The sequence below is a fragment of the Equus asinus genome, chromosome 3 (genome assembly GCF_041296235.1).
Source record: "Equus asinus isolate D_3611 breed Donkey chromosome 3, EquAss-T2T_v2, whole genome shotgun sequence".
Lineage (NCBI taxonomy): Eukaryota > Metazoa > Chordata > Mammalia > Perissodactyla > Equidae > Equus > Equus asinus.
In genome coordinates, this window is record NC_091792.1 from 43281607 (window position 1) to 43353695 (window position 72089).

At 36.6% G+C, this 72089-nt stretch overlaps 1 long non-coding RNA gene across 1 annotated transcript; it reads right to left on the bottom strand.

The window, feature by feature from the left end:
• Positions 1-26455: 26455 nt before the first annotated feature.
• LOC139044794 (uncharacterized) lies at positions 26456-46150 on the bottom strand. Its single transcript, XR_011501974.1, has 4 exons — positions 45937-46150; positions 42426-42656; positions 28012-28066; positions 26456-26563 (listed from the first exon to the last, which is right to left on the bottom strand). It is a non-coding gene; the product is annotated as an uncharacterized lncRNA (long non-coding RNA).
• Between the last annotated feature and the right edge of the window lie 25939 nt (positions 46151-72089).

Below are 72089 nucleotides of genomic sequence, written 5' to 3' on the forward strand. Positions count from 1 at the left end.
AAGTTTACAGTATTAGATCTTAACATTTAAATCTTTAATCCATCTTCAGTTGATTTTTGTGTATGGCATAAGATATAAGTCTAATTTCATTCTTTTGCATGTGAATGTCCAGGTTTTCCAAAACCACTTGTTGAACAAACCAATTTTTCCTCATTGCGTATTCTTGGCACTCTTGTTGAAGATCATTTGACCATATATGCAAAGTTATTTTCTGGGCTCTTTAGTCTGTTCTATTGGTCCATATGCTGTCTTTATGCCAGTAGCATACTGTTTTGATTACCTTAGCTTTGTAATATGTTTTGAATTCAAAAAGTGTAAGGCCTCCAGCTTTGTTCTTCTTTTGAAAGAGTGTTTTGGCTATTTGGGGTCATTTGTGGTTTTGTATGAATTTTAGGATTGTTTTTTCTATTTCTATAAAAACTTCCATTGGGATTTTAATAGAGATTGCATTGTATCTGTATATCATTTTGGATGGTATGGACATTTTAACAATATTAGGTCTTCTAATCCATTAACATGAGATGTCTTTCATCTAGTTGTGTCTTCTTTCATTGCTTTCAGCAATGTTTTGTAGTTTTTGTTGTACAAGTCTTTCACCTCCGTGGCTAAGTTCATTCATAAGTATTTCATTCTTTTTGATTTGATTACAAATGAGGTTGCTTTCTTAATATCCTTTTCAGGCTGTTTGTTCTTGGTGTATAGAAATGCAACTGATTATTTTATGTTGATTTTGTATCTTGCAGCTTTGCTAAATTCATTTATTAGTTCCAACAGTTTTTTCTAATGAAATCTTTAGGGTTTTCTACATAAAAGATCATGTCATCTGCAAGTAGAGATCATTTTACTTCTTCCTTTCCAATGTGGAAGCTTTTCATTTATTTGGTTTTTCCTTGCCCAATTGCTCTAGCTAGGACTTCCAGTACTACGTTGAATAGAAGTGATAAGAGTGAACATCCTTGCCTTGTTCTGATCTTGGAGGAAAAGATTTCAGTTTTTCACTATTGAGTATGATGTCAGCTGTAGACTTTTCATGTATGACCTTTACCATGTTGAAGTAATGTCCATATATTCCTCGTTTGTTGAGTATTTTTATCATGAAAGGGTGTTGAATTTTGTTAAATTATTTTTTGGCTCTATTGAGATGATCATGTGATTTTTATTCTTCATTCTATTAATGTGGAATATCACATTGATCTTCATTTGTTGAAGCACCCTTGTATCGCAGGGATAAATCACAATTGGTCATGCTGTATGATTCTTTTAATGTGCTCTTGAATTCAATTTGCTAAAATTTTGATAAGGAATTTTCATTTGTATTCATCAGGAATATTTGCCTGAAGTTTTCTTTTATTGTGTCTTTGTCTGGCTTTGGTATAGTGGTAATTTTGGCCTCATAAGATGAGTTTGGAAGCATTCCATTCTTTTCAACTTTTTGGAAGAGTTTGAAAAGGATTGGTGTTAATTCTTTAAAGGTTCAGTAGAATTCTCCAGCAAAGCCATATATTCATGGGCTTTCCTATGTTGGGATGTTTTTGGTTACTGATTCAATCTCCTTACTAGTTAGAAGCCTGTTCAGAATTTCTGTTTCTTTGTAATTCAGTCTTGGTAGGTTTGTTTCTAGGAATATATTCATTTCTTCTAGGTTATCCAATTTGTTGGCTTATCATTGTTTATAGCCGTTTCTTATGTATTTCCATGACATCATTTCTAACATCTCCTTTTTCATTTTTATTGCATTTTAGTCTTCTCTCTTGTTTTCTTAGTTAGTCTAGCTAAAGATTTCTCAGCTTTGTTGACCTTTTCAAAACTCAGAAAAAACTCTAGCTTTTTTCGTTTTTTTCCATCATTTTTCCATTCTCTATTTTGTTTAGTCTCTAATCTTTATTTCCTTTATTCTGCTAACTTTGGGCTTAATTTGTTCTCTTTCTAGTTCTTTGAGGTGTAATTTGTAAGTGTAGATTGTTTATTTGAAAACTTTCTTCTTTTTTAATGTAGGCACTTACTTTTTTACCACTATAAACTTCCCTCGTGGTACTGCTTATGCTGGATCTAAGTTTTGGTATTCAGTGTTTTCATTTTCATTTGTCTCAGAATCTCTTCCAATTTCTCCTTTGGTTTCTTTTCCGATCCATTGGTTGTTCAAGAGTGTAGTGTTTAATTTCCATGTATTTGTGGATTTTCCAGTTTTCCTTGTGCTACTGATTTCTAGTTTCATTCCATTGTGGTCAGAAAAGATATGTAGTATGATTTCAATCTTCTTAAATTTGTTAAGATTTGGTTTGTAAGCTAAAGTGTGATCTATCCTGGAGAGTGTTCCATGTTCATTTGATATGAATGTGTATTCTGCAACTGTTGGGTGGAATGTTCTGTAATGTCTGTTATTGTTAAAGTCCCTTGTTTCCATCTTGATCTTCTATCCATCTAGATATTCTATCCATTATTGAAACTGAGGTATTGAAGTCTCCTACTATTATTTATGTTGCCGTCTATTTCTCGTTTCAGTTGGGTCAATGTTTGCTTCATATATTTAGGTGCTCTGATGTTGGGTGCATGTATATTTATAACCCTTATATCTTCCTAGTGAATTGACAATTTTATTATTACATAATGTCTTTCTATGTCTCTCATAACCATTTTTTACTTAAAGTCTATTTCATCCAATTAAGTGTGGCCACCCCTGCTTTCTTTTGTTTACTATGTAATATCTTTTCTCAAAAAAAAAAAAAAAGTGAATGCACTTTTAGCGTATGTGTGTCCTTAAATTTAAAGTGAGTCTCTTGTATGTAACATGTAATTGGATCTTGTTTTGTTGCTTTTTTGAAATCCATTCAGCTACTCTATCTTTTTATTGGGGACCTTAGTCCATTTACACTTACAGTAATTTTTGATACTGAAAGAATTACTACTGCCATTTTGTTGTTTTCTGAAAATGTTGTAGTTCTTTTGTCCACCTTTTCCTCCCTTTCTACCTTCCTTTGTGTTTTGTCAATTTTTTTTTATAGTGACATGCTTTGATTCCTTTCTCATTTTCATTTGTGTACCTTCTGTAAGTATTTCCTTTGTGGTCACCATGTGGCTTATATAAAAAAAACTTGTAGTTATGACAATGTTTTAAGCTGATAACTTGACTTCAGTTGCACACAAAAACTCTGCACTTTTACTCCCCCGACAAACACACTTTATGTTATTGATGTAACAAATTACATCTTTTTATTGTATAACTATTAACATAGTTTTTTAATACTTTTGCCTTTAAACTTCTATACCAACGTTAAAAGTGTTTTATGCACCATCGTTACAATTTTATGGTATTCTGTATTTGTCTATATATTTACCTTTACCAGTGAACTTTATGCTTTTATATACTTTCACGTTGCTGTTTATCATCTTTTCATTTCAGCTTGAAGGACTCTCTTTAGCATTTCTTATAAGGCAGGTCTAGAGTTGATGAACTCTCTCAGTCTTTTTAATCTGGGAAAGTCTTTATCTCGCCTTCATTTTCTGAAGACTGTCTTTAAGTCTTGATCATACTTATAGCTAAATCTTCTATAGTAATTTAAAAGATTTTTCTTATCCTTTGGACATCAACACGTTATTATAATGATCTTTATTTATTTTCAGTTTTTCCAATTTTCCTTAGTAATTGTATACAGTGTTGATCTATTTCATAATATATTAACTATTTCAAATCAATTTATCATTGTAGTGATTATATCCTAATACAAATATAAATAAAATATGACTTAGCTCTATATAATAAACTATATCAGACTAAATAAACAACTAACTCCACTTTCCCAATTTTAATTCTCCTCTCCTGACCATCATTTGTTCAAATCTTCATAGAGAACACAAGTAAAGAATTCTATGGCATGTTTGAACAGCCTTTAGGACAGGGTATCCAGGCAAAAATACAGAATATACTTATACCAAAAAATATTTGTTGTTTATCAGAAATTCAAATTTAACTTGGCGGTTTTTATTTTTATTGCTAAATATGGTAGATCTACTTCTGGAAAGCTCCTGACATTTAGTTCATCCCTTGGGCATTAAGAGGAATAAGCACCAAAAAAAACTCAGCTATTTCTTAGTGAGGATATACGATACTCCCACTAGAACCAAATCTGAGAATAAAGTAAGATTTATAACAAACAGGCACCCCTGTAAATTTGCAATATGCCTGACACAATGCTTAGCTTTTAGCATGAATTTCAGTACATAATCCTTCCAACTACTCTGCTTTAAAGATAGGAAAATCATGGTTTAGGAAGACTAATTTGCCAAAAGCTATATTTTTACAAAGTGAGACAACCAGGATTCTAAACCAGGCTGACACTACTCAGAGCCTGTGAGCTTACTCATTGCTCTACTGGGAGGACAAAAGTTCAATGTCCCTGAGCATATATATATTCCCTATATATATCATAGTACATATATATATATACACATATTATATAAACTATAATATATGCTAGGGTTTGGGTATATGATATTTATGATACTTTCCTTCAATCTTCATTTAAATAACATTCAATGAGCACCTCTGTGTCAAATATTGTTCTGTGTACAAAACATAAAATGGTAAACAAGACGCATGCCATTCCTACTCTCTCAAGCATATAACAAAAAGCATAATATTCTTGGAGAAAAATCAGCAGTAATTGTAGATCAAAGATATAAATAAAAGTTCCTTTTATTGCTTAGACATGGTTATCTTTTTTGAGCTTGGAGCTATTTAGATGACAATAAATGCAAATATACACATCTTTGAAAAGATATCACAGAAAAAATAACAAAATGAGTTTCTTGGGTATGGCTGCTCATGAATATAAAGGATGGGAAATTTTCCGCTCTACACATAGCAGTAGTTTCATAATCTGCGGTGGCTTCTTTCATGATCTGAATAAACAAGGATTTAGGGTTTGTATACATATGTAAATAAATCAAAACTTATTATTCAAATTAATTTGAGAGGCCATGCTGGTAAATTAGAAAATAATTAGTAATTATTTATATTGTTCAACTAATTCTCATATGTTATAATCTATGAAAGAATTTTTCTAAACATTTTGAATTTTATTGGGCCAACTATTGCTCGTCTTTCTACCTATAAGTAGAATGCTTATATCATTTATTGCCTGAATTAGGATGCCTCTGAGAGTGAAAGGAGGAGCTATTAATTATTATGCCAGGACAACAGGCATAACTGGGATTGTCACAACCAAGACATATTTGCAATCCGTTCATCTCTATCTCAGAAACTTCAAAGATGACCTCAGTATTTTGCTACAACTAGCACTAGTGACTTTTTCCTTGGTGAGAAAACAAGAGGGTTGGTGCCAAGGGATTTATATCAGGATTTGTCACAGCAGGTTAATGGTGCTAGTGGCAGTACTCAGAGCTAAAAGTATAGCGAAAGTGAAAATCTTTCCTCCTGGTAATAAACATTTATCCTTCTCAGTGGAGGCAGAAACAAAAATCCATCTGCTGGCTAAAATGATGAGATAAAGGTGAAAAACAGTCATTGTTGAATAGTTAATAATAGGATATATCAAAATTGTCATCTGCTGTTACTGCTGATCTCATTCCTTTTATCTGTACATTTATTTGTCCAATGGCTTTAATGCCTGAAAATGGCTCAATAGAAATTTTTCCATATTGCCTTAATAGCTCCTTATTACTAGGCTATTTCTCTCTCTGTCTTGCTTGAGTTTAATGTTGTTAACTTGATTCCATTTTCCTTTTATTTATATGAAAATAGGTTGTTAGAAAGTAATGACTATTAATTAACATTGGAACCATATATCTTGACTGCCTTGTAAATGACACATTGGCACACTGTCCTGAAGATATTGCAGTGCACTATACTTGACTTCCATCTTTGTGGTTGCCTTCCTTCTCCATAGTAGGAGTTCTATAGGAAATTATCATTTTTTTCTATGTATAAACCTGCAATCATGCACACACATCCTATATAGTAAGAGTTAACTTTAAATTTCAAACAACTGCAACAGCAAGAATGCTAACACGCTTATTTGCAAATACAGGTGTTCTCTAAAGAAAATAAAATCACATCAATTTGATAAAAACTATTCAATTCTACCCTGCAAAGTAATAAACCCAAGAGGAATTAACGATTGACAGATAAGTAAAAAAGCTTTTATGTACTTTACTTTCTGCTTATTAGTCAACTTTTACATTCAATGGGATAAAGCAAAAGCCATATAAAAAAGAGAAGAACATTTTAAAGTTAAATTCACAGTACACTAAATTAGTTGGAATTTAACTTTCTGTATTTTATCTTCCAAACACTCATTTCATAACCATTAGCTGTTTTTATGCCCAGACATAGAGAAAAGCCAGTGGGTTTTCTACATCGTTCCCTCTCTGAGTAATAGTCACTGTGCAAATTTTCTTTAACATTTTAGCAAACAAATTGGAAATCTGGACAGATTCAAGAGGCATATTGATCAGGTTGAACTTTGGAAAAAGGCACACGTAGGAAAAACAAGCCATATTTAAATATAATCTCTTTCCAAGACACTGAAAATGTTTTAGGAACTTAGGAAAATCAATGACACTTCACAGTATTTCTGCAAGGTGAGTAAACATTATTACTGTTGTTATACCAATGGGAAAATAGTGATGGGGGATTAAGGAGAGCTACCAGCCAGTAAAATGAGGTGGAGAATAAAAATATTGTACAAAGAACCAAGAACCATGGTTACAGCTACATAGCTCTACACTCTATGAAAAATTCTAGCATTAAATATAAAAAAATAGAAAAATAATTCTGCATGCAAAATTATAGGCAGCTTAATAATGTTCAGGTTTTCCACTAAAACAAAATGTGTTTCTACTCCTATATATGAGAAAAATATTAACCCATTTTAAACCCTAAAAAAAAAAAAACAGAAGTGTTAAAGGAAAATCACTGCATTTTAAAATAGGTATATTTTTTTCTCCGTAACATCGCAAAATTATAGTTTTGAAAATCACTTCCCTGTGACTAAGAACCACAGTGAAAAGAGGGAACTCTTTTGTTAAACTGTTAATTTAGTCAATACCTAGAGAAAATAGTCTCCTGTAGACAAGAGTCTTCCCAAGGGAGAGGGTGGGTTGAAGGAGTCAATTTTAGATGACCCAACTTCACTTGGGGTACTTCCTGAAACTGATCCAGTTGAGATCTGATCCGCCATGGGTCTCCTTTCCCAACGCACTGTTGATTATGGCCCTTCCCCACTTTATAACAGAAAGGATGTATACACTTCTCACCCACCTAATGGGAGAGAAAAACTGAGAAAAACTGAAATATTGGAGCCAGAAAAGTCCCCTTTAATCAAAGCAACATAAAGCCTCTTCCAGTCAATTTCATTTAGAGAGGTATTTCCAATAATATTGCTTTTCATTTTTAATAAAAATCAAAATAAGGGCCGGCCTGGTGGCAGAGCAGTTCAGTTCGCACATTCTGCTTCCACTGCCCGGGGTTCGCCGGTTCCGACCCCAGGTGCCGACCTATGCATCACTTGTCAAGCCATGCTATTGCAGGCATCCCACATATAAAGTAGAGGATGATGGGCACGGATATTAGCTCAGGGCCAATCTTGCTCAGCAAAAAGAGGAGGATTGGAGGCAGATGTTAGCTTAGGGCCAATCTTCCTCAAAAAAAAAAAAGTGTGTATTACTAATAATTATAATTTAATCATTAAAAAGTTTCACAGAATCTTATCATAAGAAATAAATTATTTTAAAATTTAAAAATATATACCTTATTTTTATTGCAGAGAACTACAATAGGATGATCAATAAAATGCTTTCAGCCATAAAATATATAAAACATTAAAACAAATGTCCATTAAGGGAGTGGAATGGAATGTAAACACAACTTCAAGGAAGCCAAGGACCAATGTAAACTTTCCAGCCCTTAAGGAAGAGCTTTCTACGTATTTTTAAAATGGATGTTGGTGAGTATTAATCATTATGATTCTTTAGATTCCATTGGATACATTTATAAAAGAGATTTAACAAATTTATATTAAAACCACAATATTCATAATACAGTGGAAATCACACCTTTGTGTTTTTTAAATATAATAAATTTTCGAGGTCAACTTGAAAGTGTGCAAAAGAATACATATATTTTCAAAATTCTATTACACAATGCCCAAGCAAAAATAAAGTTTGAAGACCACTACTAAAGGCAATGTCTTGCCTAGTAGGATCATATAAACTATTCAAATAATATAAATCCTAAAGTAGATTTGAGACTTCACACTGAGTCTTCAGTATCGATTAATGTAAAGAGCTAATTACCAGCTTTGCCAGGTGTTCTGTGTTTTCCAGAAAAAGGCTGAGAAATTACAGGAAGCACATACAAAAGCCCAAGCTCACCATTCACAGAAATAGACTCTGAACTTTTACCTCTAGTTCTTACATGTGAAATTTACCAAATACTGTAATTAATGTGTTTTGCGCCTGAGTAAATTCTTTCCTAAATAATTGTCTCCTAATTCAATTTACACATTGAGGATCAATTTATTCAGCAAGCCAATATTTTAACCTTTAGTTATGACTATGAGAAACGTGTGGAGGGTATTTGCTTTGATGTTACAAAAAGTATTTAGCTCACTCGGAAGATTCCTCAGAAATTAAAATAAGATCATCTTTAAAAATTCTTAAAATTATCAAAATTGGATAGATAGCTTTGTTTTATATATTTTAAGTCACATAAAAATAAATTATTTGAAGATGTGATATTTTAAGCATAATTCAATTCTTACTCTAATTACTATTTGCAAATAGAGCATGGCAATTTAAATAAAATTTCCCATTAAATATTTCATAAGCTAGCAGTACAATAGCTGACTGAGTTTCTTCCCACATCTAATTTTTTCATCCACCACTCCATCCTTTTCACACAAAAGGAAATCGAAAACTGGATCATCTCACTCCTCTACTGGAAACACATTAGTAGCTCTAATAAAGCCCAGATCTTTACTGTGGACTAAAGAACATGCCCGATTTGGTTTGGCCCATCTCTTCAACTTCTGTCATGATTCCTCTCACTCACTATGTTGCAGGGAGTCTGGCTCTCTTTCAGCGCAAATAGCAAATAGGTCAGAGTCTTGAACATCATCTTCTAGTACCATAAATGAGTCTTTCCCCATCACCATCACCACCTCCTCACCTTGCCAGTCCGATTGAATCTTCCAATTTTGGCTCAGCAATCTGTTTCTGGGAATCTCTCTGATCGTTCTCTTTTGTAACACTGTATTATTTCCTTTATCACTCTTACCACAGTTCATGATTATACACATATTCAATTGCATATTTGTGTTTATCTCTGTCTCCTGAGTGGACCAGGATCAATCTGCTTGTTATCTCTTTTATACCCAGCATCTTAGTGCCGTATCTGACATGTGAAGTGGTAAGTGAAAACTGTTGAGTGAGTAGAAGCACTATGTGAATCATATAGCTCAATGGGAACAGAAAGTATCAACTACCTAGATTAAATATATTTACATATACATCATCCTCTTGCATATTTAATTATTATGAGAGGACTACCTAAAACACTAAATACAAAAATGTAATGACCAAAATATACAAAAAGTAACCTTTGACCTGAGCTTTTTTCTACATTTAAACTTAATCTTATAATCATTTAAGAATAATTAAAGACCAAAAGTTTGTGGACATAGTCACACACTTACCAAAGGCGTTTTCAGCAGCCTTCAATATCACCCAGACCAACTAAGCTATGTGTGAAGCAGATTTATACGTCTCATAGATGGCCATCTGTGTTCACACTCAGATTTGTTTTCTGATTGGTCTCCCGTTCTTCTCTCCAATTCATCTAACATGCTACTGCAAGATTCGTTGTCTTGAAACACTCCCTAAAAGGGCTTTATTATTTCCCTAATCACGTTTTTTTCACTTACACTTTATTTCCTATAGCACCAAATTCTAAAACCTCAGCAAGGCTAATAGCAATTGCATTAATAATTTTGGGTATTCCCATTCACTATATTATGTTTAAATACAGAAAATTTTGCATTTAAAAAAATATGAACCACTTTAACCTTGAGACATCCTCCGGAGTTAACTGTCTTAAAATTTGGAATTAAGCAAAAGTGAACCAACTTAGAAAGCAGTCTTCTATAACTAATTTTTTTTTTTTTTTTTTTTTTTTAGGAAGATTAGCCCTGAGCTAACATCTGCCGCCAATCCTCCTCTTTTTACTGAGGAATACTGGCCCTGAGCTAACATTCATGCCCATCTTCCTCTACTGTATATGTGGGACGCCTGCCACAGCATGGCTTGTCAAGCGGGCGCCATGTCCACAGCCGGCATCCGAACTGGCGAACCCCGGGCTGCCGAAGTGGAACGTGCACACTGAACCACTGCGCCACCATGCCGGCCCCTATAACTAAATTTTAAGAAGAGAATAACAGCTAATAAAGCAAAGAGTTTATTATTACAAGAATAATTCTTATTTTTTTCAAAGATTTTCCAAATAAGGGGAACATAAATACAGTGATTTTGAAACCAATATACTTACTGTACTTAAGAATCTGCTTTCATGCATGATTAAATTAAAGATGAAGAAAACTAGTAATGTTTTCATTAGAACAAAAGCTAAGTTTGCTATTCAATAAAATGATAGCAAGAGGAGATAGTTATTCACAAAATATGCCTTAAAAGTTATCAAAAAAAGGAGATAAAATTATTTGAAGCATTCAAAAGTCAAAATAAACTTTGGATTCGCCTTATGACTATCTTCTCTCTGTTTCTCTGACCATTGTAATTTCAAAAAGAACGTTTTAAAGTACTTTTCTAAGCTAGAGAAATTTACAAAGAACTCAACCATGACACTGCTGATATACTTTGTTTTGTAAAGATAAAATTTTAATAAAAGAACGTTTTTCATGTTTATCAAAACTATCCACATTTTATATAATACTTACTTTTAATTTTTGAGCAAGACTATTATTTCCAATTTCTATTAAAATGGTAATTTAAGCTTAATGTTAAATTTCTTATAAATGTGTCTTTTTACTTAATGTTTGTAATATGTTTATTTTCTATTTAAAATATATTACTATTCAGTATTAACATGTTCAATGTCATTAATTCTAAGCAGCTTTTTAAAAACCATTGATTCTAGTGTTCTAGAATTGCGTGAAATCAACACTGAAATTACACTACGGTTTCTTTCACATCATTGTAGTTGCTTGCTAGATTTCCCAGACACTTCACAATCTGCCTCCCTTTCCTAGATGACTCTTAGCTCACTCATTACCAACATGCACTTGATCATCTCATCTGCTGTTCTTTGTGGAGTTCTTTGATGCTTTCTACTTTCTCTCCCCAAACCTTACCTAACCCCTGCGGTTCTTCCTGATCTCCCTCTTCTCTGGAGTTCGGAATTCAGTTTAGACCCATTATTTAGCATGCTGAAAGGGAACTTCCTGGGGGCAGAGAGTTTTGTCACTTCTGTCGCTGCTGTACCTCCAGAGTCTTGACCACTTTCTGGTACAATAAACGCGCCCAGTAAACAGTTGTTGAACAGATAAATGGAACAGACGATAAATATCTTGCTAATATCATAAGTATTTCAAGTTTCTTTTGTTAACTTCTCCAAATATATCACAAGCTCCTCTTAAGACACGCCAACATTTAACAAGTTTGGATCTGCAGGTCTGGTCTTCTTTCCTCTAAGCTCTAGTCCTGCAAATCGAGCAACTATTCCAGATGGATGGAATACTCGACATCAAGGCTCCCTGCTGACCAGTTAGGCTTAATCTAAGTATGAATAAATTGAGAGAGTAGCACTCAATTTATGCTTAATATTCTCCAAAGCAATAAAGATAGATATTAGTGATACTGGCATTCAAATATGAGTAAAGATATAAACTAGAAAACATCTTAAGGAATGTTACTATTTTCCCCATATAATTTTGTGTTCAATGTCAAAAGTGTTTACACAATATTTAGCTGAAACTTAATTTTAACAAAACTTTTTACTTTTGCACTTCTGACTTACAAAGGACCAAGTTCCAAACGCTATTTACTTGCTATTTTTCGCAGGACCATTAACTGCCCTTCAGCTCTCAGCTGAGCTCTTCCTTCCTTTCTTTGCTGCGCAGAGTGGATGCCAAGGTCAGTGCCAACTACCAGCCTGCTCTTCACACCCCTTTTAGACCTCAGTAGCCTTTAATCACCAGCTTCCTCTAATTCTTCAACCGTATGATACTCGTCCCGCTAATTCCTTGCACCTACGTCCCCACATCTTCTCTGCACTGATGGCTTTTTCTTCTCAGGTTACGATTTTATTTTTTAAAATATAGAATTAGCATTTTTTAAAAACTTGATCTCCTTGTAGGAAAAAGCGTAAGAAGATGGAAAAAATAACAAACTACGAAGTGATTTCCCTATATGTAAAAAATTATAAAGTGGTTTTCCTTCAAATTAAAAGAAAGTTGCTTTAATAGACAAACTTCATTGTTCTACCCCCACACTATATTCTATCACTTCCTTTCTGGTCTCTGAAGCCCAGAGCTGCAAAAAAATATTTATTTGAAAAGAATTAAATTAAATAGTAAAGGTTACTAACAAGCTGGCTCAATCATGTCAGTAGCTTTTGTTTGTTAACTTGTTTTTTCCCAGCTTTGTTACAGAAATCCAAAAAAGGAAAAGAAAGTATGTGAGGCCAGACCACATTGCTATATAACAAGTTTACTACCACATTATATCCTTAGTTGAACACTTGGACAACATGTTATCAAAGAGAACTGACTTGTTGATTGAGTTTCTAAGATGCATAAAGATAAGGTAAATTTGCATATAGCACGATCATATAATATCCATTTTCCATTTGGGGAGACAATTGTATGTTTGATTTCTTTTGAAGATTTGAAATATTTTTACTCTATATCTACAAAATCTGAAAACTAATTTTTCCAATTTTTGCTCAAAATCATCAATCATTGTTTATTTAAAAGACAATTCTAAATATATCGAATGTTTAGTGACTATGATTAATCAGGGCAAGCGATCACACAAGTATTTACTTGATTTCTCTGTCTCTCTCTCCCTATCTCTCATCAAAGCTGGAGTGCATCAGGTTTGAAGTGGCAGTTGTCCAGAGGGATTTGCTCCCAATTATTTCAATCTAATGTTCTTTGTCTATGCGATGACAAAGCAATAGCATGCTTTTCATCAAAGGCAGGAAATGCATTATTCTTTCTTTGATCTCTAAAGGGGAATTCTTGAGTAGAAAGGTGAGAGGATAAACCTTATGACTCTTTTAACACTCTAATCTGAAAATAAATAAACTACTTTTATGTGAAAAGTTAATTCCTAAAAGCACAATTCCAAAATAAATAGGCCTTGACTTTATATTAATCTTTAAATCAAATGACTTCTCCCCTTTTAAACAGCTATGTATCTCTGAGTCCCAAATTGGGGATACTTTACTCAGTTACAAGCCTGATACTATATTTTTAGCTTGAAAATATATTAGATCCAAAAATTCAATACTGAATGTTAAAGAATGATATTGGCAGCATCCATTTACTCTGTCTTTTCTCTCAGTTTATTTGAACTAGCATAATCTGTTACATTCTCTCTTTGTCTTTTTCATGTCCCCTTTAGGTCTAAATATTGTACTCACTTCTTCAGTCAGCTTACTCGAGGTCAAACTACATTTTGCTTTGTACCCAATTAACTTATTTTTTCTTTTTAAGTATGTGTATATGTGAGTTTGTGTGACGGTATAACTATGTGTGCCTCCCTCTTTGGAGACATGAATAGTAACAAGACTTCATCCTTGAATTCCCTCCCCACCTCTCAACTCAATTTTACCCCTTACATTAAATTAGGCAGGATTTTTGTTCTATACTTCAAGGAGAAGTTCCAAAAATCACACAAAAAAATTTAATGTTGTCAAGAGATATTTGATTTCTACCTCATTCCATGCACAAAATATTAGTTTGAGATAGACGATATGCCTAAACATAATAGCCAAAGCTATAAAATTTCTAGAAGAGAATCTAGGAGAATATCTTCATGACCTTGGGTTGACACAGATTTCTTAGACAGAACACACAAAAATTCTAACAATAAACGAAAAACTGATAAATTAGACTTCATCAAAATTTATACTTCTGTGTATTAAAAAACATCATTAGAAAATCAATAGGCAAGATAGACTCGTGAAATATTCACAATACATATATTAGAAAAAGGAATTTTGCCCAGAATATACAAATAACAAAAATAAGTCAAACAATATAGTAAAAATGGACAAAATACAAGAACAGAAGATATAAAAATGGAAAATAAGCATATTAAAATATGTTGAATATTATTGGTTAGTAGGGAAATGCAAATTAAAACCACCATGAGATATCTCTTCATATTGTTTAGGAATAAAATTAAGAAGACTGACAACACAAAATATTAAGATTATGAAGCAACTGGAACTTTCATATGTTACTTACTGGAAATTTGTTAGACCCAACAATTCCATTTGTAAATAAAAACTTGCCCAAAGAACTGAAAACGTATGTCCAGAAAAATCCTGCCCATATGTTCATAACATCTTTATTTATAATAGTCCAAAGTGAAAATGACCCATATGTCCACCATCGGGAGTGTAAAACTTACTAATACAATATTGAACAAAATAAGAAAGACAAAAATAGATTCTGTGTCAAAGCAAAATTTATTGGGGTAACACATAGGCAAGGAAAAGGAGAGCAAGCAGCAAGACTGAGCAAAGAGTGTCCTCAGAGCATGATGCCTATGTGGCAAACTTTCTGCCCGCCCATTGGGGAGCTCTGGGATAAAGACTGACAAGTAGTGCAATGTCCTTTGGGTAGAAATGGTTGGGCCCTTGTGCGAGCAGCTGTGAATTAATTGCCTGAGGGCTACTCCAAGGAGATCATGTCCTTAAGTTACTGTCACATGATTTAGTCATCAGCTGAGCATCCCCCAAAATAGTGTGGCCTTGGCCCAAAAGCTTAGACAGATCATGCAAACTGGTCTGTCTCAGAGACAGAGGCTGTCAGCTAACCACATTCCTGGCAGCTGGCAAGTGATCCTTTATGGAGGGCTATTTAAGCAGTACATCTCCATGATTTTTACCCCAAGGCTGAAATCATGTAAATTTCAAAACTACCCTATAGTATGAGATGTCATGATGGTGGTTATCTTTAGGGACCAGAAAGACATTAGTGGCTAAGGAGGATTATGCGAGTGGTTCCTGTGGTGCTGGCAATGTCCCATTTCTTAACCTAAGTGCAGTTATGTGGGTGTGCTTATTTTATGATATTTCATCAGGCTATATACTTATGATTTGTGTACTTTCACATATATATGCATGTATATGGGTTTATTTAATTAAAAGAAGAGCAATTTCAGTAAGAAGAATGTAAACTACATGATGTTTTAAAGAATGAATGAGTACTGGAAAAATTTAGGATATATAGTCACACACACACACATACATACATATACTGTTTTGAAAGAAGCGTGATGTATAGAAAATATGTTCTGTTGTCCTGTACTGAAAGACAAGATACTCACGAAAATATAGATGACTACAATATCTAGATACTTACTACTAAAGTGTCAGATTAGAAGTCTAATGAGCTAAGTTTAATCTAATATCTAATAAAATTTGTAATTTAATAGACTGAAATACAGAAATAGCTTATAAATGTAATCTAAATTCTTACAATGTATTCATCTTTCCTGAAGCAAATCTCATTTCTCTTTCTCGAATTTCTATTTTTAAAACTAATATGTATGACATGTTACTAATTAAATGTTACCACACAATAAATATTTGTTGAATTGAATTAAATTCATCTGAAGTAGATTGACACTAGAAATTTCATTTCTCCTGTCACTAGGAGCCATAATATGCAAGATCTGATGCTTGTCTTATTTCCAATCCATATATAATATACATGCAAAAACATATTTTGATAAGCCATCCTCCGTTAGGCACTATTCCAGTTCCTAAGGATAAAAGATGAACACAACAGAGCTCTTATCAGAAGGAACTAAAACTGTGGCATAGGAAAATATTCTCCTGTAATTAACCATCATACAATATAACGAGCGCTATTCCAGTAGTAAAGGAAAGAGGATGTGGAGCCACAGAGAACAAAATACTTCATTTCTTTCTTTAGTATTAGGGAAAAGGGCCTGCTGCTAAAAAGCCTGGAAAAGTTTTCCTTAATGTGTAAATAAGAATTCAAGCAGATAGGTAAACCATGGACACCTCAGGCAGGAGGAAAACATAATAAAAGGCAGAAAGGAGTGAAGGCGAAATCTTGTGGTACTTTGAGAATTGCTGAAAATTGTAAAGTGGCATAATTTACTCCCAGTGCTGGAGGAAGAAATGTATAGAGGAGAACTGGTGGACATAAGCTGTGAAGTGTACACTGGGGACAAAGAACAAAGCTTTACCATAGAGGATGGAGGTTAGGAAAGTAATATAAAATAATGCTTGAGGACAGAGGATGGGATGCTGGACAAGAGTGGTTTATAAAGGCAGAGAAGCCAGTGAAAGAGACAGGAAGAGAAAAGCCGATAGAGAAGGGAAGGAAAACAAATGATAAACCCCGTGTGTATAACCCAAAGTCAAAGGAAGAGGAGGCTTCAAAAAAGATAACCAGCAGGGTAGAAAGTTATACAGAAGTCATGTGGGATGAGATATGAAAAGGAAACCCTGGATTTGGCAGGTAGGAGGTGGTGTTAATAGACTGGGGTGGAATGTACTCAGAATGCAGTGGACCTTGGCATGATGAGAGGTGAGGAGTGCAGCAGGAAGCCTGTGCTTAGTTCTAGAATAGTTGTTGTTGTGCATTTGAGAAAGGGAAGAAACAGGTGATGCGTTAGTTTGAAAAGACAAGAGAATTTTTCATTTCTAAAAAATAGAAAGACAGGGGCTAGCCTGGTGGCATAGTGGTTGGGTTCGCGCACTCCACTTCAGCAGCCCGGGGTTTGCAGTTTCAGATCCAGGGCACGGACCTATATGCTGCTCATTAAGCCATGCTGTGGTGGCGTCCCACAAGCAAAGTGGAGGAAGATTGGCATAGATGATAACTCAGGGACAATCTTCCTCAAGCAAAAAGAGAAAGATTGGCAACGGATGTTAGCTCAGGGCCAATCATCCTCACCAAAAAAAAAAGAAAGATAGATGAAAGTATAGTTGTAGGCTGAGTGGAATAAGCCTATAAAGAAGGGATAATTGAAAATATAAGAGAGGAGGTAAGAGGACTATTGGAAAGAAATATCTTTTGTTTGAAATAGGATGTAAGTAAGGAAGAATGAATACACACCTAGGTGTATTTAGAAGTAGAGGTATTGATTTAACAAGTAAACTTGGTTAAGGACTGTAATGAGACCAAAGCAGAGAAGGATACACTAACATTTTGTAGGAACAGGTTATAGCTAGAGTCTCAGGAACAACACCTCCTATATTAAACCCATCAATGCCAGAACTTGACTGATGGTCCTACCTGGAAAATTTGGTCTTGCCTCGAAATATCTTACAATGACTCAATTTACCTTGTGCGCGTGTCCCATTTCTAATTCCTTCCCTTCCCTGTCTCTTCCTCCCTCTTATTCTCAAGACAAATAACACATTTTGTATTCTTCTAGAGCTGGCATATGGGCAGACTCTGCCCCAGCAGTACAGACCTGAAAGGAATCTTCTGGGAAAGGAAATCCCCCTCGCCAGCCCCCACCATCCTTTACTGCTCTTTTCTCCTTCCTGGACAATTTGCACAGGATTTGACAACTCTTATGTTTGGTCAGACTTAATATATTAATAGTTATGATAAAAAAAACAAGGAGAATATGATAATCACAGCAGCCATCTTGGAAGCTGTAATACTGAGGCACACAGAGTTTAAGTAAGTTAACTTGTACAAAGTTTCACAGGCAGTAAGTGGTACTGAAAGTGCCAAACCCAGGCACAATTATTCTGAAGTCTCCACTTTTACTGTGACCTCTTTAATCCCATCAAGAATGGGTTGAGAGACCAACCTGAAAAAATAGCGTTCATGTTTCAGATATGCTTCTCTGAGCAAAATTGAGCGAAAGGCTTTGGAGATTTAGCCCTGAATTTTCAAAAGACCTCCAGTGGGCTTGTGTTTTAAGCATTTGCAACTGAAGAGTTCATGATTAATTCTAAAACACTTCAAACTGTTCTCCAAAGAAGACTGAGTGAAGTTGAGCTGCATTCAACACCTTCCAATATGACTAAGCTCCTTTCCTCTTCTTCAGAAATCTGCGCCATTGTACACAGGATTTACTCTCTTAAACTCTCTAAATATGGAGCAAGTAACAAATGCAAGTGGAAATGAATTTTACTACTTAAGTTTATCTCGGTAAAGTTCAAGTGCATCAAAGAAAGCCAAGGATTTTACTTTAATTTTTATAGTTTTATTATATTCTTCCTTTTTTTTTGAGGAAGATTAGCCCTGAGCTAACATCCACCACAAATCCTCCTCTTTTTGCTGAGGAAGACTGGCCCTGAGCTAACATCTGTGCCCATCTTCCTCTACTTTCTATGTGGGACACCTACCACAGCACGGCTTGCCAAGTGGTGCCATGTCCACACCCAGGTTCTGAACCGGCAAATCCCGGGCCACTGAAGCAGAACGTGTGAACTTAACCGCTGCCCCTATTATATTCTTAAACATTGTGCATATTTTATCATTGGGGTAATTTAGAAACCTCAAACTAAAACAGAGTAGACAAAAATGAAATCTCCTTTATCAGGGAAAAATGTATGTAAATATATATGAATAATCACAGTTTTTAATTGTAATACAGAGTATAGTGGCACCAAGTATGCTCTATAAAACAATCCTGGTAGGATTTGATTTTCATTAATAATACATCTACGGGTAGTTAGTAAGATAGTTATGCCTTCTGAAAAATCCTACACAATAACTTGCACTATGAAATAATAATAGCTAAATCCTTAGACTCTACCTCTTTTTTTTAAGTTACCTGGCTGTTGAAAGGTTGTGTGAGATAAATCTTCCCCAAGTTCTCTAGAGTTTGAAGAAGGACTTCAAGACAAGAGAGTCTTTAGGCAAAATAACTAGTTGATCAAGCAACTGTTATTCTAGAAGGCATGCATGATAGATGAGCAGCTCTCCAGTACTCTCCGCATCCAAATTGGTTCTACAATAGAAGTTTCTACCAAGTTCTGTTTATATCAACAACTCTTAAACTGTGTATCAGGCTCACATGGAAAGTTTGTTTAAAATTCAGCTTTTGTACAATATCATAAAAATTTGTATTTCAATAAAACTAAGTAGGACACAGAAATTTGCATTTACATCTCTTCCGGTGATTCTGTTACAGCTGGTTTAGGCACAGCACTTTGGAAAGTGTGTGTTTCCATCATCGATCCAGAATAAGAAAATATCACAGCTTAGAATTCTAAACCTAGCTTTTTCTTAGCTGTTTTACCAGGTCAAAACAATGATGATCTAATCAAATTTGACAAGGAATCAGAAAAAATTTGAAATTATCTATTATGATTATTATTAATGAACTTCAGCTTAAACACACATTGGGTCTTGAGATATTGGCCAATAAAGCACAGTTATGTAATTTACAAATCAATATATTTAAATGATTTGGAGGGAGGTGTTCAAAATTTCATCCTGACAAAGGTCAATGATCAAAATGCTTGGTCATTCAGCTGTTTGGTCTGTACTGTGACCAGACTGACCCTAGTAAAACACTGATCACTTCACCTTCACTTTAGTGGCATCTGGCCACCTTTAATGTAATTTACAAAGCCTTTCTACACCAGCATCTCACTAGTAGTCTCTTCTTGGGTTGCTCTCCAGACACACTGGACCTGCTTAGTTCCAAGCCTTGCCAGCCTCTCTCCAGTCTGGGCTTCCCCACACTGTCGCCTCTCTGCCTGTAACTCTCTTTCTCTTACTCCTTTCTCAATTTGCTGGCTACCTTCTACTCAACAATCTCCCTTCAGATTATACCTAAAAAAAGTAATTCCTTTAGTAGAACTTTCCAACACATTTAGACTAGCTTAGACTCCTCCCCTCTTCATATGTCTTACCAGAATACTCTGCACTTTCACTATTAAAACAACCACACTTAACTGCAATTATTAGTTAAATTCTTTGTTTTCCCCAACGGTTAGTATAAACTGAGATCAGGGGTCAGCACCCTCCTTCTCACTGCTACATGCTCTCCACTGCCTAACATCTTGCCTGTTTACTTAATTCTTTCAAAACAGAAGTTTAAGAGTACCTTTTAGGTAAATACAGGCAAAAGCAAATTCATATGTCTTCAATTATCTCCCTAAAAACTTAGGTCACCAGGAAGTATGACAGAAGTGCCTGTGGTTTAAGTGGGGCCAATAATCTGGGTTACTCAGTAAAGTAACTCCTAAGACTAAATCAGTAATTTTACTTCTGGCCGTTGGGAAACATATAGATCCAATGCTCTTGGGGAGCTTTGAGAATTTTAAATTCTATATAATTATTTTTTTTCCTCGAAATGCCTCTTATAAAACAAATTAAAAAGACAAACAAACAAAATCACGCTGAATTCCTTATAGAAAATGAAAGCGCTGCAGAAAAAGTAATAGATTATTGTCATTTTGCCAATAAATATATTGACATTCTGACTTTCATTTGACCTTTCAAATATGCTATATAAAGAGCTGCAGGTTTGGGGATGAGCCAATTGGTTTTAAAAGAAGGAAATTATGCCAAAAATAAAGTTCCTGTGACTGAACCCTCAAAGTAAGCATTGTAGGGAGACATTAACAGGGCAAGGGCATACACTTAGGCATTTTGAACCTAAAGAAATTTCTCTGTTTCCGTAATCGACTATAGTGCTTAAATAACTAGAATGATTTTCATCCTCGTGGTGAAGTTTGTAATGATTTATTATAATTAAGACATAAGAAATAATGAACTACAACAAAAGCAAAATACCTAGATTTTGTTGAACATTCTATTTCCTATTTAGTGAATTAAGAAAGCCTACCCAATAGAATGAGGGATAGAAAAAGGTAAAAGCAAATTGTAAGGTGAGGAATCTTTAAAAAAAAAGTTAGCCTTCCTTGTCCATACATTTTCTTTCACTTATACCGATTAATCACTGTCAATAGGTACAAGTGACTTTTTCTTTAATTAAATATACTATATTCACTTTCTAGATTTTTCCTATTGATATTGTTAGCATCTGACATTCATTTTTGGGTGATTTAGTAGCCAGGTATATGATGTAGTGGAATTATATTTATATAGATTTTTTAATGTACTACTGTAACAGCAGACATAGTAAAAAGAATGATTCCTCTAGCAATCATGTAATTGCTCCATTGTGAATATAATGAAAGAGCCATGCGACTTTTGTTGCAATTTCATTTTCTAATATGCTTTACGAACTTTGATGTGTTTGAGACACAGCTCCTCAACAGTTACTGTAAAAGATTGGTTTATGCTAACGATTTGGTCTTTTATTTTTAATGAAATTGTTCCTCGGAATTGGAAAATGCGGTTTATTTTAAGAAGGATCCTGTTTAATGTTTTAGCCTAAGAAAGGTTTGAGTGAAATTAATTGTTCTGTGGTTCATGAATTATTTCTGGCCTCTATCACCATCTCTCATAAAGAATGTCAAAGGGAAAACAAGCTATAGAACCCCACTGGTGAGCACTATGAAATACAATAGGTAGCATTATTGATATAAAAAAGACTTGCCTATTTCTCACTCCGTCATTGCATTCTCCAATTTGTCGCTATGAACTCTGAAAAGTTGAGTGAGAGATTTATACCGGTGATGTCTGGATCCCAAATGACAATACAGTCCTTTACATTTATATGGTCTATCGTCCCAGAACATCCAAACACTTTGAATATTACTGAAGTATTTTAAAGGTTTTTAGTTGACACTGCTAAGATAATAAGAAATGTAGCATGAGTATCATTATGTGTCATATTTAAGAAATAGCTTTCATAAAAACAAAAACACCCTGTATATGAGTGAAGATATGCAGAAGGGAATCAGTGTTCTCATTTCCACTTAAATGCTAGAAAGTGCACTGAAGGGTGTACTCTTACTGCTAATGGTCAGTTCTTTCTACAACTGTGATTTATTTTACTAGAAGCTGGAACAGGTGGGGTCTATCTTTGCCAAAGTCTTCCAGAAGTTCATACCTGCCCCAGGTTTCGGGTTTCAGATCTGTTTAGTGAGATTGTTGAAAGGCATGCAATCCAAGATCTTCTATCTTATTACACAGACAGAATACTAACTTACTATGAAAGCTTTTATCTGAAAATCCAGTTTTGCATTTTGAATTTGGAGAAATTGAATTTACAGGATTGAAAGGATCTTGGTAAGGAGTCTTGTCTTAAGGAAATTTTCTTCATTGAAAAAGTTTTGACAAAATGAACATTAAAGTTCCTGCATATGCATGAACTGAATAATTTTTTTAATTGCCCCAAACAAATGTTAATGTTGGCAAAGGACCAAACATGGTACTTTTCAAAAGTTGAAATAATTATTATTAAAGTTAATAGGAAGAAAGGAAAGAGGTCAAAGGAAAATGTGTTTTTGCTGCTTGGAATACATTACTGCCATGAACTCTATGAAAAAATAAAAATATAAGTAGGGCAAAGGGGGAAAAAATGAAAAGTTTCTATACTTCAATTAGACATAAAGTTTTCACCTTAGGTCAAATACCACTTACTGAAAATACCTAACTTTATAAAAGAAGCCTTATAATTGCCTTATTTCCTTTGAAAAACATACAGCATTGTGCCAGCAGGTACATTTGTGTTAATGTCCATATGACCAGTTCATCTGAGGTGCTGTTGCATGTCACGCACGCTGCTTAGGAGAAATCGCATTTTCAAGATGGCAGGAAAGTAATTGCAGCAGATCAGTTTGCTGACCCCGACTGCTATAAATGGCTACATGTAATGAGGATAGGTAGATCCACATAGCTCAAGTTTTGAAGTGAAATTTTATCTTATTTCTGGCACCACAAATACTAACCTGATCCTTATCTGTCTAAGAAAAAACATTCCTCCTTAACAGGCCAGCATAACTCTTTACGATTTCCACATACCTCTTGAAAGTTATGAAAGGCCCATTGTATTAAACCCGGGATAAACAGAATATTTAAGGCCTGTTAGTATGCTCAGGTTAATCTGTAAATTTCACTTCGTTTTAGAAATACCTGAAGAAAAAAGATTACTCAATGTCCTTTATATTTTTCAAGTCCCACCCACCCGCCTCCAGGCATACAAAACTATGAAATAGAACAAAAATGAAGACAATATTATTAAAACACATTTAGCCTATTTCTGTGTATTAAAAAGTCGTAGACTGGGAGTCTAGAGATTTTGTTGTTAGTCTACTTTGTGCCACTACTGAGCTGTGCATTCTTGGCCGTTGTCCTTGAGAAAGATACCGGCCTTCTCTTAGGCTTCCATTGACCACGCGATCATTGAATCCCATTTAATTCTAAGCTTCCTCATAAAAACTTCTTGAAACTTTCTCCATTTTCCAGTTTTCTTAATTTAAAAAATGCTAAATATTAGCCTATTTGCAGGCACTCTAATTTCAGAGGTTTCCTGAAATCAGAAATTTCAGAAGGTTTCCCAAAATTAGAAATTCAGGGGCACTGTGCATAGTGGAAACACCATCAGCTCTGGAGTTATAAAACCCTGTCATTATACACTATATCTTGAACCAGTTATTTATCTTCTCAAAGTATATACCCACATGGAAAATGAAGATTTATGATACTTCGAAGTAGTATCCTTAGGATTACAGGAGATAAATTAAGAACCTATTTTATGTTTTACATATTGCATGATGAATAATAAAACAAACACCCCTGGACCCACCATCAGCTTAGGAAATGGGACCTTTCGAATGCCCATGAGACCCCTGTGTGCCCTTGCACAATTACAGCACTCTCCCTCCACTACAAGGGTAGACACTACTATGAATACTTTTTTGTTTATGACTCCCTTTTGGTTATGTTTTCACTACATATATGGATCGTCAAAAATGTTTGATGTCAAAATATGTTTTTAAGTTCTGTATCTATGAGGAGTTTATATAAGCGGTATTATACCAAATGCAGTCCTCTGCAACTTACTTTGCTCTGCTTTGTCTTTGAAATTTGCTTTTGCTGATCCAGTGATATAAAATAATAATGATAATAGTAATATTTCTAGTCCCTTATTGATAGATATTCAAGTTGTTTCCAGTTTGGGGCTTTTATAAATAATGCTCTTTTGAACATTCTTGTACACGTCTCCTGGCTCACAGCTACTAGGGTTTCTCTAGGAATGTACCTACCAATGGAACTGCTGGATCATTGAGCATGTGCATTTTCAGCTTTGCAAGATCTCAATATGTTTTCCAAAGTAGGCGTGCAAATATATACTCCATCAGTCTCTGTAGAAAGTGAATTATTTGTTCATTCAAAAGGAGAAGAAACTTCCTTCTGGCACTTTTGGAAGTAATTCTTAACTTTTTCACTTCCTCCCATGACATTCGTTAGTTATATTTATTTTTTACTTTGAGAAAATTTTGAGCATATAGAATGACAAAGAACAGCATCAATTTTGTCTAATTTTAATTTTCTTAAATAGACTTGAAAATTAAATCCTTTTATAATAATCCAATATTTCTGGCTATTTATAAAAAGGCTGTAAGCACAACCTTATCATCATCACTACAGTGGCTCGTGATGATGCGCTAGAGAAGGGGGGCAGTCACTCCTCTCTTCACTCCATACTCTGTAAGCTGGCAAGCCTCAAGTTTTTGTCCGTAACTAAGACCCTTACTGATGTGGTCATACGTCCCCACTTGGAAGACACAAAGGCACCTCAGACTCAAAATATCCAAAAGTGAACTTACCATCCTTCCCTCTATTCTGGCCCTTCTCTGCTCCCTCTCTCATTCCGTTTTGCAAATCTGAGAGCTGGGGGTCATCCCTAATCCCTCCCTTTTCCCTACTCCAAATCCAATCAGTCACAAAACCCTCTTGGTTTTATCTATGTGCAAGCCACTGTCTCCATCTCCACTGCCATCACATTAATGATGACCTCCAGCACTTGCCAGGCACTGTGTAAGGGCTTCATATGCATTGTCTTTCTTAATTCTTATATCAGGTGGTTAGTATGGCTGTCTCCATTATACAAATTGGGAAATGGAGACTGTGTGAAGTTAAGCAATTTGTTCAAGGTCAGACAACTAACAGAAAATAAGGCTAAAATTCAAACTCAGTCTGATTACAAATTCTCACTCCAACTGTCTTAATCACTTTGTGACAGACTGCCTCAAACTCTTACCTCGTAACTGGTCTCTTGCCTCCACTCTTATCTCCCTCCAAGATTTTCTCCACTCTGCACCAGAAGATTTTTTTCTTTTTTTTGAGGATGATTGGCCCTGAGCTAACATCTCTTGCCAATCTTCCTCTTTTTTTTTTAATCCCCAAAGCCTCAGTATATAGCTGTATATCCTAGGTAAGTCCTCTAGTTGTTCTGTGTGGGGTGCCGCCACAGCATGTTTTGCTGAGCAGTGCATAGGTCTGTGCCTAGGATCCAAACTGGTGAACCCCAGGCTGCCGAAACCGGGCATGTGAACTTAATCACTAGCCACTGGGCCAGCCCTCAGAAGGTTTTTAAAAACATGAAATCTGAACTTTTCAATCTTTGGCTCAAAACTTTTCAACAGCTTCCCATTTATCTTATTCTAAAATCAAGTCATTAGCACAATCTAACGGCACTTCCTGCCTATTTCTCCAGTCACTCTGAGTAGAATATGCCCCTTTCTGCCAAACATTCTTTGCCCGTTCCCTCTGAATAAAATCTTCCTTCCCTAATTGTTAGTAAGTAATTATTAGGGGCTTTTTTAATTCTTCATGTTTCACTCAAAGTTCAGTTCTTTCAGAATGCCTTCCTGACCCAATTGTCCAGGTCTTTTCGTAACATTGACATTATCACAATAAATGGATTCAGCTTGGTTATTAAGATAAAATAGCAACAATGTAGACTGATGTTGAACATTCATAACTGTACTCTTTAAGGGAGTTAGCTCAACACCTAGATAGCAATAACAATAGTTAACATTTGTTGAGAGCTTACTACTGGTTTCCCCCGCTATCTGAAAGTAGAAGGTTCCTAGGAAACCTTTCGTAAACCAAAATAGCATAAAGCAAAGAAGCAGTTACTATTAACTTACACGAGAAAGAATTTTGAGCATTCCCGGGCCCAAAATATAACCTATTAAATCATACCAAATAACGTATAAAACCTACAATAACACTAACATATTATAAAAGCAGGAGTGATATAGCAAATACACAGCCCACACAAAGTAGAAATAATGTAGATACAGCGTAGTTTCACTTACCAGCATTGGGAAGACAGCAGGCACACTGGAAGGCTGAGAGGTGGTGGTGGTGGTGACGGTGTGTTAGGCTGAGTCGATGGAGGTTGGAGTGGTGGGAGGGATGGGACACTGGGGAGCAGGGGAGAGAGGAAGAGGGCCCATCTATTAACATCTTATCCTTGTGTGAATCCATCAGGGCAGGCAGGTCACTAACATTTACACCTTCTTCTCTGTCTGCCTGCCTCAACGTTGAAGACTGAGGTTCATCATCTGCTGTGGCTGATGTGGAACACTTGAAATACGACAGTGTGCTTGACTGCTCAGCCTCTGTGACAGCTCTCTGCCAAACAAAGGCTGAACACTATTTTCACTTTTTGCCTTTTTTGTAAAACTGAAAATCCTCTTCAGATTTCTTTTGGTTAGCAAAAACAGATACTAATGTAGATCTTTTGTAAAAACAAAGTGGTATAATTCGAACTTTCGGCTAGTGGGGGAAACCTGTATGTGTCAACCATGGTGCTGCTTTATATGTTTTTATTTCATTAGACTTTCTCTTAGAACTGTGTACACGTCCTATGTAGCACTTCCAACAATTGTAATAAACTGATTAATGGTGAAGTTAGTTACATTTGTCTCCATCTTTTTATATTCTACATCAATAAGGGTCCATCTTTTTATATTCTATATCAATAAAGGCTAAGATCATATCTTCAGTATCTTATTCAGTATATTGACAATAATAGCTTTTAAAACAAAAATATGGCTTTTCGGATATAATTGCCAAGTTAAGACATTGCTTAAATCCTCAGGGTAGCCTACTCAACAAGGCTTTTCTAGATCTTATATTCTACTATCCAAATGAGGATAAAAGATTTATTTTGGACTTTTAAGACATAGACTTAATAAGCAGACTTTCTCACCCGTAAAGTACAGAATGCATTTCTAAGTGTTTAAGATCATAGCTCTTCTACGAGGAGAGATGAAATCCAGAGTGAGAGACACAGACTTCCTCCACAGACACACAAGTATGGAGAGGAGGTGATATAAAAAGACTAAGCCATAGGTAGTGTTTGCCATCTTAGAACCGTACTAAGTAGGCCCAGGAAGGCAGCTAGTGGCTGTGCATTACAGAGTCATAAGGAATATTTGAGCTGGGCTAAAACGGAAGGAAGAGTTTCAACACCACCCAGTTCTTACAAGAGCAGAGAACTCTGTGTTACGTGTCTAGGACAAGAAGACATTTCTCTAAATTTGAGTGCTCTCCTGTAACAGCTGGATGGAAGGGATATAAATGTTAGGGAGAAGTATATTATGGTCTCCATACATGATCATCCATGTTGGCAAATCCCAGTGGTGTTTTGGTATTTCATTATTCTAGAGTGGAAAAATATACTAAGTCACAGGAATATTTAGCAATGATAACAAGAAGCTTTGATATGAGGAACGTGACCCCAAATCCAAAAGAAGTTTTAGTGAGATCTCTTTTCACTGGAGAAGCAGTATAGTGTAGGGGTCAGGAGTTTATTAGAGGTCAAATGCTTTGGCTATGGAACCAGACTGCCTGGTCTGCTACTTACCAAATCAGTACCTTAAAGACAAATACTGAAATTTTCTCCGCCTCAGTTTCTTCATCTGTAAAATGAGAACAATAATATTAACTACTTCCTAGGGGTAATATAGGCATTAAGTTACATCTAAAGCAATTGGAAAAGTACCTAACACATATAGCAAGTGTTCAAAAATGGTTATCATTATTGTCATCATCATCAGCACCTTGGTACTAAGCCATCTTTCACAAATTTCAGGTTTATAGACAGCAGCGGCTCAAAATTTCAAACCATACCTCATTGTTGACACTCAACAAAACAAGCTTATTATCACACCACCATCATGTGTGGAAAGAACCCAAAGCAGAATATTATAAATTCCAATCAGACTTTACTATTGACAATCAGCTCAAACACGCAGCTTTTTCTTTCCTAAGACTTGAAAGCTGCAGAGAAAAAGGACTGAAATTTGAAAGCCCTTTACACTAATTCTAAGGACAAAAAGACTCTTTCAGCTCTCTACTTATACAGTAACTATGCACAGCAACTGCACAGAGAAAACAGGCAAGAGTCTTCAAAATTTTGTCTTACATTTATTCTTCGGGAATGGATTTAACCTGCAATTCAAAAATTTACTTTATTTCTTATACAACACATATATGTTTTTATTTATTATTAAATTGCAAATGACGGGAGATGGTAGGTTACACTTCAAACACTGAAATTTTTAATTTTCATTGAACTGAGTTTATAAATTGTCCAAAAGCAAAGTTATATGTTTGTTTTTACTTGTTTTGTGTTTGCTTGCTTTCTTGTTTTCTCATTTCTCTAATAAATATCTACAATGCTTATACCTTGTTTTGGGGTTAGGAGGGAAATGTTATTAAGTCATTCAGGGCAGAAGCAGAGTAACCAATGTTATGGAGACTCCTCATCAGAAGGACAGACAGGAAATCCAGCTTGCAAAAGCCACAGAAATAAAATTATTCAGCCCTTCCCAATTATCCCAAATATTTTAAAGTTAATTTTAACAGAAACTTCTACATACAATATATTTTCTATGTTTTCTCAGGGTCTACTGGGGGAGCCAGAGTCTATGTAATAGGCTCAGTCCACCATCTTGAAATAATTTCAAAAAAGGTATTCTCATTTTCTAACCCCCTACAGCAATTCATCTATTCCTCTTATGGCATTGACCTCTCTGTACCTTGTACTTCAATTATCTGAGCCATTGCTTTCTCTTCCCTACTAAATCCTATGGTGGCAAGTAGAGATGGGAATGGAGATGGAAGGCAGCATTGTTGTACTTCTCAGACCCTTATGATGTTCAAGAGACAGCATGTATATTATGCAATTTAAGCCTTTTATGTGCCCTTTAAGTATTAATATTATTTCTATTATATAGACAAGAAAACTGAGGCCCAGAAAAATATTACACTGTGCTTCTCTGATTTCAAAGCCCAAACCCTTTCTGTGAAGGCAAAGATTTGATTTATTTTTTAATCTCCCACAGAGCTGAGCATAGATCTTCACTCATAGAAACTCTCAAGAAATGAAAGAAAATAAATATTTACTTGAGGATACTCTTAGTCTATATATCAAATAATATTGTCATTATGTTCTCTGAAAAATTATTTTTATAACTGGTTATGCAGTGCTGAAACATGCACACACAAGCTCACACACACAATTAAAAAAAAGCTATCTAGAGTACAGGATGAATAAGTTTAAAGCACCTGAGTAATGCTTGAATATTTGAGATTGCCAAACAAAACTTTAAGCAATTCCTTTTCATTATGTATTTAACCTATATACATATGTAAACAAATAAATAGTCTTTATTTTTACAGACTGCAATTCCCTCATTATCTAAAATATACTGAGTTCAGTCAGGATATATTGTATTAGTGAATTTAATTAATTAACAAGGGTTGATTACACAAGTGCTGTGTGGTCTATTCTGATAAAAGGTAATAAAAGACTTTTTAAACAGATAGGTTGCAGTTGAACATCAGCTTCCAACACCTTTATTTTACCAAGTAGTTGATTACACAAGACTTATAATACATAAATTGTGTTCAATGGAGTAAAAAACCAAAGAATAAAAACTTCATTTTAGTAAAACAGATCTGTCGTAAAGCAAAACATTTCAAACGTGTTGTAATAAATCATACTCATGCTAGCTGACATATTGTGACATATCGTGGAGAAGCCCACATGGCAAGTACCTGAAGGAGGCCCCTGGTCAACAGCCAGGAAGGAACTGAGGCCCTCAGTACAATGGCCTTCAAGGAATGGAAGTCTGCTAGCAACCATGACAGTGAACTTGGGATCCTTCTCTAGTTATGCCTTCTCATAAGACTGTGGCCCCCGCCAATCCTTTACTTGCAACTTTGTGAGAGACTTTGAGGCAGAGAGCCCAGCTAAGCTGTGCTCAGATGCCTGACTGATAAAAACTGAGAGATGATAAGTGTTCATTGTTTTAAGCCACTAAGTCTTAGTTGTACATTTTTTTACACACCAAAGGATAACTAATACAATCAATAACACAAAACAACTGAATTAAAAGGGACAAAAATAAATATCTTCTTTTAAACAATGACGTAAAATTATTTACAAAATACACACACACACAAAACAGAAAACAAAACAAAAAACAAACACAAGGTAGTAGTCAAGAGTGTAAATTCTGGAGCCAGAATGCAAGGTTTAAATCACAACTGTGCTGCTTATAACTGAGTGAACTGATAAAAAAATTTTAATCTCTGTTCTCTCTCTTTATCTGCAAAATGGAAATAATGGCAGTGATATTTTATCTGATTTGTGGTGAAGAATAATGTACTTAGAACATGACCTCCTACATTCTAATTGCAGTATAAAGATGAGATATTCTCATTATTTCAGCACCTAACATTGTGCCTGACATAGCTCAATAAACATATGTCTCCCCCACCTCCACATCTGATCCACCTGACATAATTGATTCTCTCAGAAGTAAGTAGTTCTGAAGCTAAAGCACATCCCATTGTCTAAACTCAATATATCTTTCAGCAAAACTCTGAATTGAATAGTTTCATGTTAAAAAGTCTGCTCAGGGGGGCTGGCCCCGTGGCCGAATGGTTAAGTTCGCACGCTCCGCTTCAGGTGGCCCAGTGTTTCGTTGGTTCGAATTCTGGGCACGGACATGGCACTGCTCATCAAACCATGCTGAGGCAGCATCCCACATACCACAACCAGAAGAATCCACAACAAAGAATATACAACTATGTACCGGGGGGCTTTGGGGAGAAAAAGGAAATAATAAAATCTTAAAAAAAAAAAATTAAAAAAAAAAAGTCTGCTCAGGAGTGACACGAGCATCATGGTAGAGTGAGCTCTTCCCTTAGTCTCTGCCCCCTAAGATATGACAAAAAAGACAGTCATAAATCAGAGAGGACATTCACACAAAACAATAGATGTATGAGAGATCCTCACAGTCATGCATCTGAAGGTGTGGGTGTTGGACCTTCCTGGGACACAGTGGAAGGAGATAAGTGAATCTCCTCTCCCTCCCAAACAGCAGTGATCTAGGGCATGGGACCTCACATGGTGGCCAGCACACAACACTGAGAGGAGAAGGGGGAAAAGGTAGCCCTCAGTGGGAATGCTTGCACTCTTGGGGTCACCTCCCAGCCTATGGAAACACTTCACACTGAGGCAGCTAAGCAATAGTGGGAGCATCCACATCAAGCCAAGCAGCCCACACAGGTAGACAGTGAAACCAGAGCAGGAGGATGCAGGATTGCACACACAAAAGAAAGCATCCGCCCCCCCAAATCTGGCACACCAGCTCAACTGGTTAGCCAGAGCAGGGGATGTTCACCAGAGTGCCTGTGCCTACATGTGTAAAACAGCAGCGGCCAACAGACAAATGCAAACAGGACCCACCAGCATAGCTTCTAACAGACAGGCACATTTGTCAGGGGTCACAGCAGGCTCAGAAAACACAGCGCCTGCCTGCTGCAAGTGGTGGCAGGTGGAATCTGTGGCCAGATACTACCACTATGAGATGGCAAAAGTCACCCCATCAAATAACATGAAGAAGTATATTAACACTCCAGACCAGAAGAAAAATGACGAGTACCCAGAAATCAATCCTGAAGACAGAAATTTAAGATCTAAATGACAGAGAATTAAAAATAGTTATTGTAAAGAAACTCAACAAGTTACAAGAAAATTCAGAAAGACAGTTCAATGATCTCAAGAATAAAATTAATTAACAGAGAGAATTCTTTACAAAAGAGATGTAAACCATAAGAAAAAGCTAATCAGAAATGTTGGAGATAAAAACACAATGAATGAGATGAAGAAAAATCTGGAATCCTTAAAAAAAGAGCTGGTATTATGGAAGGCAGAATTAGTAATTTAGAGGATAGAAATATATAAATGCTTCATATGGCGAGGAGAGAGAACTAAAACTAAAAAGAAATGAAGAAATTCCCAAGAAATATCCTACTCAATTAGGAAACACAACATAAGGATTATAGTTATTCCAGAGGAAGAGTGGGAGAAAGGAGCATAGAGCTTATTCAAAGAAATAACACCTGAGAACTTCCCAAACCTGGAGAAGGAGCTAGAATTACAAGTAAATTAAAATAATAGAACTCCTAATCACACCAATGTAAAAAGATTCCCTCCACGGCATATGTTAGTAAAACTGGCAAACATCAACGACGAAGAAAAGATATTAAGGGCAGCAAGGCAGAAGAAAATAACCTACAAAGGAACCCCTATCAGGCATTCAGCAGATTTCTCAGCAGAAATTTTAAAGGCAGGGAAAGAGTGGAATGACATGTTTGAAATTCTGAAAGACAAAGACTTTCAGCCAAGAATACTCTATCCAGTGAAACTATCCTTCAGATATGATTGAGAAATAAAAAGTTTCCCAGATAAACAAAACCTGAGGAAGTTCACTGCCATAAGACACTCCCCAGAAGAAATGATCAAGAAGGCCCTCATATCTGAAAAAAACAAAAGGGTTTACAAAACCTTGAGAAAAGAGATAAATGGACAAAATCAGAAAACTGCACCTCTTTATCAGAATAGGTTAGCAAACACTTAATTGTAACATTAAAGATAAAGGGGAGAAAAGCATCAAAAATAATTATAATCACTTTATTTTAATCACAAACACACAACACAAAATGGAATATGTTCTGATAATAACTTAGATGGGGAAGAGGAAAAAGATGGAAACTGCTTAGACTAAGGAAATAAGAGGCTATCAGAAAATGGACTATCTCATCTATGAAACCATTTACATAAACATCACAGTAACCACTAGACAAAAAATAAGAAAAGAGAAACAAATGATAAATAAAGAGAAAACCGAGAAACCCATCATAGAGAAACAACAAACTGAATTGTCAATTGGAAATATACAGGGCAAGAAAAAAGGGAAATACAGAACAACTGGAAAACAAGTGATAAAATGACAGCAGTAAGCTTTCATATATCAATAAGCACTCTAAATGGATTGAATTCTCCAATCAAAATACACAGAGTGACTGGGTAGATTAAAAAACAAGATCTAACAATATGCACCCTCTAGGAAACACATCTTAGCTCTAAAGATAAACACAGGCTCAGAGTAAAGGGACTGAAGATGATACACTAAGCTAATGGCAAAAAAAGAAAGCAAGTGTTGCCATACTTACATCAGACAAAGTAGACTTTAACATAAAAATAGGCAGTGAGAGAGAAGGAGGGGCATTGTATAATGATAAAAGGGACACTTCATCAAGAGGACATAACACTTATAAATACGCAAGCACCTAACACAGGAGCACCAAAGTATATAAAGCAACTATTAACAGACATAAAAGGAGAAATTAACAGAAGCACAATAGTAGTAGAGGACCTCAACACTCCAGTTGCATCAACAGAAAGATCATTCAGACAGAATGTCAACAAGGAAATAGTGGAATGAACTGAAAAAGTAGACCAGATGGACTCAATAGATATATGTAAAGAATACTCCATCCAAAATCAGCAGAATACACATTCTTCTCAAGTACACATGCAACATTCTCAAAGATAGACCATATGTTGGAAAATAAGGCAAGCCTCAGTAAATTTAAGAAGATTGAAATAATATCAAGCATCTCTCCTGACCATAATGCTATGAAACTAGAAATCAACTACAAGAAAAAAGCTGGGAAAGGAAAAATATGTGGAGACTAAACAACATGCTACTGAACAACCAATGGATCATTGAACAAATTAAAGGAGAAATCAAAAAATATCTGGAGACAAATGAAAATGAAAATGCACCATACCAATTCATATGGGATGCAGCAAAAGTAGTCCTAAGAGGGAAAGTCATAGCAATACAGGCCCACCTTAACAAACAAGAAGAATATCAAATAAGTAATCTTAAACTACACCAAACAGAAATAGAAAATGAGAGCAAACAGAGCCCAAAGTCAGCAGAAGGAGGAAAATAATAAAAATTAGAGCAGAAATAAATTAAATACAAACCAAAAACAGTAGAAAGGATCAATGAAACTAAGAGCTAGTTCTTTGAAAAGATAAATAAAATTGACAAACCCTTAGCCAGACTCACTAAGAAAAAAAGAGATAAGGCTCAAATAAACAAAATTAGAAACAAAAGAGGAAAAATTACAACAGATACTACAGAAATGCAAAGGATTATAAGAGAATACTATGAAAAATTATATGCTAACAAATTGGATAATTTATAAGAAATGGATTAATTCTTAGACTCACACAATCTCCCAAAACTGAATCAAGAAGAAATAGAGAATCTGAATATATCAATCACAAGTAAAGAGATTGAAACAGCAATCACAAACCTCCCAAAAGATAAAAGTCCAGGACCAGATGGCTTCTCTGGAGAATTCTACCAAACATTCAAAGAAGATTTAATACTTGTCCTTCTCAAACTATTTCAAAAAATTGAAGAAGATGGAATACTTCCTAATTCATTCTATGAAGCCAACATCATGCTGATCCCAAAACCACACAAGGACAACACAAAGAAGGGAAATTACAGGCCAACATTGCCAGGAACAAAACAAAAAGCCAACCCACCAACTGGGAGAAAATATTAACAAATTATATATCTGACAAGGGATTAATCTCCAAAATGTATAAAGAACTCATTCAGGTAAACAACAACTAAACAAACAACCTGATCAAAAAATGGGCAGAGGATATTAACAGACATTTTTCCAAAGAAGATATGCAAATGGCCAATAGGCACATGAAAAGATGTTCAACATCACTAATAATTAGGGAAATGCAAATTAAACCTGCAATGAGATATCACCTTACACCTGTTAGTATGGCTATAATCACTAAGACAAAAAGTAACAAACGTTGGAGAGAATGTGGAGAAAAGGGAGCCCTCATACACTGCTGGTGGGAATACAAACTGGTGCAGTCACTATGGAAAACAATATGGAGATTTCTCAAAAAATTAAAAATAGAAACATCATATGATCCAGCTATCCTACTACTGGGTATTTATTCAAAGAATTGAAATCAACAATTCAAAGAGACTTATTCATCCCTATGTTCACTGCAGCGTTATTCACAATAGCTAAGACGTGGAAGCAACGCAAGTGCCCATCTACTGATGAATGGATAAAGAAGATATGGTATATATATATATACAATGAAATACTAGTTAGCCATAAAAAAAAGACAAAATCGTCCCATTTGCAACAATATAGATGGACCTCAAGGGTATTGTTAAGTGAAATACGCCAGAAGAGAAAGACAAACAGCACTGGATTTAACTCATACGTGGAAGATAAACAAACATATGGACAAAGAGAACAGATTAGTGGTTACCAGAGGAGAAGGGGGTTGGGGATGGGCATAAGGGGTTAAGAGGCACATGTATATGGTGACTGACAAATAATGTACAACTGAAATTTCACAATGTTATAAACTATAATTATCTCAACAAAATAAAAATTTCTTTTAAAAAGTCTACTCAGATCCATTCAGAGCTTAATTGTATCATTGAGACAATCTAAGCACATCACCGGTTTTTTGAAGATTTGATTTGTTGAAAGAGAGATTAGAGAGGCTTTTTTACATGATTAATGAAGCAAAAGATGGAAGAGAGAAGACTCAAGAGGAAAAAGGGATTTAGAATCTACATGCAGCAACTCTCTTCCAAAAAGGGATTATATGTAATCTCACCAGAAAGAAAAAATCAGGTCAGCGGAAGTTCTATCTATTGTATGCTGACATCTTCACCCAAATTTTTTTTAATATGCAAAAACAAGGTGTGCTTTTCATTGACTTTTTTTCTATCACTCTCATTGTTTAACAAAAGAGTTTTAATGCCCAGATATCAGCACAGATGGAAGAGTAGACCCACCAAAAGGTGGAAATGCTTCTTAGGCCTTGGAGAATCATCCACAAGGACCAGGTTCTTGGTAGACTCTTATCAAAGCCTTGTGAGTGTGTGAATTTCAAGTCTCAAGCCTTTTCACAACAGATTGAGACACATTTCTGGTGTTCCTTCCCTGTGGGATCAGAAAGACCCAAGAAGAAATTTTCTCATGCACTCTTTGCCAAAATATTAACTCACTCTAAACTTCCACAATGCTCTCTTCTATAATGAATTCTAATTTGCTTCAAAAAATAAATCTAGTGCATACATGGAAGAAAACTTCTCGCTGTTCAATGACACTGTCAGGCAAAATCAAAATGATGTTCTAAAATTAGTAGCCCAGAAGATAAATTCATTGGCAGTTTGATTCTTATTGGAGTAAATAGCTTCTGAGTAAAGAGAATTTTTGTTAGACTCTCTCATTGGATGCCTTCTGAAGGAAGCTGTCACAGATTTTATAGGCAACAATGATCTTATTTCTAGGTCAGCAGAGATTTCAACATCTTCTACATACATACAGAGAAAGTCAGCATCCAAGTTTCTCATTCACCTATCCAGCACTCCTACGCTTAAAGCTACAAAGACAATAAATGACTTTCATCCTTAGAACCTAAAAGAAGCTAGAACCAGCCGAACGGAAATCAGAGTCAGCTGAAAGGAATTTCATATACTATGCTGATTCTTCCAGTGTCCTTTGCGGTGTGATTTTTTTTTTGGAAAATAAGTATATTGGATGAAAATACTAAAAGAATTTTTGTAGGAAAATGCTTGTATTCTTTAGTCTATCAATATGAGAATCAAGAAGAAGAGGGCAAAGGGGAATGTTAACAATCGCTGATGAGGTTAATGCAAACTTGAAAGCAACAAATTATAACCAATTTTACATTGTCTATGATTTGGAAGGCAAGTAACCAAAACAATAGGCCCTTCTCTTAGAGAACAACATCGACTTGGTTGAGTGAGACCAAACAGAATCCTGCTATCCAGTCAAATATACTCCACCGACTGGCAGGGCACTGGAAATGCCTAGTCTTGTCTTCAATTAAAGCATCCTAAGATTCCCATTTTGAAGAATTTTACTTTAAGTAGCATAGAACATCTCATCAAATTATCTTGTAAGAGTCCTGAGGAAACGGGATTAATGGCAGGACAGGTCTGGTTTGCAACATCATAGGGCCTCCTCGTCCAGGTAAAGCGGACCATGTGAGAGACTGCCATAGGAATCCTTGGGCATTGAATTTCTCAGTTAAGGACAGAAGAACTTACTTTAATTGATTGCTTTAATCTCTTTGCGTATTTTTTCCATATAGCTAAGAAAAACGTAGAAACTAACTTGGTTTTAATTTCTCTTCTTCTTTTGCCCGCTATTTATAATGAGTAGTAGATTGGCCAAGATGCTTTTAGCAGAATCAAAACAAGTTGAAGAATTAAAAAACCTCTAAAATACATGAAACGGTACCTTGAGTGCCACAAAAACAAATTATGGCTATTAGATTTTCCAAAAATTACTACTGTTGAACAAGCCTTTTCAACACTGACTTTCAACCATCTCAGAGATGAGGCCTTTCTTTGAAACTTCTACGAAAGGTAACTCTTGACACTTTAGGTTTTCCAGAAAGACTAGTTGGAGGAGAATGTGCCCAAATAGGAAAGCTTCTTGCCAAAAAGTTGAAAGACCTCTGCTTACAAAATGGGACACGGCATGCACTCTTCGCTCTGTTTCCAAGTGAATGGAGCTTCTAATCCAAATGTCATTTGGGTGGAACAAGGTCACCAAAGAATAAAATCGATGAGGTTTCTCTAAGCATACCTGGTATATGGTATCTGAGTGAAAATGACGTTTCTTTTACACTATTGTGTTCACTGTTTATGCTGTGATTTAAGCCCAAGTCTACAATAAATTTGGAAGCTTCCTGGACGACTTCCATACTTCCTGTGTTAGTAAATGTCCTCTTTACTACACTCTCCCACATACGTACCTATAAGTGTAGCTGCTTTTAAAATGGGGAAAGCTAAAAGAAAACAACTCTTTAGAAATGACCCAGGTCAGGAGGCTTCCTGGTTTTTATTGCCACTTCAAAGCCAAACCAGATAAACTAGCTTAAGGTACTACTTTGACATTGAATGGAATTTGATACGGCTGTCTGCACAAGTTTTGAGATCCTAGGAATTTTGCTTGAAAGTCTTGCCTTTCACCCGTACATGGCAGAGTCCCGTGTTCTCTGTTCATTTGACGGAGACTCCCTCTTCCGTTCCCTGCCTGCCAGACTTAGGACTTCCAGTGGTTCAGATAGGTCTCTCCCTCTTCTTTTCAGAAAGTCACATGAGAGTTGTTAACTCTGATACTCAGTTTAAACTGTTTATGTTTCCTCTCCAATATACTCTGACCAGTGACGGGGACCGCAAGGGGAGCTCAGCAATTGGAAAGTTGCAAACGCCTGGATGCCACATTTTCCATCTCCTTTAGATATCCTTGACTCATACATCCTGTCTGGGCTAATGTTGGTTTTCTGATTGCAGTGTGTCTGGAGTCTCAATAAGCGCCCAAGCCACCCTCAAAGGGTCACTGCTTGTTTCAAGTAGCACTTCTGCTTCCCTTGACCTCTGTCTCTCTCTGATTCCACTTAGGAATCTACTTAGAGACATTTTTCAGAAGAAAATTTATCCTTTGCTTCAAGCCACTCTGTCACATTGGTTTGTCTGGTGTTTCAAAGATAATTTGACTGGGAAATATCTGAGTCGAGATAGGAGCAAATAATTTTCTAGGTGAGACAAGCTATGGTAGAGCTTTAAATAGAAAATTCTGATTCCTAAAGAGAATAGGAAACTCATCTGAGTTATTCATATCATACTTGGGAAATGACCCAAGTCGAAAATAAATGTTAGATGTGAAATGGAATATTTGCTGGAGTTTCTGGTTGTATCTGCAATAATATATAAGGTTTTACATTTCTCTGTTCAGCTTCAATAATAAATACAATGTTCAAGAATAATCCTCTGAGAATAAAGCAAGACATCACTTCCATCAAGAACATTAGGCAGAAGCAGGGAGCTGAAAGAAATATATTGATCATTTTCTTTTGAATGTCTGACAGTGTAATGCCAGGTTGAAAAAAGTAATAATAACTAAGGGGCTTAGTAAGAAAGATTATGCAACATCCAAATGACAAAATATTTGGGTGCCATGATCTCTACATGCCATTATTTTCTAAGCTGGTTATTTCTACAAACTGTTTTGTTCACATTTAAACTATTATTCTGAATTTTCAATAAAAATTTCTTGTATGGAAAGTATGCACCCATAACATAAAACTGATGCTTTTAATTGATCTAATATTAACAAAATTATAAGTTAAAGAGACTTACGGCTTCCTTCAATTGAAGACATTTTCTCATATTCAGGGAAATCTTTTTAAAGAAGGTTTGGTCCATATAAACAGTCTGCCAATAACCAAATCTTGACATAAACTAAATATTTGCAAATGTTCCAGAAATTCAGACAATATTTTGTTTTTGTTTGTTCCCCCCATTTTTCCATGGGCTCCAGCACTTCCTGTCTCAACTTGTGACAGGAAAAGAAACTACTGAAATATAGCAGAAAAAAGCTGTTTCTGTGCTGTGAGTGAAAAATTTAGCCAGAAAATCAGGAGGAAAATCAACATTTAAAAAGTAGGAGTAGTGGACTCTTTACAATGAGAGTTTACAGGGCAAGTTGATTTTGATCACTATTAGTTGTCAAACCATGATAGTTATAACAATTGGTTGCCCCCCATGTTGAAGATGGTCCACAGAAGACATTAATCATAAATTAATAACAATTATATAATTGTTAATAATTAATTTATTAATTATTAATTGATATTGGAGAATAAATCTATTCTTCAGCTACCAAATAAAGATACTTAACTATTTAATTATTTGCTTTTAACTACGGCAAATACATTTCACTGACATATTTTCCCTTGAAACCTACATATCTAGGTATTTACTACTTTATTTTTCTTTATTCTGTCGTAATTTGAAGATATTCAAAAGAAACTCCTTCCAGAAAGATGAGCACATTTCTCAACTGTGCTTACTTCTCTCTTCTGAGTTTAGGTTTCCGCAACTAGTCTAGATGAGGAAAACTGAGATAGAGCTTGAGCACAGTAGGCTCATACTTAAGAGACCAGGTTGTATCCTAACTAAACGACTCCTGGTCACGTTACTCTCGGATCCATTCCACTGAAGTATTTCTATCTGTACCCATCTTATGGGAGAAGCCATTGCCATGAGGTGTGATGGAGGGGAAGTGTCAGAAAAGAGCTCCTGTACCCAGGTTACAAGTCATCTGCTCTGGTATCTGAAACACCACCATTTCAGAACCATTTTTCTCTGTTTCTTTCTTCAATAATCCTCCAGCAATTCCAGCAAATTAAAATGAGTCAGACAAAACCAGATCCTTCCAGGAGGGATCCAGACTCATTCAGAGATCAAACATACTGGGAACTCAGAGAAACTAGTCCTGAATAGAGCTGAAAGGGGCAGAGAAAGAAGTGAGAGTGGCTACAGACAAAATGGTTAATGTTGGAGGGCAGAATCTCCCTGCAATGCTAAATTATTTCTTCTGCTCCTTAAATTCTCTCTCCAGGTTATCTTTTCACTCTTCAATCTCTATGCCTGAAATGCTTGCCCTCAACTGTAATTGCCTCTGTTCTCCTTTATGAGTCATAGTAGATTCAGCTAAGTCCACCTTGGAAAAATCTGCTGGAAAGAGAACACCTGATAATGTGATATCTCAGTGAATTATTGTTTCTCTTCCCAGCATTCCTGTCCGTATTTGGACTCTGTAGTCATGGCAGAGCCATTTTTCTTGTATTAAGAACATAGTAAAATCTTTCATGTAATACAATTATTCTATGGTTAAATCATTCCTTTCTTAGAAAAATGTCTGCTTAGAAAATGACATATTTGGTATACTACTTTGGAAAATTTAGGGGCTGTGAGAGATGATTAGCAGGCTTTTCCCTAGCTCGTCATGAAAGTGAAAGGGGGGAAAAAAAGCAATGAAAAAATGTGCTTGAATGAAGAATTTAACATCCCAGTGGAAATTCTGTAAAGCTCAAGACATACTGAATGATGTTTAACAGGCCCCTACCTATCTCTGCAAAGGGAAAGAGAAAAGAAAAGGGGGGCAAAAAAGAAAGTATGCACTTGATCTGTGATGCAATGCTTAAAAGTCCTACAAAAGGGTCTCTTGGTTTCTTTCTCCTACAGTAGTTGAGCTATGAGACAGCGCTTCTGTATTCTGCTCCTCATGGCCAAGTACATCAGCTGATGCAGGGACCAAAAAATTGGGTTCTGAGTCTAGGAAGCTAAAAGGAATCCAGGAGATTCTGAATTTACTGATTTTTCTCATAGCTAGTGTTGGAATGTTCCACCACACTTCATATGCATTTTCCTTTATTTATGTAATTTCAGCATTTTCCTTTATTTATGTAATTTCAGGTGAGCTTTGTCTCACCTTCCAATATTATTTATGTTTTGTGGCTGCTCAGAGGGCAAGAACACTTTCACTCTTCCAAGCATGCTGCACTCTTCTTTTATCTAGTTTTAGCAGAACTGCTTCCAACAAAAAAAAACTCATCAGATTTCAAACCGACACTAGAAAAACAGAGGACAGCTCAAGTTAGATTAAGGGACCTAGGAAAGAATCTTTTTGGTATGAGGTTCCATTAGCTCAAGAGGGTTTAGCACAGGCAATCAGGTCAGATAGCCCTCTTTAAGACTGCAGAACACCAAAGTGATGACATTTACACATGCACGTGTGTTAACATGGTGAGAGGCAGGCGTGAAGCAATTTTACCACTTCCTGTTTCACTTGATAAGCGTTACATTCATCATTAGAGGCTGCCCAATGTCTTTGAAATATAATATCCTTATATATTGGGTACTTCCCACATTGTGAGTCCCACCATCTTAAGGAGAAAACAGAAAGCTCCCGTCCTCGAGCTCTTTTGCTGCACAGGACCTAGGTCCTACCAATCAGACTTACCCAGGTGATACTTGCTTCATGAGTGAGATGTTGTATGGGATGCTGATCTTCCAGAAATGCTTTTGGAGATACCCAGTTCGTCCAGGTCTGCAGGGGCACAGCTTCTGGTGTCCAGACCCAGTTCTCATGGATGCAGCAGTATGGTTTCATTTGGGGATCCTCTATATCATGGTTGGGTATAATCTTGCCTGTATTTTTGAAATCTGCCTCTCTGGTCATCCTGGTAATAACCTGTAATAAAACATTTTTTCTGCTTAGATTATTTAGATTGGATTATGTTGTTTAGAATAAAGGGTATTGACCAATACACCATCCCCCAGATTTCTTCATTCCCTCTTAGCTGAATCTTACTTTATTTTGATTCATTATTTAAGTATTTCCATATCTATTCCTCCAAGTTATGGTTTTCAGTGTTTATATTTATGATGACAAGAGAAGAAATTATCATCTTCCTCCTTTAATAGAATTGACAAAGTTGTGATAAGAGCTGTACAAAGTGAGCTAACAAACATAATTATTTCTCTCTTGCTGATTACAACATGAGACAATGATGAAAGAATGATGACAATTAAATAAGCACTACTAGGTGTATGAGAGCTATAAAATAATTCATAAATAGATACAGTTACCAAGGTAGCTAGGGGAAGATATCTGGGAGTAGACAGGTGTTCTCAAATGGGCCCCAATGACCCCCACCTCCTAGTAGTCACACCCTTTTGTCCTTCCCTCGATTTGTGTGCGGGCAGGACCTGAAGACTTGCTTCTAAGAAATAGAATATGGTAAAAATGATGAACTGTCACTTCTGAGATTAGATATAAAAGTCTGTGACTTCTGTCTTACTTGCACTCTCTCTGTCTCTTCTCACTTGCTTGTTCTGATGAAGCAAACCGCCATACTGAGAGCTGTCCCAAAGAGAGAACCGCTTAGCAAGGAACTGAGGGAGGCCTCCAGTCAACAGTCAGTAAAGAACAGAGGCCCTGAATCCAACAGCCTGATTCCTTCCAGTAACCCCCTGAGCAAGCTTGGAGATGGATCCTTTTCCAGTTGAACCTCGAGATCACTGCTCTCCTACCAACACCTCTACTTCAGCCTTGTGAGAGTCTGGCCACAGGCACCCAGCTAAGTTATGCCCAGATTCCTGAACCACACAAGTGTGAGCTAATAAGTGTTTTATGCAAACTTTTGGTATAATTGTTGTGTAGTAATAGATAACTAAAACAAAAGGAAAGAATTATCTTCTAAAAATAAACAAATTTTAGAATTAAGACTTTCAATAGGATACTTAAAGAAAAATAAGAAGGCTTTGTTTGACTTTTGTTTTGTTGAATAATGCAGTCAAGTTCAGAGATTTGAATACTAGTATGATGTGTTATGGCTGAAATGGTAGAAGAGACTTGGGAAGAAGGAACCCCTGGGGTAAGGTGAGGGAAACTCTCCCTGGGAGAGAGACTTTTAGGAAAGAGCAGAAATGCTTAAAGATGATTTGGGGGAAGATAGTTTAGTAGACAGTGTGACATGTAAACCTCTTTCCTTCTCCATGAAACATTCAGTAAACTCTACATTATTCTTTAAAGTACGTGCTACTAAATTGGAGGTGAGGAAAAAGTAAGATAGTAAGACCTGCTTAGAGTCACTCAGAAATAGTGAACTCAGGTTAAAATAAACTAAGAACCTCCCTTTCATTAGTGAGTGATGATTCCATAAACTCAATGTCTAAGAGGTGCAAATGGGAAAGAATAATTAATCAAGGTCATCCTTTGAAAAATAAAGTAGATGTACTGGTCATTACAATGTAATCAAGAGCATTTTAGAGGCCAACTAAGCGAGATACATTACTTTGTGCTTTCAGAAGGAATTATGAGGTATGGCAGAAATACTTTAGAGGAAAACCTGCTACCATTTTAAAAGGGTATGTCATCATATAACTCATCCAGTTATTTTAATGAATGACAATTACTTCACTTGGCAATGAGGCAGTCTCAATTTTCATACCAGAAGATCAAGGCTCTAAAGAGGTAATAAATCTGGGTTTATCTCAGAAAAATAAAAGGAGGATGGCAAATACTTTTTGGAAAACACAGAGTTAGTAATGTAAATTATAAATCCTGTGTTCATATATTTATTCACAATAAAATGCTAATGGACTCAAGAGAACATCTAGTTTATTTCTCACTGTCTTGGATGAGAACATCCAATTAACCCTGATAGCTATCTAATGAAACCTCACATATCTCCATGAAAGGCAATTCTACAGAGCCAAGTATATCTAACAAAATTCTCAAACACTTTTCATCATAATTTCACCTCAGTTATTGAATATTTTACCATGCAAGACACACAATTGATCCTAGAACTGTTAACTTTCCAGAAAAGCCTGACTGGACCTCATTCCTACTCAGTAAATCTGTAAATCTCTCCTAGAACTTAAACATTCCCTTTAGTTCTAACTCTGTTCCTACCTAATTTCTAGTTAACTCCATTTTCTAGGCTCCTCAGTTGCCTTTATTTTTTCATCTCCTACTAATTGATTGCTCACTTTATTGCAAGCACTCTTTTAACTGTTGGGAATTATGGAGGTGAAGTACAAGACTTGCATGAGCAGTAAAAAATTCAATATAATCAAATTCCTAAATGTCTGGTGAAAGAAACAGTTTTGAGAAGGGGAATGAGCATGATGACAGAGTCAAGATTAGCTGGATCTGAGTACACGTCCTCCCACAGAATCTGACCTAGAAGAAACTTCACCGGAAGCATGAAGCCTGAAGGTAGGGGAGGAGGTAGTTCCCCAGAGCGTAACTGAGACACTGTGCTCAATCACAAAAAAGAAAATCAATCTAAGCACCAAAAGTCAATGAATCTCCACCACACTCCTTCCAACGAAAACAGCATCACTATTGAGGCTCATGTCATTTGGCCATTTTCCACTGTGTGTTATTCTTCCCTCTCAAATTCTAAGTTTCCCTCCTATAAGAGACTTTGTCACCTAATTCACAAAATAAATTTTACCCCAACCAGAAAACGTTAGCCCCCATGAGGACAGTGCCTCCCTCACTAAGCCATGCCGTCCTCCTGGCTGTAGTAATCTCTGCTCCTATTCAAGAACTCACTGTGAAACTGTGCTGAGACAGCGCCGTTAGCAGGGTTGCTCCGCCACCAAAGTATTAAATCCTACTGTCTAACTACAGTCATGTTGAACACTCAGCTCAAAAATCATCTCTTCCGGGATGCCTTCCTTAAACCCTTAGGCTGCACTGAATTCTCTCCTCTGAGGTCCCGCATCACCACAGCCACACAGTAATATAGCATGTATCACATTGTAGTTAAGCAGTGTCTAGAAGATCGAGGTGACTCAAGACATGTTTGTTAAACTAAACTCAATTTTCCATATGTAACACTCTAGTGTTTCCATTACATACGTACTCAATCTCGAGAACTTTTCGTCAAACCTAGAGCTCCCTCCCAGTAATCCTTCTTTACTTCTCTTTCGTGTAAGGCATATCACTCACTCACCTTCTGTCCCCTTCAGTGACACTTCATACATGGCTTGGTGTAGTATCTCCAACTCTGCTGTGGTCTCCACATTGGCCTGTGAACTTTCCTAGTTATTAGTCAGACCATGTTCCTCTTCGCAAGAGGCTTTCCCGACTCTGCTTTATTGTCTTCAGTGCTTCTGCCCAAACTGAGCTCTATTACTTTCAGTGCATACATAAATTCTTTCAGTATCCTACAATGCAAAGAAAATAGATATTCTTTTAATTTCCTATATTTTGACTCCCTCCTCCAACCATAAATGTCTTTACATTCAAGCCCTTCCTTTACAAATGGTTTAGGTGTTCATTTCTTGCTGATGGTATAAAGCCTTTAGAAATGGAGGGTGGGGACCAGCCCAATGGCATAGTGATTAAGTTTGTGTGTTCTGCTTTGGTGGCCCAGAGTTCATGGGTTCGGATCCCAGGCACAAACCCACACACTGCTTATCAAGCCATGCTGTGGCCATGTTCCACAGACAAAATAGAGGAAGATTGGCAAAGATGTTAGCTCAGCAACAATCTTCCTCAAGTAAAAAGTGGAAGATTGGAGATAGATGTTAGCTCCGGGCCAATCTTCCACACCAAAAAAAAAGAAAAGAAAGAAAAGGAGGGTGGGAATGAGGACAAGAACTATGACATTCATGTTTGTACACCTAGTGATAAAATTGTGCTTGGGACATAGCATTAATAAATATTTTTTCAATCTTTTCTTGTCATTAAAATAGAGAAGGAAAAAAAAGAGGAGAAAAAGAACCAGGAGGATAAATTGTTAACATTTATTATTAATATATGCCAACCACTGTGACAAATTGTTTTTCTTTATAATATGTGGATACTATTAATTTCCCCTTTTAACAAAGGAGACACTACAATTTGGGGATGTTAGGTCATTATTAACCAGCTCTCATGTGGCAGGGCCGGAATTGAGCCCAGGTACCTCAATGCCAGGTACCTTAACCGCCATTTGTTAAATGCTTCCAAAGAGAACATAGGATGCTAGTGCTTCACACGCATTGTATGCAAAGCATCAAGTAGGAGTAAGAGTGGAGAACACAGGGAACAATGAGACTAGTAGATTTTCCTAATTGTAGCAAATCATCTCTGTTGAAGAAGAGAAAAAAGTAAAGTTGAAGAGGTGATTTGAGACAGGATAGACATGGCCATGAAGAACAGAATAAACTTCATTGGCAGTGGAGAGGCATTGTGAAATATTAATTCAAAAACTCAATCAAATGTATTTCATATCTATAATTTCAAGGCGTTATAAGAATTATGGAAAGAAAGCAGATTAAAATACACAAAACCTTAAGAGCTAGGAGTTTATAGGAATGATATAACTTAATCACAAGTATCTATAATAGAACACAGAATGCAATTATTGTAAAAATAAATGTTATGAGACTTCAGGAAAAAAAGAGACTTTTAAAGATGATAGGGGGACACGTTATGAAAGCTGACATTTTATAGACGTTAAAAGAAAAACAATAGATCTGGAAGGAAGCTCATTCCAGGTGAAGGAAATAGCCCAGCAAAAGGACTGAGGTGAGAAAGCAAGGGGAAAAATGAAGAGTTTACTTTGACTAAAGTGCTCAGTCTATACAGAGCAGCAGTGGAAGGTACACTTAGAGAGGTAAGTTCAGGCCTCCAACTTTTTTTTTTTGAGGAAGAGTAGTCCTGAGCTAACATCCACTGCCAATCCTCCTCTTTTTTGTCAAGAAAGACTGGCACTGAGCTAACATCCATGCCCATCTTTCTCTACTTTATATGTGGGACGCCTGCCCCAGCATGGCTTGACAAGCAGTGTGTAGGCCTGCACCCGGGATCTGAACCAGCAAACCCCAGACCGCTGAAGCAGAACATGTGAACTTAACGGCTGCACCACCAAGCGGAGCCCCAGGCCTCCATCTTTTTTGCATATGCCCTTTATGCATCAGGTAATGGAATGTACTCTATGTTTGTTAGTTGGAAAATCATATTACCGTAACGATTGAAAAGAGTCAGCTGACAGTGCTGTGGTGGTGTGAAATACAAACGTAATGACTTCATAGAACGTCCTCAGGAATAAGGTAAAATTGATGGAGCTTAATAACTAACCAGATTTATCAGGCAACGTAGCGGGGCAGAAAGTCAAAAGTGACCCCAGCATTCCAGTGGAGTAGCCTATTGAAAGAGTGTTTCAGGAAGAGTAAACTGGAGGAGGGGTACAAAGAGAATGATCATAAAAGGGCGAGCAGTGAAGACAGAAAAATGAATTAATGGAGAGATGCTAATGAACACAAGACTTGATAAGAGTTCTGGATAGATGGGGGGCATTATGAAGAGAAGTGAGGATCTAAAATATATTTTAAAACAAGAATTGATGTTATAATGAATATAAGTCACAGAATCAAAGTCACATCTAAGGTTTTAAGCTAGAGAAATTTGTGGTCCACTGATAGCGGTAAGGAATTTACTATAAGGAAGAGCTTGTTTTAAAATGGGAGAAAGATAAATTCAAATTTGGGCATGTCAAGTTGCATAATGCAACCACAATTAACCTCAATCAAGCATTCCTAAAGTTATTTTACACTCATATACTTTCTTTTTTCAAGATTGTACAATATAAGGAGACCCATGAAAGCTTCCATTTCAGATTTTCAGCTTCTGGAAACTCTCCAGACATTTGATACTTCTAAATGTTTTGAGTAACCATTAGCTTATGTTTTTAGTCTTGCTGCATACTACTATAGCAGAAGTAGAGAGATCAAAGAATAGTATTGATCCAATTTTTCTATGCTTTAACTCTTTAGTTATATAGGAAGCAGAAATTATAGTCACAGCTAAAACGGATCCTCAGATCAGTCCACAATATCCTATTTGGCCGTTGGTATGAAGACCCAGCAATAAGGAATCTAAAAACATCTTTGGCCGTGTGAAAGTTACTTACTTCGAGAAAAACCCTCAGATGACTTTGATCTTACTGTTTCAGTAATATGAACCAACACAGACAGTCATATCAAGGGCAGACTAATTAAGGTTGTTTAATGAATAAATCAAATAAAACTATCAAATAGCAGATTATTAGAAAAATAAACAGAAAGAATGATACAGAGTTAAATAAAAATGGGAAAAACAATTCCTGCAGATTTTTCCTTTATGTAAGTTAATCCAATTCTTAAGCCATAAATTAAATGGCCTCAAAAAGTTTAAAGATGTTGTGTAGTTTATGCCTAAACTACAGAATAAACCGTACCGAAAGGCATGAAGGCAGATGCTGTCCAACAAAAGAACTTGCTCATAGAAATTACAAAGAATCAATTAGCCCAATGATATGACTTTAATGGTAAGACAAGTAAAATAAGCAATAGAGAAGGTAGATAAGCAGTCTGTGTTCAGAAGATGGAACAATAAATACATTCCCCTGTCATAGACATTCTTTCACACTGAAACCAGCTGTCTGGTGGTCCCTAACAATCTTATGTCTGAAGACATCTTAATCTAGACAAGATATTTCCCCTATAAATAAGGTTAGCAATGTTTCTCTCCTTAATAAAGACTCTAAAATTAAGATGTGTTTCAGTGTTTTAGAAGAAATATTTGTCCAACTCACTTACTATAATCTTTATATTCAAAAATTTAAGAACAGTATGTTCAAAATCGGTGAGTTCTGTATTATGTTTAATCAACAATTAAAAATGATACAATTAACAGAACAGACATAAAGAGATTGGTCAATTTTGGTCAAAAAAACAGTTTATTATTAGAAATAATATTTTTTCAACCAACAAAAGTACTTTGCCTGAGTAAAATAAATAAATCCCTATATTAAAGTCATTTTACGTGTGTATGCATGTGTGAAAACGATTCCTGAACTAAATGTTTGAAATTTTATTAGGAGGGAGAATTAGCTTAAGATTGGTATAACAATACACACTCCGCAGAAAAAAACAGGAAACTTAACCACTGTTTCATTCATTTGGGAAATCTTTTCAGAATCTGCCTAAGGGTTGAAACAGACTCAACAGAAATGTGGTGGAGTACTCTGTCCCCAGACATACCCTTCTCGAATTACACAGAGCAACTGCTGTAGACTTCGCCACAAAGAAAGACAGAGCACTCTGAAATGCACTGTGAAGGACAACCTGCTCGCATTCCTTCTAGATTAAACAATATGTTTCTGCATCTGACCAGATGAATTTTTTTGATAACATCAAATTCCAAATCCAAAAACTTTCAGCAGCCAGACGTTTAGTTCAAAATCTCCCCTAAGTGTTGCCAACACAGCAGCTGCCAGGAGCTCCAACCTGACCAACAGAGCATTTTCCATTCTCCTACCACAAAGAGGGTGAGGAAAGAGATCTTCCCTGGCTGTGACTATCTGATTTGGCTCAGATTTGGAGAAAAGTTGTGGGCAGGGAAAAGAACAAAATATTTTGGCTGTGCTAGGATAATGGGAAAGTCCCTAAATAGCCCTTTGAGTTCTGAAAGTTTTCTCATCTTTGTTTGGGGTAAGAGAGGTGCCAGAATATATGCAATCTTATTTTTAGACTCATTCTTTGGAAAGAGTTGTATTTCACCAACTTCAACAAGTTCAGTGAAAGGATAAAGAGTAAAGATGCAGCTTATGAGCATGCTGTCCTGCTTATTAAAAGAAATGAATTGGATGAAATGGATGATTTATTTCCCACTGTTCCAGGGGAGAAAGGAAATATAAAGCATTGAACTCCATCAAGGCAAAAAACAGATTAAACTTAAGCCATGACTACCCAAATAATCCAGACTAGTGTATGCCAGCAGGTTTGCCTTTTATATTCTCTTCTGACTTAGTAAAAGGAAGGAGATGCAGGGATTATGGTATTAGAACATGCTTCAGAAATATTCTAGAGTTAAAATCTCTAGCTCATGGATTTGGCTACTGCTCAGAACCTGGATTAACACAGTGAGCAGCACAATGACGGTCTAGGCCTCACATAGCTATAACTGCCTCTACGTAGAAAGACTTCACGAAACCTAAACCCCCTTCAGCTTGCAGACAGATTTCGCCAGGACACAGGTCATTGCTAATGAGCCCTAGAGGAAAGAGGAACTCAGCAGTGTGGATGGAAACCAGATTCAACAGCAGTGTAGCAATGGGCAGCTACATGTTTTCTTTTGTTTTTGGTTCTGGGTTTCTTTTGTTAAACTTTGTGCTAGACCCTAGGAAATCTCTATCCCTTGGGCAATTGTTAAATGGACCTTTAACGATGGAGTGCAATCTAATAAGAACTGTAAGTGATAGATTTACAACATTTTGTGGGAATTGAGATATAGACCAACTCATTCAGCCTGAAGAAATGGGGTCTCGAACTATGAGAACAAGACTGCACGGGGATTTACCAAAGAACACTAAAAAGAAATCATCATCTAGAAAAGAAAATAGCACGTTCAAAGATATAGATGCTTCAAAGAGACTTGGTTCAAAATTTCGAGTCGAATGAAACAAACAAAAAACATCTTATGTTGCTAAGGGAGATTGCAAAACAGGCTGCAAATTCTTCCACCCCCGTTTGCACTCCCATTTACAATGTGACTTTGCAAAAGGTAGATTCTATTTCTTTACCCGTTAAATCTGGGCTTGACCGTGTGACTTGCTTTGGTCAATAGAAAGTCACGTGTGACAAAGCCGAAGTTTGAAAGTGCTTGCACTTTTCTCATAGGAATAAGCATAGGAGGGCCTACTCTAAGCACGTGCCTGAGTCCCGCCCACCATTTGCTGACAGCCGGCACCAACCACCAGCCAGGTGAGTGAGACTATCAGAGACCAACCAGTCCCGAACTGACCAGCCAGGTGACTGCAGTCACACAGACGAGCCTAGGCGAAACAAGAAAAAACTTATGACTCACAGAATCATGAACTAAGAAATTATTGTTCTCTTAAGACACCAGCTTTTGGGTCTGGTTGATGACACTGCAAAGCTAAGTGATAGCTGAGATGCTATAGAAGAGTGTACCAGTCAGGGTTCTTAAATAAAAAAAAAAAAAAAAAAAAAGAATGCATACCTGACTCTAGCTAGTGTAACATGAAAGGATCCCATTAAATAAAATATTAAACAGTTCATAGACTCCCCAGGAGGGCTAGATCGTTAGACTTTGGAGCCAGAAACAAAGTCCAAATTATTCTGCAGAAACTTTCTACCGGATAAAACACTGCCTCCCCCACAGGTTTCAGCCTCACAAAATTACATCTTTCACTTTGGACCCTGAGCATTGGATGCTATTGGTAGAACCCCTGCAACTTTGGGAGAGTCAACGTAACTGCTGCCCGCCTCATCATGATAGATCCCATATGTCACCTCTTTATTTGCATCACTAGCTTCTAAATTAAAGTCTCCAGTGAGTCTGCCTGATTTGCAGAGTCAGGTAATAGGCTTGCCAGAGTAGAAGGGGAGCGACTTTGTGGAAACACAGGCTTATAAATTAAGAAATGCCCAAAGTAGAGTGTCCAAAGCTGCTGGGCAGTCAAAATGGACATATCAATGTCCATTAGAGTCTACTCCTTCATATATACACCTTTCTTTCTTACTTAAACCTGTAAAGAACAAGAACAAGTACATTCCTCCTAATATAATTCAACCATCACTTCTACAAATGAAAACTTCCTTACACTCTCCCCAAAGGAAGCCATCACAAAGTTTAATCAGGACAGCAGATAATGCCACGTCTGGAATCTCTGATTGATATCATTACCCTTCTGGTTCTGTCACGATCCTGCTGTGTTGCTTGACAGTCTTTAACTATGGGCCAGGATGTAATGTTCCCACCATCAAAATATCCTCTATAAAAGAGAAAGAGAACAGGAGGAAAGATTTATTAGAATAGTCAAATGTATATATGACACACGAAAGAAGAAAATTTGTAGATACTGCAAGTTGTCCCAAGTCTGCGTTTAGAATGTATAACATTTCTCCTCCTTTTTCGAAACCATATTCCTTTTGTCCTCAGCTAGTTGCTTAGTTGGTTAGGGTTCTTTACCCAGTGCAATAATCCAAACCGTTATTCCTCAGAGATCTGAGTCCAGAGATCCTACCTTTATGCTAGAATCTTTTATTAATTTTTATCATTGGATGTAATAGTTCATGATATGGCCTGTGATCTAATCATACCTCTCCCCGCCCCCAGTGCATAGCAGCTGCACTAATGGCAGGTGACAGAAGGCTCTTTTAGGGGACAAATTGAGCTGGAAGTTATTAGGTAGAAGAGGACAAAGCGAGTCCACCATTCTTAGTTCCACAAATTTGGGATTCTTTTCTTTAGAGCCTAGATGAGGGATCTGCAAACTTTATCTTAAAGGAGAAGATATAAATATTTTAGACAAAGAGACAAAATCAAGAATAAAATGTGGGTTCTCATATAACCATTTAAATTGACACCATTTAAAAACACAAAAACTGATCTTAGCTTGTGGGCCATTAAAAAAGTGAAACACAAAAACAGACTACTGACCAGATTTGGCTCCCAGGGCCATAATGTGATGACCCCCTAGTCTAGATCATACCAGGTATTTTGGCACATGAAATTATTCTAGCATTGGTCACCAAAGCCAGATTTCAATCAATCAACAATGGAAACAATTAGAACCACTCCTAACTACTGGTATATGAACCTATATCAGTAAATTCAATCTAATCTAAAATTATACTTCTCTCTTCTTGATCTAATACTCACAGAATCTATTCCCACGCATTAACTCTAGGTTCCTGTTAAATAAATTAGCAAAGCTGTGCAATCCTTAAGTGGGTAAGCCTTGTCCTCGTAGGTTTTATTTTGTAGATACCCCTACACCCACTTGAGGGCACTGATTCTAATTACAGATCTGGAGATGCTGTCATAGTTTTAGGGAAATGGTGTCATTGGGAGAATTGTCTTTCCCCTTTCAAAGTTGTTGCTTTAGGCAAGGCCATTCTAGGTCCGTCAAGCAAGGCAGAAACTGTCTCATTAGACAGAATACATACAACAACAACTTCCTGTGGCAACACCATTCTAGATATATTAGCAGGGACGGAATCTATTAAGGGCTGTTGGTTAGCTTACCACTGTTCCAGGAAGGCATGGAATCTACACAGAAAAGCATAGGCTCAAAGGCATAGAATTCACTGGAGACACTGCTCCCCTTGAGACAGCCCTCTTGCCACCAGGATGCAAACACCCAATCGTTCCTCACCTAACCCAGACGATGGATGCTATTGCTAGAACTTCTGCCAGTGTATCTGGAAGCTGGCTATCCCTAACCCCACCAGTACAAGATGCTCCTACTTCTCCGTGTCTTGGGCTTAAACAAGTAGTCAGATTGACAAACACTGGGGTATATCTTGCACCTGCAGTTAGTTAAAAAAATATAATAGAAAAATCGTTTTCTGGCTTTTACCCTAAGGAACTATAGGTTTAAGCTACTCAATGGTACTGGGAAGGTAAATAAAATAACCAAGTCTAAAGATGTAAAGTGATTTTCTTATGAGCATTCAGCAAAGAAGTAGAAGCACCAGAATTCTGATCAAGCTGTCTATGCCCTGAGTTCAAGCTCCTCACCACCACACTACAGAGCTGTGGCGCACAGGTAGCGATCACACACAGGGGTCTAGGTGAAATTGCTAGGATGCTGTGTGAAAGTAAGACAAAAAGACAGCTGAGAATGAATCATTGTGATTCCATATTTTAAAATATGAGAAAAGAGACACTCTAAGGGGACTAAGTGGAGGCAGAGAGTTAAAAAGAAAATTAAAAGAGATTGGGTGTCAGAGATCTCAAGTGAAGGGAGAGACTCAAAAAAGTAGATTGGGAGAAGTGTTAACAATAACTTAGAAGTCAAGAAAGAAAAGTACATATATAGTTATATATATATAAATTACATTTTATTTAAATTTATTTAAATTATATTTATATATAAAAATTCATCCTTAAGAGTCAGCAATTAGGGGGATATAGGCAACCTCTACTGAAAAGTGAAGTCATAGGGGATGCCAGATTTCAGTTGGTGGGGAACAGAGTGTGAAATTAATAAATGTAGTTAAATATCACACACAGTCCTATCAGAGGGTAAAATAAGAATAAAGAATAATATCTATAGGCAGAGATTCCAGGAAGATGTCTTTGTTTTTAACATGGAAGAAACCTAATCAAGTTTATATGCAATTTTCCTTGTGAAATAGAGGACAAAGTGAGCCTGTCAGATTTCTGAGGGAAGGAATGGGGTGGGTAGGGATCTTGAGGAATGACAGGAAGACTTGCAATAAGCACTACAGGAACAATCAAAAGAGCTTAACCTGGGCCATGCACAGACATTTTTTGGCCACACTGAGATCCCAGCTAAGGCTGACATCCGTGAGTCTGAAGATGCTGTCAGGAGTTCTTCTATAAACTCAAAGGTAACGACCACAAGAATAAAAATGTTGGGGTTACAGTAAGAATGTGCCTTAGCGATGAGGAAGCACAGAACTTTGAAGCAGAGGTTACAGGGGTCTTCTAAGTAATGGACCAAGGATCTGTGCTGGGTTTGTAACAAAGTAATGTGAGAAGATTGTTAGATAATAAGGGAGTTCCAAGAGCCTGGAAATTTCTATGCAAAAATGTTTGTCTGTAAATGAAAGTTTTTAATCAAGATAGCAATTGAAGAGGACAGAGTGAAAAGCATTTGGAAGAAAGAAGACAATGAGGGAAGAAAGGAGAGGGAAGAAGGGCAGATCAGATTGAAACTGAGATTTGAAAGTAGCTTGTTTGAAACAGACGATGGAAATAAACAGCCCTCCGTCATTCTTTCCCTAAGCAATGACGTTTATCCCAGACTCTGAGATTACATGGTTAAACACTTTCTCCAAGGCCAATTCCTTAATAAAAAAGAAATAAATGATTCTCCAACTTCTCCAAAGCCAATCTTCAGATAAACATCTGTCCACGTGTTGTGCCTCCCATAGACAGCAGAGTAGATTTGATGATGCCACACTCCAAGGCCTGGATGGAAGAGGGAACATGTTGTTATTGTTATTTTGTATCACAAAACATACCTTTTTAATTTCTAAAGATGTGTAAAATGTTAAAATATAAAAGTGAAACATTCAAAATTATTCATTTATTCACTCAACTAGTATTTATTAAACCTTTTCTAAATACCAGGAACTACGCCAGGCATTTGGGAGATAATTATGAACCAAAAATATAATACCATTCCTTGTGGAGCTTACAGCCTAGTAAGTAGACTGTAGTCACCAAACAATGACATAAATATGATTACATACTGTAGTAAGTGCCAGGAAGTGTAAGATAGAAAGCCATGCTAGTGCAAACTAAGGGAGAATCGGGCCAAGTCGGAGGGTCAGTCAGTCAAGTCTTTCCAGTGAAAGTAATGCTTACACTGATATCTATAAGATGAGTTCAAGGGAGTGAGAATTTGGAGGAGTGTCAGGAAAAGTGTGTGTGGTCCACATCAAAGACTTGAGACAGAAAGAACTATGGTGAATTCTAGGAACGGAAAAAGGCCAGAGAGTAAAGCGTAAGATGAAAAGCAATCCATGATAAAGCTAGTCAGGGGAAAGAAGGCCAGATCATATAGGTAAACAGGTCTTAGAAGCATAAAATTGAAAAAGTGCTTTCACCCAGAAAAGTTAGCAATCTATGAATGGTTTTAAACAGAAAAGACATGTCGTCAGATTTTTCGTTTAATAAGTTGATCTTTCTGTTGAATGTATTGAAAGGGAAAGAATAGAGGTGGTTTCAAGAGTGGAGCCTGTTGCTTGGAGCACTTGACAGCCATGCAGATGGAGAGAAATAGAAGATTTAAGAGACATGTAAGCATATGGATCAGAAATTCCAGTTAAGGAAGAGGGAAATAACAATGGTAGTTTCCTTCGCAATTTCTAGTGTGCACAAGTGGATAGATGTTGATAACAAGCACTGAGATACGAAATCTTGGAGGAAAACCAAGTTTAATGGGGAAAATCATGAATTTTAGGCATGTTGAGTTTGAATAGCCTAAAAATGAGATATTTAAAAAGCAATTGACTCCAGTAACCCACAGGAAGATTTGGGCTAGAGATACACATTTGGAAGTCATCTGTTGAATAAAGGTTACATGAAGCCGTGAACGTGGATACGATTTACCCATGGAGAGAGACTATAGAGTGAAAAAAGAAACAGGAGGAAGCCTTAAAAATATAAAATTTAAGGGTCAGAGGAAGGAGGAGGACATCTTTCTAAAAGGATACTGAAAAAGAGCATCCAGAAAGACAAGAGAAGGTAGAATGCGTGTCAATGAAGCCAAGGAAAGAGAGGATTTCGAGAAGGAAGAAGTGCCTGAGATTTTCAAATGCTACTTAGATGTCAAGTAAGATATGGACTGAAAAATCTTCATTGTGTTTAGTGACATGGATTCCTAAGGGTTTTATAGAGATCCTTTTCATGGAGTGATGGAGTAGAAGACGGCATTGGATTTATGGTGTGAGGACTGAAAAACAGAGAAAAAGATGGATTGGAAGCAGACAACTTTTTTTAAGACGTTAGCAGGGAAGGTCAAAAAAGCAAAATGAAATAGTGCTTGGCCTATCCTAGAGAAGAAGAATCATTCAATTTTTGGGGGGGTTTTTTTAGTCTATACAATTAAAAAAAGTAAAATTTAGTAGAGCATTTAAAATTGGATGATTTCACATAAAAATCCTGCTGTCCCTGAAATGTCCACTAGTCTGGCTACACAGAGTTATATCACTCTCTCTCATTTTCCAAAAGAGAAACTGAGGTTAGAGAATTTAAATGACTTGCCAAATATTGCAGCTAGGAAGAGTCTGGGTCTTGGCTGAAACCTGTGACTGCTGACTTCAAGTCCTGTGTGCTTTGCATAATTCTATTCTGTTTCCTATGAAGTTTTCAAAATCACAGGTGTGCAATCCAACACAATTCTGGAGTGATTGGAGGCCCCCAGTTCAGACTTTTCTTCATAAAACCCTGACCTGGAACCAATTTGCACCCTCAGATGCGCAGGGTGAAATTAGAGCCCTATAGTCTGGGGTTCTCCTTCCTGCTTCAGCAGCTTTGGGGACTGAAAGAATGTTCCCTCTTGATGTGTTCAAAAGAAAGCAGTGGGGATCCCTGTAGAAATTTCTCTCCGAATCAATGACGGCAGATGTGTACACACGCTGTCCGTCATGACTCACTAAAGGACGAGAGTCAGATACAGTTAAGAATCCAATAAGAAATAAAATACTTGGCTCGGTTCACATTTTATACTCACCGTGGCTGCCCTCCAAGTGTCTGGTCTCTGGGATGGAAATATCTTTCCTTAATTCTGGTATGGTTCTCAGCTCAAGAGGAGCTACTGTTCCAGAAATAAATAAAACGCAACACGAAGACTATTCTCTCCTCCTTTGTTAGTGAAACTCTTAGTTACAACTTTATCATTATTATTATTCAAGGAAACTATATTTCACTCTATTATTTATGTGATTCTTATTGACTACAAAGTAAATGTGTAATTAATGTAATTGATTTGAAAATAAAATGGTACTTTTCATAAGCATCAGTACTTATTTTTAGAAAGCTTTATGTTTTTCCATATTGTGAACTCTAGACACAGAGGAAAGAACTTTTAAATGTCCTTCTCCTTCAGGATTAGTCCAGCGCTGCTTTAATTTTTTGTCTCTTTCCCACCCTCCCCTCACCTTTTTTGCCACAAGTCTGGAAAATACAGAAAAGAAATTACATTGTCTTCTATCTGCAGGCTCTCAGGAAACGTCGTGAAAATGGTAAACATTTATTAAAAAAGCAGGTAGTTTTAAAATTTTCTGTCATCTCTACAAAAATTTAAATCAAATGATTTAAATCAATAGAGATATATTTAACCAAAAAATAAATAAATCCAACAGATGAGAAATGCCTTATTTTACCTTGAAAGCAAGAGAGAATACATATTAGTTTTGTATCTTTGTCAAAAGACATCTAAGTATTATCATCACAAGAAAATATATCCACCAAAATGAAAAACTATATGTAAAGAATTTAAGTTAACACAATTGGTAGATGGTAAACTAATAAACCATAAACAATTTTAAGCTTTTTATTAGGTTTGTACACTATTACATCTTTTTAAAGCAATGAAAGTAAAAATGATTTTATTTCACATGATACAGTGTTAAGTTTCCTGTGAAATATTTCCACTTAATTTATTCCAACACAATAAAATGTGTTTCTTCCATGAACTTAAAGGAATTGTGTTTGAACATATTTAAGAAAATAAATGTAATCCTAAAAATGAGTGATCCCAAATCGTTATTGAACACACCTATGAGTCAAATAGCTGTGCTTGCCTCTTGCTTCTTTGTGAACTTCTTGAGCATAATGCAAAAACCACGATGGTTACTGTCACAGGCTGGGTCCCTGGGAGGCCAGCTCTGAGATGGAGGTTAGAGGTTAGCAGGCAGGAGGTTTATGAGGGAGCGACCTCGCAATCCACACCCGATAAAGGCAAGAGAAGGAACGAGTGTGGGCAGAGGGATAGAATGGGCTGCCATGCAGTCTTAACAAAGCCCACAGTCAGTCCTATGCAGAGCTCTAAGGCTGAGATGACCCTGACAGTTCTCCTGACTGGGGCAAGGAGCCCAGCTGTTTATAGCCAATGTCTATCGGTCATTGGACTTAGACCTCCCTACAAAGGAGATATGACCTTGAGCCCTTAAAATAGAAGCAGTGATTCAGACATGCCTACCTCCTCTACTCCTATTGATACACTTACAGTTCATCTTTGTCCTTTATCACAGCTATGCTGCCAACAATTGTGGAAAGAGAAATATAACAAGTATATGCTGATTGGAGATATTAAGAAAAAAACTCTTATTAAGGTCAGAAAACCATCTTAGTCCCACCACCGCCATTGCTCATTCAAATTCATTTTAAGGGCTGGCCCTCAACGCTGAATGAAAATTCAACCAGGCTCCATAACTATCCACTCAACCCTAGTAAAATTAAAAAGCTCTCTGGTCACTTCTAGTTACTGTTACACTTCAATTTCATTTCACTAATTAATATAGTAAGATCCAAACAATTAAAAAAACACCCTGGAATTAATGTAGGGTTGAAATTCTCCCCTTTGCAGGACTTTATCTCCTTCAGACTAGCTGCCTGAAGGAAAGGAAACTTAGTGGGTTTCTTTTTTTTGTCCACTTGGCTGGCTTCTCCCCCACCCATACCCCAGGATGTCTGTTGCTTCTGTTTTTGGTGAAAGGGACAGGAAGTGGGGAGAATTGGGAAGCAGTTTGGTTAGAAGGGAGAAGAGTTAAACAAACAGGAAATTTTCACTTGGCTGGCAGAGAGCTAGTATTGATTTCCTCTCACTGTTGCAAATGGTTAAACCTGAACGCTGTGCATAATGCTTTGCGCTCTTCAGAGTGCCACTCCCCATCCCACAGTTGAAGTCAATTCCTATGACATGAGCACAAAATTTCTTCCGAGTTGCTAGATATACTTCTGTCTCCAGATCCCTGGGAATCCAAAGGTACATACATCTATTGACCTCATTACTCCAGTCCATCCTCTGGAAGGTTTAAAATGGCTGCAAGCGAGCTCTCTCACTCCACACAGGCTCCATCTGGTCTCAGGAAACTTTCTTAGAACATTGACTCTGGTGTAAATGGAAGTATAACTTCTGCCCACTGAGCTAGTCTCTCTCTCAATGCTCTGCCACTTCAGGCATGTATCTGTTCAGTTAGTTCCCAAACTCTGACTAGTCTCTGTGAAGCCCTTCTCACTAGGCTTGAGATGAGGAGACATATTCCCATGGGATTTCATAGCACCCCAATAATCTCCAAAGAAAGACTTGATTTCCAGTATACTCAGCCTTTTCAACTCCAACTTGATGTACTCTAAAAATCAGTGAAGAATTGGACACTCCAAGTCAATTTTCTTCATCTCTTTTTCAAATCTTGCATACAGGGTCCAGCATACCATTTTGGAATGTAGTAATACTTGCCATGATGGTTTTGTTGATGATCTTTAAGGTTCATTCAACAATGAGGCCATAGGAATCCCATTTTAACAAATTGCTCTATAATGTTATATATTCAAAAAGCAGATTCAGAAGTCATACATATGAATCAGCCAGGCTCTTATGAGACACAAATTAAATATGTTCTAGCACTAATGCAAGACTCTGAGAGAGACCCTTTCTGAACTACCTCGTGGGCCATGTTTGGCTGGGATCTTTACTGACACAGTGAAACCTCTCTTTACCAATTTAGGTCATTGAACTAATTTACAGAACTTGCTTGTCAAATTAGACCCACAGGAATCAGAGATTTTATCTGGTTATCAAGCTTTACCAAATAATTTCAAGAGTGAAGGCAAGCATAAGGCTTGGACAAAACAAAGAGACATCTGGGATGTCAATGACAGCTCCCCAGATTCTGGCTCAGAACAGCTGAATTCTTTAAGTGGCTTTCATGGGGTTCTTCATACATGTGGAACATTTAAAATATGAAACAACTTCAGGGAGTGGCATTGCCTACATTACCCAGGAAGTCATGTATTATGGATCCTGAGTTCTATTTTTCTAGGAAATCCTTAGTTAAGATCATCCTAATAAAGGCAGCTCAGAGTTAGAGGTTTTCTTCCTAGTAAATAACATTAGCTTCTTACCAAGAGATCAAGTTGACAAGCAAATTAGACAGGGTTCCTACCGTCTTTTCTTTCTCCCAGGAGCATTCCTACCGTCCATAAAAGAGAGAGAGAGGATCTCAGATCATCTGCCTTAACTCCTTTCTCCCCGTCACTTAATATTAAAATGTAGAAATGGGACAAAAAGAGTTAGTTCATCTCTAGAGTAGAACTTACAAACTAGTGTAATACAAGTAAAGCAGAGATTCATGGGAATTATACAAATGTAATTGATTCACAGCATAAGTGCAAGGCAGAGTGTGGCATATTGGGTGAAAATGCCGAGAGGTCATTCACCCAAGGCAAGCTGAGGTACTGTTACCACAAAGAGGTGAGGAGGTTGGGGTCTCAAAACAACAAGTGTTCACCACATCCTCAGAAAAGAATTGGAGGAAAGGTCAAAGTAAGTCAAGGTTAAGACCAACAGGTTTTTAAATTATACTGTGTGTCAGCTATATACCACAGAGTTCACCACTTATTGAGTTTCTGGGAAATTAGAAAGAAATGTTGATGAGTCAAATAAACTTGAAAAAAATCTCTTTGGCAATTTGGCAGGAAAGGTAAAAGGAATCAAAAGAGACAGCCAGGAAACCCACATTTTTCTGAGTCTCTGAGCTGAGCTCCCTCTGACATCTGTGCTTTAGAATTTCTACTTCTATGTCCTTTCTCCATCTCTTTCTACTCCTCCATCTACTACTCAATATGGTTTGAAGGCATTATCTATAGCCTAGAGACACCTGTTGGCTTTTCAAGAGGATTTTTAAAATAATTATATAAATATGCATGAAATCATTAGGCTGACCATAGATCTCTACACTCTCTCTCATCTATTTCTGAATATTTTTGAAGAGAGTAAGAATCAGAATCACATTCTGTCTTTCGTTTTCTTTCTTGTTTACTTCAATGCAATCACAGATGCATTCCTTGGAAATGTTAATGATGTTTTTTAAGAGAATTTTCCAACACAAGGTCAAAGATGGATATTTGAAAGATAAAAATCTGTTTAAGGATAAAATTTTACTCAAAGTAAATTCTGTGGAAATGCTGAATGGGAAATAATTAACTTTCTAAAAGATTTTCTCCTGCTGTGTAATCTGTAAAGAAGTTACAAAAAAAGAAAAGAAAAAAATCAGAACCAGAAAAAAATACCAGAGAGGAAAAGTAGCGAGTGTACTTCAGTATTAGCAAACTAACTTTAGACCGAGCATATGTCAGATACGGACAGTACATGGTCCAGTAGCTGATATCCTCTGAGGAGGCCCACTGATTGGCATTACTTTGGCAAATGACAGAAGGCCCAAGTCTGAGCTTCAAGGTGCTGACAAAATTGGAAAGACAATGATGAACTCAGAAAACCAAGCTCACAGAATACTGATCAATGTGATTCATGACCACTATCCCCTTAGGCAGCCTCTATTCTAACCCCGCGCCAACCTTAGAGCTAGACTCAGGAGTACTTTTACTTTAAGGATTTCCTTGCATCAATCCTGCATTATTGAAGCAGATGTTCTTGGAGATTTTAGAGCAGAGATGGACCAAGAGCCTTTACTTTGCACACCTAAAGTAATTAGTGCACAACATCTCCAGCAAACATTCAATTTCCCCAAAATTTCTCTTTGCCCTGACTGGCCAAGGGGCCTCCTCATCTCTCTGACTCCTCCTCTCTCACCATCTGTGGTGTAAGGCCTAAAATTAAGGTTCAAGATTGTGTGCTGCCTTGACAACTGTTCAAATCCAGAGAGCCTGGAATGACCCAACCGCAAGTTCTCCTCCCCACTCTGCTCCAGCAGATAAGATCTCAGAGCCAAACAACCCTCCTTATCAAAGGGACCAGGTGCAGTTCCTGCTTGACCCTGAGTAGCCGGTTTCAGTTCCCTGCCAGCCTGCAGAATTATTCAAACAAGCTAATCACATCCTTCCACAGGAACCAGGGGGCGCCCACTCTCTTGATACTACAAAGCCTGCCTCCTACAGCCTCTGGTTGTTCATTCTGTTCCTGAGTGCAGGCCCATGTGGCCCTCTACGGCATGCGGAGTCATTGTCCCTGGGATATGAGGATATGTGACTAACAAACTGCCATTGGTCTTTGATCTTTTCTATCCAGGATCAGTGCCATCTGTTCAGCCATCCACCTAAGTCTAGGGCAGGAATCCCTCCCTCACCAATGGGGTGAAGTGGAGGTAAATAAAACACTGTCCCTTCAGCACATCCATCTCAAGGATTCTGACTTCCAGCCTTTCTTGAGCATGTGAATTAGAGCTCTGCTCCTTCTAATCTCCAAATGTGCATTCCACTTGTTGTACCACTTCAAGAATGGGGAAGGCCATTACAGCGAAGAAGACTTTGTGAGAAGAAGAAGAAAAGAATCCTCCAGTCACCAGACTCCATCCCGCTTTAAATGGCAGTAAAGATATTAAACAACAATCTGTTGTTCTTTTCCTATAGGTCCATAAAACGGAAGTTCAATTTATAGTGTGAAACGTAACTGCCAGGAGACTAAGCCATTCGCACACGTTCACCAGTATGTTTTCCTCCTCTCTGCAGATCTAAATGAAAAGCCAACTTATACTCAGGATTTTTGGTAAAAGCAGAATCAGGAAAATGGAGATTGCTTGTATGAATTGAATGTTCGATAGAAATGAACGTGAACTTCTTGACAGTCTTTTTAAGTTTTTTTGTGTATTGCCTCATTTAGGCTTCACAAAAACAAACTAGCTGTTGGGTAGAGTTGTTATTTCCAAAGTGCAGATGAAAAGGCTGACAGAGAGAGATTGGGTAATTTGTCCAGGATCCCTCAGTGATGAATGATGGAGCCAGAGTTTGAAACCAGGAGGGCGCTTAAAGACTATTCTCCGCTTTGCCGTCTCTTCAGTAATACGTGCCAGGAACCAACTACAGTCCTGGAGATACCACAACATTCATGTTCGTTTATTATAAATTCGCTTCCACTTCTGTCTTCCTCACCATATGGTAATCTCTTTGAGGTACCCATCAGGGTCTGACTCAGAATTTGGCACATAATAGACGTCTATACATATTCTATAGAATGTATGGATTACTAAATAAGTGGGTATTCAAAAACGTCCATTCATCTCTACAACCATGCTCAAGATAGGGTTCTGAATTCAATTGATCAGACTTGTATATCAATGTGTCCCTTCAGGACGGATTCTTGATGCACACTGACAGCATTGCTCTCTTACTCTGTTCCTCCCCTAAGTCCTACGTGTGACCCACAAGATCTGAAGATCTTCCCTGTGGGATTCAGCCAGAAGTACCCTTTGTGGGACTTGAGTTGACAGCATAACTTTACTTGACCTCTTCCCCTTGTATCTCACTTCCCTTCCCCACTCCTTTAACATTTTTCAAGGAATTTTTCCTAATAGGTAACTTGCATGCGAAGCCTCATTTCAGGGTCTGTTTCTGGGAAATCCGCTCTAAGACTCTCTTTTCTACAGAACACATTCTCTCTTTCAACACTGTAAAAAGAACCACTCTTGACCAGCTTTAAACATGCTAAATTGACCAGCATTGTCTTGCTTTTCTTAGTTCCAGCACTAGAAATATTTCATGTTTATGTTCCCTTTTGCATGCATCTAATTTTATCACCTATGTTGGCTTTCTCATTTAACTTGAAATTTTGGTGTTTCCTTGATCCTGCTCCCATACTGTCTGTAGTGAACATTCGTTTTATCCATGTAAAAATATATAAACTCTTCTTGGCATTTACCGACTGTTTTATTATGCCTTTTAATATTCACAACAGCTTGTACTTAAGCAAGACAAGGGTTATTCTTCCCATTTTGAAAATGAGGCTGAGTAGGCTCAAAGGGAGGGTCACCCAGGCATGTCATTAGGAAGTAAGGGAGCTAGGGCCCAGAATTCATGTCTTCAGATTCCTAGATCAGTGCTCATTCATGCAGTTATCAGTCATCTCTTGAGACTCTCTTCACATACTGTAAGTCATTAGGATTGTTTCTACTTGTTCTTAAAATCTCTTAACTCTGCTACTTTCTACAGTCAAGCACCAATCAAAACAACAGATCCTACATGGAACATAAGAGCAGCCTGGGACATCTAATTTCATGCATATGTGGCAAGTCATTACATACTCATACTTAATCTCTCAACTGTCATTTGTATTCTGGATGAAGTCATGAGTAACTTGCCCAACAATTGCTACATCAGTCTGCAACAAAATCCAAAACACCCCACAGCAGGCGTATGAAGGTGTCTGAAGAGGAAAGCATCTTTTTGTTGGAAAAAACCAATTTGGATCTTCAAAAATATATCTTCTGTTGGATTGCTCACCTTCTGCACGAAATTGGGTTATTGTGACCTCACACCTCAGACTTATTTTATTCCTGGATTTTTCTCAGAAATTGTCCATGGCAGAGAAAAGAGAAAAAAAAAATCCAAATATTTTTGGCTATAAAATATAAAAAATGTAACATACAGTTATCTTGGCTCTTACAATATTCTGATATATTTATTCCTCTTTCTCATTTCTTATATAAAGGTGGTTCTTTATGATCTTAATTTAAAACGATGTACTTGATAAAATAACCATAAATTATCTTATTAACAGGAAACTAACTCAAGAACATAGGAATATATTGACTCTTTTTAGTATTTTAAAACATTTTATCTCAACTTCCCATCAGAGATACATTTTTGTTTTTTTGTTTTGATGTTTTGATACATTTCCTTTTTGTCTGTTGGGGAGAGGAAGAGGAATCTTTTAGAGGTCATATTGCCTCTTCCTTCTGCACAGAAAGCCTTTCTTTGCCAATTAGAACAGTGTTGATTGAATTAAGACCACTCGTCTTGTTAGAAAAAAGTCCACATCTGTTCTATCATAAAAGAGAAATTGGAAAAACTATTTATTTCTTCTTGTTCTAATAGCAGTCTTGTGAATACATTTACTACTCTGTGAGACTTTACAAATGACAGAGAAATATGTTCAAGTCAACAAATATTTATTGAATGTCTATTATATGCCATGCACTCTGAAGTTATGTTAGAGAACAAAACAAATCCAGAACTTTTACTTTAGTGAAAAAATACAACCTATATAATACCAGATGGTAATACAAAAGATGTTATGAAAAGATTAAGGTTAGGTAAGAAGACAGAGCATAACAGTGGAGATGAGATAATTTAGATGGGATGGTCATAGAAAGCTTTGCTGAGTGAAAGCCCAAAGGAATGAGTAAGTTAGTCACGCATATATCTGTTCATGACTGGAATAAAGAATATTCCAGGCAGAAGGAGAGCAAGTAAAATGACTCTCAGGCAGAAATATGCCCAGCATGTTTGAGGAATAGCAAGAAGCCAACATGACAAGAGAAGTTTTAGAAGATGAGGTTTCAGAGGAATGGAGAATGACATCATGTAGGACGGTGGAGTCCTTGGAAGTTAATATATGGTTTTAAGCTGAGGAGTGACACAATCTGCCTCAAGCTTTAAAATTCAAATTTTTCTTAAAAATCTGAGTGCTATGTTGAGATTCTACTGTAGGATGTTGAAAGGAGAAAACTCATTAGGAAGCTATTGAAATAGTCTGGGAAGTGATAGCAGTAGGATGCAAGAGCTGAGAAGTGATTTGATGCTGGATATGTTTTGATGGAAAGGGCAACAACGTTTGCTTGTGGACTGGATGAGAGGTATGAAATTAAAAAAATAAAATAAAGAATAACTCAAACTGTTTTGCCCAAGCAACTGGTAGACTGGGGTTACCTTTTTTCCTTCTTTTTTCTTTTTCTTTTTTTTTTCCATCTAGGGAAGACCATAGGAATAGTGGGACAGGTGAAGAAGTGAATAGCTTGATTAGCAACATTTAGATACCCAAGAAAAAAATGTCTCACAAGCAGTTGGATAGAGAAGTTTAGAGTTTAATCTAGAGTTAAGTCTGGAGTTTAAATCCGGGGATTTCTATTCATGGAAGCTTTTTTCAGAAATTAATGGTTGGCTGTGATGAGGTCAGAGCAACAAGGAATGGTGAATGGTAAGTAATGAAAAGAAGAATTACACAGTGCCAAACCAGGTAATTACCTCTGATACCCCTTCCCTATTTGATAATTACCAAAAAAAAAAAAATCTCTTTATCTTGTAATTCTTCCTCATAACCAATAATTTCCTTTCACTTAAGGCGCCTTATTTAGTTCTCACCAGATTGAACAAATTTACTTACAAATCCTACAGAATGTGTGTTTTTTAATACATTTCCATTTTGATATGAAATCTTCAAACACTGTTTTTACTGTGTTCAAAAGCATTGATTTTGTAGAAACAAAACTGTCACCAAACACACACAGCACATGGGAGACCTAATATCCCAGGTTGCTTCTTTAGGAGACATGGCATCTGGTCTAACACGGAAAGATAGAGAACAAGATAGCGAGAGAGAGAGAGAGAGAGAGATGGAGATAGATAGAGACTTTAAAAACAATATTAGAGCAATGTACTCAATTCATTACTTTGTATATTGTTACATACTATATTGCATATAATATATAGCATATTATATGTATTATAGTTTATATAGTTTTTAAGTTCAGATTGTGATAAATTCAGGTAGGTATTATAAACAAAAACTGTTCTTTCAACAAAACTGTTTTTTCTGGCACTGATTTGTCATATCAGCAACATTACATATTGAATTCTTGAATATTTGCATAATTAAACAAGAAATACTTTGTTTTGCATTTTGTAACCAAGTTTTTAGTATTACAGAAGTACTAGGAAAAAAACAGGGAATATGCTGATGAGAAACCAGTGTCAAAACCAATAAACTCAGCTTTGTATACTATGTGCAATGATCATTTATATTCCCTCCATCCCCAGGATACTTAAATGATCTGCCAACAACAGCTGTCAGGATAGATGAGTGTGTACCACTTGACATCAATATGGCAGATGTGTGTACTCATTGCAGCTGTCAGGCTACAACAGAAGGGGCATGAAAAACTTACCAAAGCTGTGTCTACAAAAAACCAGAAATATTTTACAATATATCCATGTTAGAAAAAGAAATTCTAAATTCAAGGGACAAAACTGAAGTAAGCTGGTTGTTTTACAATGTATGGACTAAACTAACAAACAGTTCATTATGTTCCGAAAAATTGTTTTTGGCATCATAAAAAATAGAGACATATCTCTTTTGTGTGTCTATCCATTGGCTTTGCGTGATTCTAGGTTCTAGGCTGGTGGGCAAGAGAGATCAATTGCTTCTGTAAAAGCCATCACCACAGATCTACCTTTTAGATATTCTGAATCTTACACACAAACACACATCTACAAACACACATGCAGCAGCACTTAACAATAAAAGACAGTAAGACACCTTTGCATTTAACAGCATTATTGACAAACTACTCAAAAAATTTCCTTCATCCAGGTTTCATCCAGCAAATTTGATGGTAAATAATAAGACAATCATTTGGCAATGATGGTGTCTATTTTTGCTGCCTATTCAGGATTGCTTGCATTTAATATTTGGACTTCTTTGGTCTTTTTATAGGTATTTGTGTTCCAAAGAATTAAGTAGAATACATGCGTGGTTGTGCTGCACTTCTTTGATGATACTTTCCATCAAAGCTAAGTTTGTTCTCTGTGGCCTGTAGCCCAAATTCACATTTCTTTTCCTAATGTGGTCAAGGAACTGGCTGAAAAATGCAAGGAAAGCCATTGGTAAGCATATTTGAAGACTCCTATCTCAGTGGTAGAAAGCAGACTACAGTCAGGAAACACATCACAGCCTGAGCAGGAAGACAGAACAGTGTGAAAAAACACAAGTAAAAATGCGCACCAAAACATCTTTCCTATAAAAGAAATTAACTCTACACTGTAACTGCCAAAAGCTTTCCAAGCCTAACCAAGCCTTTTATTGTTTCAAATGAATACAAAGAAATCAAAAAAGTTTTAGTGTTTTGAAGAAAATATAGAGATTAATACTTTATGTCTATAGAGTATAATTGGGATCCATTTAATGAAAATCCATTTTTTTCAACTTATTTTAGTCTGCATAAATGCAAAGAAGCAAAAACTTTAGAAGAGTCTCCAGTCATTCCAGACATTTTTCACTGATAAAAAATCAAAGGGGACAACTTCCAAGTTTGTAAAAATTGGCTGAGACTTGGCAACTGGCAATTGTCGGCAGATTTTCATTCCCTCTCCCATATTGTGAGTCTGGTTTTTGAGTAGTAAACCCTTTGAAGTCCATGGGAGTTCTACATGCAGAAGAAATTGTGTCTGGTGACTCTGGTCTTTGCTTTTTTACTCCCCCTCCCACATATTGCAAATGTTTAGTGTTGAACTAACATGCATTCATGCTGTATCTTCTGCTTTGTTTCATAATGTTATAAAAGTTGTATTTAAATTGTATAATCCAGAGAAAATATTGATCTGTATGCTTTCCAGAAGCAAAAATAATTATTCAACTAAAATTAGTAATATACACTATGCATTAAGCAAATAGTGCTTAAAACCACTACATAGAACTGGAAGGTAAATTTTAAAATGTACGTACGTATAAACTTCAGGGAAATGATCCAGAAAAGTATTTCAATTAACTTATAAATTAGGTTACCTCTCTCTGTCTCTGTCTGCCTCCCCCTACCCTGCTCTCTCTCTTGGTGTCTCCCTCTCTGTGTCTCTGTCTCTCGCTGTGTCTCTGTCTCTGTCTCTCTCTTTCTTAGTTATAAGACTTTAAAAAGTGGAATCTTTTGGCCTCAAATTTTCCACATCAGTGTCTAGTCTAAAATGGAATTTCTTTTGAGGGCTTTAGCAAAACCTGTCTAGCTATTTGTGAGTTATGTGAAAATAGAAGAAATGTACTTCTCCAGTTATAAAAAATACTGCTAAGATTTTTCTTTTTGCTCATGTAAATCAAATGGAGCCAAAGCTATAAACTTCAGACTTAGGAAGATTCCCATCCCATTGAGGAAAGAAAACGTGGCTGAATTCAGTGAAAATCTTCTAAGCATTTTTGTTCTTAATTTATGGAACGTGAAGAAAAGTAGTTTGAGCATACCCAGTAAAACATGTCTGTCTACCTGTCTAAAAGGTCACAGAATTCATTTCTTAGGGTAGTTACAGTACCTGTCTGCGTGGACGAGCTCCCTCATTCATCCTCTATCTCTCTCTCATCCTAAAGCCTAGGAACATTAAGTGAAAATAACATAGCTCATATTAAAAGTAAGATTATTAAGAATTTGAAAATCAAGAGATTGCTAAATGAATAACCGATAAATAATTTAAATATAAGTGCATGTTGTATATATATATAAAGCATTTTTAATGACAAAACACTAGGATTATGTTTGGATTACAGATTAAGTTCTCTGCTTTCTGATTTATACATATTACATGCTGTGTGTACTTCACTCTTGCTCCAGATGAATCCAGCCATGCTCCACCTTATCTCATTCCTGGTCCCATTTCCAAACACTTACCCAGTCTCTCGTTTTAGTCCAAAACTATGATTTCTGAAACCCTAGTTTATAAGCATTTTCTACTTTATTGCTTTAAGTAACCCAAGAAATGTGCTAATTTTCCCATAACTTTGAAATGGAAGCAGTGCCATCTGTAATTGTCTTCTCTCTGAGTTGTAAGTGGAAGGGTTGGCACTTTCTTCAGTCCCCACTTCCTATTTTTTTTTTTAATTCTTCATCACTCTCTCTCATCCTTTTGCATCCTTTTAACTACATGTCACTTCCTTACATTCCATAACATATTTGGAACGGGACTCAACATTTTTCTCTTTCCTACTCTATTTTCCTAACATCTTGAGCTACATCATCATTTGGGTAGATGACCATGTCAATGCCCTGGTTTTCTGGTTCCAACACTTCCACACAATTTCACCTTGCCTGCCTCCACCTATCGGTTCGCATTACACTGCCACAGGCCAAGATGTCCATTTTCAACTCGCCTTATTGTCATTGCCTCCAAACTAACTCCTTGATTCAGGTTTCCTCCTCCTTTCTCCAATCCGTTCTCCATCTTGATTTCTAAACATAACTTTAGCTATCTACAAGCACTTTAATGTACAGTCGTTCAGGTCTTGGCTTCTCTATAACCACATAATTAGACTTCACCTCTACATCTTAGTCTATAAACTCCCAATTTTATCTCTTGACTTATTGCTATGAAAGGTAACAATCAGACACTTTCCTGCCCCATCCCACGCCTCTCTGTCACCAATTTTATTATTTGATGATTTTTCTCTTGGTTCCTTTTTTAACTTTATGTATAGCATTTAAATCTCTATATATTAAGCAGTTTTAAGGAGTATGTCTTAAACCTTAATTATATAAGAAGCGGAATATGAAAGTATTACTTCTGGAGAGTAGAACAAGGTTATAAGACTTTTGCTTTTCATTCTATACCTCTCTGTACTGACTTACCTGTCCTTGAGTTGTTTGTGAAATAAAAATAAGTAAAATGGAGACTTGATCATGACATTCACTTCAACGAATGCTGATT